Genomic DNA, 72,089 nt, shown 5'->3' with positions numbered 1-72,089 from the left:
CCAAAGGGATGATAAATCACACTCACTTTTAGAGATGAAAACCATTGTGGTCGATGGTACCTACCATATATGATGGTAATGTTTTCAGCGTTCCTGGCTCAGGGCGGTGTGTAAAAGGGCCTTCAAGTACTCCTCTCCTGAGCATATGCAGTAACAGCTTTGCATACAGGTTTCGATTCTTCCTACCCATGAGTCCTGCACCTGTTCCTGAGGGCTCACACAGCTTTCTGATCCAAAGAGCACACCTCTGCCGTTCTGTAAGAACATAAGAACTATGTGAAAACTAATGTTTCAAATGATAATACATTAGATTATAAAGGCACATATAAGTACCTACTAAAGCAGGGATCAGCCAACTTCTGTAAAGGGCCCAACTATACATAAAGGCTTCAAGCTTTCTAGGCCACGTAATTTCTGGCTTAGCTTACTCTATCCACCTTACCAAGAAAGCATTAGTTAACCATACACAAGCAAATGGCTACATTTCAATAAAACTGTACTACAACAAATAGGTGTGGGCTGGAAAATAGACTGTAGACTGCCAGTCTGGAGCTTAACTTTATTATGCAGTTGGGCAACACAAGTGTGAACACATATTTTCATAAAAATAGACTCCTGTAATCTATTTTTGAAAGTTAATAAAAATCTCTGAATACTATCAAACACGCTTTTAGGTAAAATTTTGTTGTAATTTTGCATTAATAGAATTACTTTCGACATACTGAAAAAGCCATTTCTAACTCCTAACTATACAAACATAGAAAAATAAAGCACAACCTCTGACTACCAAGCAGTATGTATTATCTCCAAAATTAAATCCAAACATTTTATCTTTTAAAGCCAATAATTTCAAGGGATTTGTAGCTGATTTAAGGTTTTCTTTTACTATCTCTAAAATAATTGAGTACTATTTATGTGTAATTTCATGAAATAATTATCCTTTTTAAAAATCTACCTAAAAATGTAGCAGTTTAATCCACATATAATGACCCACTGAGTGTATTATCTTGCTGTAACACAGGATTTATTAACTCTCACAAACACTACTCTGATATTTTTATCAGTCTAACTCAATTTGTGGATTATATATATTATACAAATCACTAATCTTTTGGCTTATAAAGGTCATGTTCATTTATTGTTTTGTCTAAAAAAAGAAGGAAAAAACCACTAAGGCTGGATTTACCACTTTTTATAAGAGGTAGGCCTTTTTTTAAAAGTGTGTATTTTTGCTTTGAAAATTATATGATCATCAAACAAACTTTATGAATATCCAGTGTACTTTATACAAAAAGAAAATACAGAAGTAGAACTGATAATCTTGAGCAAATAGTTGAAAAATATGTGTTTTCTTCATGTCTTACTAAACTGACATCTTCATTATCGTCAATGCACACATACGGTGCAACTTGATTAATGGAGAACTTGGTTCTCTATTTAAAATGGGAGACAAGCCCACTGTCAGACTCAGCTGTCAGACTAGATGAGCTGGTGCACAGTTCTAGTTCTTAAATAGGATATGAGGTCCACATGCTCATTATAAAGTAGTAAAAGAGGGTCATGAATGTTACATATAGACAATGTGTTTGAACCTAATGTTATATTTAAGCAATTCTACATATCTAAAATCTATTTTTAAATGAAGACAAAATATGAGAATGGTTTGATTTGAGATACATTTATAATGGGGAATTCTAATATAAAATTCCTTAATTGGCAGATCCAAGACCAAAAAAAGTCAAATGCAGTAATTATAAAGTTATGGAATCAAAGTAGGTACTCATCAGTGGGAAAAGGAATAAAAATATATTGTGTATATACAGTATGATTTTACTCAGATATAAAAACAAAATTGTGTCATCTATAGGAAAATGAAATGAACTACAGATTATTACATTAAGCAAAACAAGCCAGATTCAGAAAGACAAATATCACATACCTTTTCTCATACACAAAATCTAGACTTATTTTTTTTGTCTTAAATTATTTTTATTAGACATTTTATTTATTTACAATACAGATGTCATCCCCTTTCCCAATTTCCCTTCCCTAGAACCCCCTATCCTATACCCCTACTTCCTTTATGCTTTTATATCATTTTAATTACATGCTTGTATTAAGGTCAGTTCTAGGTTGATGGTCTACCAATACAATAGATGCAAATAGTCAAGGAACAAGCAATACAATAAACACAAATAGTCAAACAAAAAGGAAAGCATTAAACCCAATTACGTGAACACTCCCATGATCACTGTTTCTAAAGGCTTATCAGGATGACCAAAGTATCTGAGCCTACTTCCCTGTCCTAGCCCAAGGTCATTTTTATGTCTGAAGCCTACTTCCTTGTTCTAGCCGAAAATTTAGGCTAGAATCTGACATTAGATTAGAACAAAGAAGCAATTTCAGGTAAGAATCTAAATCTTAGGCTACAACAAAGAAGTAATCTCAGGCAGGAATCTAAATATTAGGCTAGAACAAGGAAGTAAATTCAGACAAAATTTAGACTTAAAAAGAAGAGGCCATGGAACTAAGAAGGGAACAGGAAAAGCAGAAGCAGGGAGGGGAGGGAGGCAAGGGAGGATGATAAAGAGAACAGTCATGGTCAAAATAAATACAATGTTCATAACAGGCATGAGAATGTCATGAAATCCATTATTGTGTTCAACTAAGATGTGGTAATTTTTAAAAGGTAGTGACTATCAGAAGAGGATGTAACTTAGATGTATCATTATTTACTGTTTGAAGTCGTCTTGGTTAGCTCATGTGAAGGAACTTGAAGCCATGAGATGGGAAGAGCGACAGAAGAAAGGAAAGGCTGAGGACCAACAAGTTAGGAAAAGAAGCAGAAGGCACTTCAAGGGAAGGCCAGAGAAGGCTGCAGGCTCCAGAACATGACTGAGCAGACTGCATCATTTCTATGTCACACTGTCTCTCAAGGCAGCTCCTTGTAATGAGTCTACAGTATTAAGTCAGTGCCTCGCTTTGAATATAAGTCCACTCAGATATCTCGTGGGAATGAGAACGTGGAAGAAATAAAAGCCATAGCTTCTTGGTCCCACTCCACACTTCCTATTCAACGCCTACCAAGCCTGAATTTCCCTCACAGTCAATATGACCCTCACAACTTAGAGATCACCTTAAGCCCCTAAATTCTATGAAACTGTCCTTTGATGCCTTAAATGTCTGTAAATCACTATTCTGATACAAAGATTCTCGGTCCAAAAATAGGGAAAATAGGATAGAAATAAGGAATATGACCACAACAAAAGTCATTCATAGTTGATAGTATCAGTTAATCAGTTAGTCAGAGGTTCACAGTGGGTTCATGAAATAGAAGTCATTTCCAAAGGAGGAGGAAGAAGACAGTGAAGAAGCTGAAGTTCCTAATTTTACGATCTCATGCTTTACCTCAGGACATATGATGCATCATCACAATAAGTAAAGCCAAAGACTAGAGGACACCAGCACTCAAGTTTTCTGTATGCTGGATCAGCTCAAAGTAAGCAATCCTACATCAGTGGTAAAAACTACAATTAAGAAACTTTTAAAAAAGGGAATTTCAACTTTAGTTCCATTTTGACAGTTCACTTATACAACAGTAAATCTTAATTGAAGATACTGAGAATCACCATGGAAACACATTCCTGGGTGAGTTTATAAGGATATTTCCAGAACAACTCAACTGAGGAAGACCCATGCTATGGGTGGGCAGGACTACTCCCAGGGCGGGAGGGCCCAGACAGGATAAATAGGGAAAGCAAGCTGAAAGGGCAGTCACTGCTCTCTTCTGCCTGACTGCGGAGTCAGTGTGACCAGTTGGCTCAAGCCCCTGCCAACATGCCCTCCTACCCTGAAGGGCTCTACCCTCAGACTGTGAGCCACAAGTTCTTAAATTGCATCTGACAGGTATTTTGTCATAACAAAGATAAAATAATTAATAGCTAATATAATGGATCAGATTAATAATATTATTTTTAATTTTAAGGATCTAATTTCAGCTAGATATGCTGGCACATGCCTATAATCCAAGTACTCGGAAGGCTGAAGCAGTTAGATTGCCGTATGTTAGAGGATATCCTGGACTACATAGTGAACACCAGTCCAGGCAGGGCTACATAGCTAGAATATCTCAAAAACAAGTAAGAGTCTAGTTTCAAACAAATTTCAAACGAAACAATCTTACCTGACCTGTGGGGTAATTTTAGAACAAAGGGCTTCATATCTACCACGAAGTGATCAAATTCTGCATCTAGCTTCTCCCACTTTTCTTCTTCACTTCCCGTTTCCATAATCCTGTCTGTCAAAGAGTTACAATTAAGCATCAAGTATTTGTATGAGGAAAGCCATGAAACTGTGATTAAAATACATTAAAGAAAATTTGTCAACTAAATACCAGTCCTCCTTAAATTGACTGTTATGCTCAGTGAATTCCAATCAAAACTCAGGCACATTTGTTGTAAAGGCAGACATGCTAATTCTAAAAGGTATGAAAATGTAATAGAATCAGCATAGCAGTAACAATTCTGAAGAGCCAAACAGCTGGAGGGCTCATACCATCTTATTTTTAAATGTTCTATAGTAGTCAAGACACTATGGTACTGCCTAGAGACCAAACAGACCAGGAAAACAGAACAAAGGTCCAAAATGGACCAATACAAATATGGATTTCTGACTTTCAACAAAGGCATAATAAAAGAGAAATGACAATTTTTATAACAAACAATGCTATAACAATGCTATACTATATATGTAAATTAACTCCAAATTAATAGTGGACTTAAGTGTAAACTGTAAAAACTGAAAATAAAGAAAATCCTCTTGACTTTATTAAGGCAAAAATAGAATGATCCACAAAATAAAAAATTGTAACTCATATTGGACTTCATACCATACACATTACACATACCACACGCAGCACACAGCTCACACACCACACACCAAAAAGAAAAAAAGTCCTGCAGGCTTTGATCTGTGAAGACCTATTAAGACACTGAGAAAATAAACTAGAGACTGGTTGGGAATGCATGCAAATCCTGATTCATAAACAACTTCAATCAATAGCACATGAGTGGCTGGAGAGGTAGGTAGGGCTGTGGTTCAGTGCTGTGTGCTGTGAGATCCTGGGTTCAACATCCACCACAGAACAAAATTAGTATTAATAAAGAAAATATTAGTAACTCTCACCACTTAGCCATAAGAATAAGAACATGCAATCAAAATACTGACAAAGGTCATCGATCTGACAACAATCAGTTGTATATTTTAAAAGAGAGTAAATAAAATGAAAATAAATAAATCTGAAGTATCAGAAGTGATGGTTGCACCAACTACCCTGTGGTCACTGCAGATTATATACATGGTTTTAAATACAGTACTGAACACTCCAAACATGTCCAACTTCTATGTGTCAGTTCACATTATATGTTACAACACTGATCCCTCAATTGTGCACATAAAAATATATCCAACCAAAACCATACTACAATACCCCAACACCACACGAGGACAACCAAAATTCAAGTAACCAATGCAAAGTGCAGGTGAGTACAGAGAGCACAGAACTCTTGTGTGTTGCTGGCCAGAGTGAGAAATGACAGGGACACTCTGGAAATAACTTGCTAGTGTCTTTCAAAGCTAGTCATACACTTACCATATAGCCAAGGAAATCTCAAATGAAATGCAAAATCTATAGTCAGTGCAGATGTGGTGCTTATAGGAACTTTTAAGAAAAGTTAACCGTGGAAATAGCCCACAAATTGTAGTATAATTTTGGGTACTAACACAGCAGCAAAGAATGAACACTGATACACAAAACAACATAAATAAACTCCAGGGAAGGAAATGGTTATGTGCTAAGTCCAACTCCATTGCTATGAGATCCTAGGAAAGGGAAAGAAAAAAAAAAAACTTCAGCAGCGAAAAGAGTCAATGGTTCATAGAGGTCATTAGTGAAGGACAGTCTAAATAGAGAGAAATGAGTACCAGAAAAAAAAAAAAAAAACAACTAGGAGTGTTTAACTAACTGTTCTGTACATGAATTGCAGAAGACACTGAGAAATCTGTGCTATAAAAATTCACTGACTGTATACCAAAATCTTAAAATTCTTTAATTCCCTTTAAACTTCTAGCAATATTCTTTGCATATACTAAATATATAATTGAGGTAAAACTGACAACAGCAGAAACAAAATAACTTCTGTTAAAATCTGTCCAGAAGATGCGAGATGACTCAGTTACTAAAAAGCTTACTGCTTAAGCATGGGGACCTGAGTTTGGATAAATAAAATATTAACATAAAATACCCAGGCATGGGCACATGTGCCTGCAATCCTTCTGCAACGGAGGCAGAGATAGGTGGGTTCCTGGAACTCATAGGCCAACCAATCTACCCAATCAACGAACACCACCAGGTTCAGTGAAAGTCCCTATCTCAAAAGATAAGGTAAAAAGAAAATGAAAAATGGCCTCCACACACATGCTCACTCAGACACGCATTTGCGCACGTGCGCGCACACACACATCTAATCCTTACCTGTCACACAAGCATCCAATGCCATTACTCAGAATATTCAGTGCCTGCCTGGGTTACAGTGTGCCCTCAAGGCAAGCCTGGAAATTTTACACAGACTTTTCTCTCCAGACAACAATTAAAAGGTATAGAGAATGCAGTACTTGTCTAACATACTAACATATCTGAAACCAAGGTTCAATCTACAAAACCTCAAAAAAAATTAAACTTACATGTGTGTATGTGTGTGTGTGACAGAGAGAGAGAGAGAGAGAGAGAGAGAACGCATCAGTTCATACCACAAAACTGAAGAAAAAGGGAAAAAAGAAAAAATACATCCATAATATGTCCATTTAAAATGTGAACTACCATGTTAAAGCTATATTTACATAATACATAACACCCAATTTGTTACATATTTAATTTATAAACTATAGACTGGGGGAAAATTCTATTCTACCTTAAAAGCTGTCTTGCTCCACAGCTTAGCCATTCCCTACAATACCATTTTCTAGCATTTATCAATGAACGCACAGTTTATCACCAGTAGCTTCTGAGCGCATCCATCCTGTCTCTTAGATTGACCTTACTTCCCTCACAGCCATGATAGGAACTATAGTCTCACTCTTGCACATCCCTGTGTGCTCTTTCAACCTTTAATGCTGCCTATGAGGGAAAATACTGGCTGAGAGTCTTGCTCCCACATCCCAACTAGTATTCCTCCAACTCCAACCCCCCAAATCACCCTCTTTGGGGTCTCCAATCACCTGGCTACACCACTTGCTTTCCAGTCCCATTACAAACACTTCCATCTGATGTCAGCACCTTATCCCCAAGTGCTCACTTGCACCTCCCTTCTTCCCCTTCCCCAGTCTCCCACCCCCACCTCATTCCCTCAGAGCTGTTCTTTCACTTAGCCATACTGCAAGCCCTTGATTCCCTAATCACTTGTAACTCTCTAACCAAAGAGCAACCAGAGAAAAATGGTAGTGTCTTGGAGTTAGGTAGCTTTCATCCACACTTATGGGAACTTTGAAGAGTTTTTCTCTCAGTCCACAAAGCAACTTTTAAAACTTAACATCCATCTTAAGGCTCCCTAATGAACTGCAACTCTTGTCTCAGTTTAAGGGGAAAAAACTTAATTAATTAAAAATAAATAAATAAATGATAAGAGCCCTAGTAAGATAGATTCCTCTCAGGCCTCTCTAAGAGGACGCATCCTTACAGAAGTGCCTCGCCTCTTTTCCTACAGCCCACACAGCGGTAACTCTTCTTGCTAAGATGGCAGCTCCTCCTCTCATGTATCACCGATTACTGCCTCCTCCTCATTTCACAATCTTTAACTCCACTGGCTCCTTCCCCTCCAAGCCACCTCTCAGTCTAGCCTTCCGCTTTCCAGTCTGCTGGTACTATGCTACTCCAGCTTTGTCCTCCCTGGGAATTACTCTTTCAGCTCTACCTTGTTCTGAAGGCTTTCAGAGTTCCCCTATGGTCCACTGTGGGACTGCGTAAGGGTATTTTGGTTCATGGCTGGGCCTGGGCCTGGAACCCTGAGACTCCAAGGGAGAAACGGCACGTGTTCAGCCATGTCCCCAGAAGCCAGGGTCCTGACATGCAGTCTAGTCTCCATGGACCTACATTGTTTAGTCACGTAGGGCATTACAGCCCCTCCCAAAGTGCACAGGTAGAAGGTGTGACTACAGGCCTCAGGCCCTAGAGATTTACATACTAATGAAGGCCAGAGGGCGGGGCCAATTAAACATTCTTCCCCAGATCCTCCCCTTTCTCCCTCCCTATTTAACTCAAGTCTGCCCTGAGTTTCAGGGGCTACATCCAGATCCATCTATCATCCACCATGAAAACAAACCCTTTTGGAACAAAGGACTTTCTCGAGTCATTGGGGCCTCCACCCGCCAAAGCCTCCAGCCTCTGGAACCTTAGACTTTCTCCTGATTGTGGGGCCCGCCTCGTGGAAAGCCTCTGGGACTCCTCCACTGATGCAGTCTTTTTACCCACAGTCCACTACCTGTTAAATCCAAACAGCTGTCTTCTGTTGGTGTGGTATCAGACATGTCCACAGCACCTTGCCCTCCTTACAACTTACCGCTCCTACAAATGCATCTTTGACTTCAGTGGCTCACTCCCTCCTGCACTGGAGTCATTTCTTCTCCATCTCTCAATGGCTCCTTTCTCCAGCCAACACCAAGTCCAGATTCTGCCTTGGCCTTTCCTCAGTCTCCTTTTAATCTGACTTTCCCCCTTCTCTCTGGGCAATCACAATCAGTCCTAGAACAGCAGGTCCCTCCTTATGTCATTCACCCTTAAATTGTATTGCTAACTCAACTCTCTCTCCTTGCAATTCCAACTCACATTTACAACAGCTTCCTGCAACTATTCCACAATGTCCTGTTTGTTATGAAGTCATATATATCCCAAAGAAAACTCCACAATTGTCCCCATATGCTTGGTGGTATCATTATCTATCTCATCTTCCTTGCTAGACATGTCAAGGTTTCCACTATCTAAACTCTCCATAAAACAACTCAGGGACAATCACCAGGAGGTCCAGCTTCTCTCTTCTCACTATACTCTATCAGATAAAACCCTGAACACCACTGACTTGTACTACTACAATGGCTCCATGGCCTGCCTTCCAACGAACCTTGTCTCTACCTGAGAAAAAAGTGAAGCTTAGCATAAGTATTTCAAACTCTCTCTACTGCCTACTATAGGATACTTTCCAAACTCTGTGTTAGCCATGCAGGTGTCTTCCCATTTAAGCCTACTTCTTACCACAGCTACTCTGCCTGACTAAACAAACCCAACAATGGACACTTTAACTCTCCATTGTCACTACAGTCTTCAAACACTCCAAGCCCTTACCTGACTCTGCTCCTGATGTAAGAGTCTTTACAGACCTGGGACAGGTAAATGCAGCTCAAGTGTCACTGCTAAGTGTAGCTAGTCTACTTACCCTCAGTTAATGCTGCTCTCTTCTTACTGAACATGCTCACATTTACCACACATTTGTCTGTCCTTTACACATGTTCTACATCTGGGGGAGACTCTTGGAAAACAGAGGTCATAACTTACACTTTAGTAAGCACCTCGCATGTTATCAAGTATGTTAGGGCCAATGAGTTGATTGCTGGATGAGCAGATCAATGTTCAATTTTTGTATGACTAATTGCTTTTTTGACAAATTGTTGGGGGTCATACAAGTTTATGTGGGTGCACACATTCATGTGAAATTTTGCGTGTGTTCCTTGATCTCAATCCACATTAATTTTTGAGACAAGGACTCTCACTAAACCCTAGGAGTTAGGGTTAGGGGTTAGGGTTAGGGGTTAAGGTTAGGGCTTGGGTTAGGGTTAGGGTTAAACCTGGAGCTCATCAATTCAGCTAGGCTGTCTGGCCAATGGGAACCAGAAATCTACCTGTCACTAGTGTTACAGGTCCATACTACCACATCTGGTTGTTACTTAAGTGCTGGGGATCCAATCTCAAGTCCACATGCTTGAACAGCAGGCACTCTGCAGATGGAGCCGTCTCCCTGGCCCTAATGATTGGTTTTTCATGCTTCCATTCCAAACACCAAATAGGTCTTACAGAACAGGAATATTACACGTTTCTAATGTCATTTGCCAAAAAATGGCCACCCTACTTTCTGCATATCAGAGAAAGGAACATTTTTCAATTTTAAGACATGGTTAAACTAAACTGTATTCAGGGTTAGGGAGGCAACTTTGTAGCAGAGTACTTACCTAGCATATATGAGGTTCTGGTCTCAATTCTCAGTACTGCATAAATAACTAAATTAATTAATAAACTATTTTTTTCTAAACTAAATAAATCAAGTAACTTGCTTTAAATTAACTTTATGACTAGTTGATCGGTTTGGAGGCGTTGTGTTTGGTTTGTCTCATTTTAAATTTTAAATATAACATATTTGATCATATACTTGGTAAAAGTACAGTATGATGTTATATAAAACACAGTATGCTATCGTACTGGGTATTAGATAACAAAGTTGGAAACAACTATTCAGATGGATAAATAAACCACTGGAAACTGCTAGATGCAAAGCTTTCAGCACAGCTCTGCCCCAGATGCAACTCCAGGCTTGCACACCACACCCCAGCACTCAAATGTCTGCCTAAGCCTGTTGTTTGCTGTGGCCAAAGCAAAAAGATTCCTCATAATCACTAATTCTCAGTAAATCCTTTGACCTTTGTGGAAATGTTAGTGTTTGATATTAGAGGATACTAAAATTCAGCAGTTAAGTGACTCACCAAAATCATAATTTTGCAAATCCCAGATTAAAATTCTGAAATCCCTAGTTCTTACGGCCATTATATCTTGACCACTTAGCCATTTACATGTAAATCAGCAATATCTCCAACAAAAACAAAGTAGTTTGAATAGCAGAAAGGCTATCTGAGTTGCCATCAGGCCATGTAATAACCAAATCAAGGACTCATTCTAAGAACAAAAGTCAGGGAGACAGCTCAGTCAGGAAAGTACTTACTAAAGAACACTTCTTTGGTAACCACCTCAAAAGCTTGGCCAGTGGTGGCGCTGGTAATTCCAGCACCTGAAAAGGCAGACATAGGTGGCTCCCTAAAGTTCCCTGGCCAGTCAGTTAAGCTTAATCAGGGAGCCCAGGTCAAAGTGAGAGACTCTCTTTAAAACAACTTGGACAGTTCCTGAAAATATCTGAGGTCAAGTTGACCTCTGGCCTCCAAATCTGTGTGCATTCCCATACTCACACAAAAATAAAGCCAAAGTGATTCTTAGTGAAGCTAAAAATCTGCTTTTCCTTGTCCCTATTTATTCTCCAACAACAAAAAAATATAAATTAGCATTTCAATGTTTGAAGGAATTCCTGCTACACAAATTATATTGTGCACATAAATTATGTCTAGCTGTTGAAAAGGTTTGTATACTATCCATCAGACTTGGAATTTAAGGAATTAAAATAGAAAAATAAGAGCCAGGCATCGTGGCATACGCCTTTGATTCCAATACTTCAGAGGCAGAAGCAGGTGTATCTGTGAGTTCAAGACCAGTCTGGTCTACATTATGTGAATTCTAGCAGCGCCAGCGCTATGGAAAAAGACCATGTCTCAAAATGTTTTTTAAAAACAAAACTGAAAAATAAGTAAAGCTCTATTTTTGGTTTAGGATTAAATTATTCGTAGTATGCCTTTCACTGATACCAACTACAATGTGAATATTATGTATACAAAAGGAATAAAAAGGAATTCCTCAGAAGAAATAAAAGAAGTTGGGTGGATCTTCTCTTATTTATATTCTGTGTTTATACTGTATTTTATTTAAATCATTCGTCTCTCCCTTTTAAAAAAAAAAATCTGTTTCTTTGCGAACAGCTATGAAATGGGCTAAGACTTTCCTAGGGTGCTTGGCTGCCACAGAAGTCAGAGAAACACAAGCAAGCCACCAATATTAACAAGGTTAAGGAAGAGACACAACTAAGCCAAGAACACACTTCCTATGCATGCACCTTGCCAAGCACAATATATTCCTGGAAGTTGCCTAAAACTCTTTTTGTCCCATCAAATTATATTTTAAATATATTGTGAAGAGTAATACAGAAGCCTTGAAATGCCAACAAATCAACAAGGATTACCCAGATGTGATTTTTGTGGGTTGCAACATTTGGGGGTTTTGGTGGTTTTTTTTTTTTTTTTTCTTTTGGACAGGAGCCTTCCCAAGAAGACACCGGGCGCGGCTATGGGTGTCCTAACTGTATCCCGGCGTGTCTTCCAATGCACATAACTTGATAGGAACGATTTCCATTGTCCTTTACAGGCTTGAAGCAGGGGCTTAACGGCGTGAAGAACCTGTCCCAAATCCAGTAGGCAATGACCGGGACCTGAACACTGCACAAATTATCCTCCTCTCTGCTTTGTTGGACATTGGGGAGGTGGTCATTGTGTAATGCGGTTCACTGGCATTTTGCTTGCCTTTTCTATCTTACTTTCATTTATCTTTAAATAGTAAAGTCAAGTCATAAAAATAACAGCATACTGATGGAGGTGAGGGGGGGATGGGTACTCATGAGGCAGAGGCAGGTGGATCTCTGTAAATTCTAGGCCAGCCAGGTCTACACAGTGAGACCCTGTCTCAAACACAAAACAAAGGTCAGCTGTCCTATTTGCTTGTTCTCTGGATCACTACATACACTGTCCCCCCAAAGGGCCGGGACTCCGGGCTGGGTCCCTGCAAGCTTATGTTCGACAGGACTTTGTCGGAGCCGGCCAACAGTCTGATTCTCCTCCTCTGACTGATCTGACTGGACCTAAGAACTGCAGCGGTCGGTTCCCGGCGGTCACTTCCTCCGCCCGTGTGGGCACCGGGAGCGGCGCCTGCGTGGCCCACCCAGGCCCGGGCCGCTCTCCTACCTGCTCCAGGACACAGACCTCTTCTCACAACCGCAAGCCCCTACCTCAGGGCTCTGGGCCCCGCCATGCCGCCTGCCCAAACTTTCCTGAGCACTTTCCCTGGCCATTGCTCAGCTGCGGACCCCACCGGGGCGCGCGCCACACAGGCCGCAAGCGCGGGTCCCGGGCCTGCGGGCGACACCCCTCCCCGGGCCAACCCGCACGCGCGAGGGTTCCATCCCGCGCAAAATTCCACGCAGAACCTGGGAGTAGGGGGCGGGAGGGGATTACTGATGGGAGAAACAAGAGAGAGAGAGAGAACCTGGCGCCCCAACAAGCAAGCCGTCCACTCGGCCGCCGCCGCCCCGCCGCCACAGCCAAACGGTTTCAAATCCTTGCGGGCCGTCCAGCAAACCGGGGGCGGGACTAGCAAGCTCGCCTGTCCCGCCCCCTCGAGCTGAGGCTGGCATTCAACTCTGTTGCCATGGCGACGCCCCGGGGTTACGTCCGTCACTGCCCCTCATGTCCGAGGGGGCGGGAATTTCCGCCCTTCGGGCAGTTCGCATGCTAGGGGAGGAGACTTCCCACCACACTATTCCCCACCCTCCGGGAAATGGCCGGGGCAAGCAGCTCTGTTGCTATGGTAACTGTCCAGTCCGCTGCGCAGGCGCCGAGGTCATGCTTTCCGCCTAGCCTTCCCTTAGCGGTTGGTTTCCAGGCTTAATCTTCTGTGATCCTTGGACTATACAGCTTCCCGACTTCTTACTGAATAGCTTGTGAGCACTTTAAAGACTGAGGAGAAAGAACAAAAAAAAAAAAACTCAAAAGTGATAGAACTACTGGACAATAATTGGCAGAAAAGCCTGTCTTTTGAACAGACATCACCATTGAGTAAGTCCGAATCAGGCAGAAGTTACCCTTGTTAGCTCACACTCCAGAGGTGAATTATTCAGGACAAGGAGCAGTATGTTTTCATTTGTTCTTTAGAACCATCATAAGTCTGAAAACACTAACCCTGCAAGATCCTGAACTGAAATTAAAAAGCTTTCTGTTTACCTCTCTGTACAGAATAGTACCATCAAGTAGGGGAATAAATGTATTTTTGAGCTTCCCAGAAAGTCTCGTGGACCTCGGGGCTGTCTACCTTGCTGTGTAGTGGTGTTCTTTGATCTTTTACGTTTCTGGAAGCTCTGAACCGGGTGATTTAAAATACCAATAGAAACAAAATTTAAATTGTAAAAACACTCCCTTCAATGAAATTCAGTGTGCCGCTGCTTTTCACCTAAGTTCACAACAGAATTCCTTCTGCAGAATCTTTGCAATGCACTCAGTGTGGTGCCAAACCTCACAGAAGCACAGCTTGAAACATCTTTTCAAGTTTACATAAAGAAAGTAGAGGAGTCGCTTGTTTGCAATTAGTTGTTTTCTGCTTCCAGAAGGCGACCAAGTTCTTTCAAGGTGCACTTTGGAATCCACCTCCCTGGAAGATACAGCAATTGTTCATTGTTTCAGAGGCAATTTGTGCTAAAGAATGCAGAATGTTTTCAAGAAGATTTGGTTTCCAAAAGCATATTTGAACTCACTTGCAGCTGAGCAATGTCCCACAATCCAATCATTTGTACTAACAATCATATTATAAAACCCACATATGCAGAAATGAGACTAGTCAGAGACCACTTGGAAGAGGTGGAGCTTACTGATCAAAGACTACAGATTTCCAAGTAGAAGAAAGAAATTCAAGAGGACTATAACCACCATTCAACGTGACGACTATGGGCAATAACTCTGTATTGTACCTTTTGAAGGGCAATTTTAAATTTATATTTATGTACAGAAAACTTAGCAGTGTACAATTAACCTAGTTCGGTGGCAAGTTCTTTTGTCCTTTGCCTTTTGTGAATCATAGGTTTTGGACCTAGAACATTGTCACCCCAGGAGTAGCAGATCTCCTTGTATCTGTCATTGTAATTGGTCCTGATAGCTTTCACTGAAGACCTCCGCAGAGGGGAGACCCTCACTCAAGTCTCAGAAAGTCGCGACCACCCAGTAATCTGCTCGAGAGACCGTGTACCAGAGCAATAGCGAGGTTTATTAGGGCGTGACAGCTAGCTGCCAGTCAATTCGTATGCCCACGCAGGAGCTGAATTGACCCCGACAGCCAGTTTGAGAGGAGTTTTTAAGGGGAAAAACCACAAACCAAGGAATGGGGAGGGGGGGAGGGGTTGTTGAGGTGGCATAACATAAAAATAGTGGAACATTCCAAAGGAACTCAACCTATGTGAGTCAGGGTCATGTGAAAACTTTCTGTATGCTTATCTTTCTCAAGAATGTGGTCCTGCCCTGTTACTTCGGCCTTGCCCTCTCACTGTGGTTCTCAGCTTGGTTCCACCTGGCTATCTTGCATTCTAGCCAGTTCCCGTAACTAGTCTGTCCACATTCTTAACTTGCTTCATGGCTCGATTTCTCCATGTCTTTATAAAGAAAGCCTAAAGAATATTTTGTATGTCTAAAAAGGATTCTATATACCCAGTATCTATAATTTTTCACTCTACATCACCAGCTTAGCCAGAGTGCTTTTGTCTTATGAGTTAATCTGTGTGCAAACAGCAGTAGTACTCATCTTCCTGTGGACCAGCCACCCTAGCCTCGCCTTCTCTTTTGATGATACCCTAAGGGATCCCCACCTTGTGACACAGGGCAGGCAGAAAGACCATCAGCTGGATGGTATCTACATTGTGTGCAGTCACCAAGAGCAGAGCTTTCTTATTCTCTACCAAGGTAGTGACCTTATTGACTCCTGTTAGAAGGGCAGGTGGTCTCTTAATGGGGACGTTCTTTTGCCAACAGCTTTTTTTTCTCAGTACTGGCTGGCAGCCTTCACTTCTTCTCCTGCTTCGTCTCTGTCCTACACTTGTGGGTAACCTTAAGCAGCTGGGTAGCTGTTTGACAGTCCAGGGCCTCAGAGAACTGGTTAATAGCATGAGCTATTTTGAGTTGCTTATAGAGGATTGGTTTTTGCTGTTGCAGCTGGATATATCGGGGCCATTTGACAAACGGGATCAGGTCTCTTTGGGGCAGGATGTCTTGTCCAATGCTGAGCTTCTTAGGTCTTTTCTCAGAGGATTCGCCACTTTTTTTTTTTTTTTTGATGCCTCCTACTTCACAGTGGTGGGACCAAGGGCCATCTTCTTCCCCTTGACCTTTTTACTTTGACTATCTTGCTTGGCTGGAGGAGAGAGTTGTATATTGTATTCTTGAAAATTCCACTCAGGGTGTATTGCTGTAGAGTTCACTTTGTAAAGTGGATATGTACATAAAGCAATGCGTATGTCAATTTTCTTAGACCACGTTGCATGTATATCTCAAAACATCTCGCGGTACCAATAAATGCACGTGATTTTTAGACATTATAAAATTAAACCACAGAGATATCTCAGTGTGTAACTGAGTGCTTGCTTGGGTGTGAGCACCATAGTTCAGTTCCCCTGCCAGGTGGTTATAGTTCCCACCCATAATTCCAGCACTCAGAAGGTGTAGATAGTATCCCCATAGCAAAATGGCTAATTATACAAGCCATATAGATGAACTCTGGGTTCAAATGAGACAGCCTGCCTCTATGAATAAGGAAGAGAGTGATCAAGAAAACTCCCTATATCAGCCCTCAAGCACACACACGGACACACACACACACACACAAGCATGCATACACACATGCAGTCGCATCACATATTTTCCACAGAGGGGGAGGAACAAAGGAAAAATGTAATTAAGTTCACTCCAGAGAAAATTAGGGAAGGAATTTTACTCCCTCAATATCTACCGTCAAATCTCTCCAAAAATAACTCTTGGAAAATATTAATGTAGACCAGAATTATGATAGCTCATTTTTCTTTTCTTCAGTATTTTGAGGCCAAGGTTTCAAAAACTTCAACGTGAGTTTGTCCAGTCATTCGAAGGAGTGTGAGGGATAAACTCCCTGAAAAATACAAGACTCAAAAGTAAATGTTACAGACTTTGAATCACTGTAGTGGACCATCAATTATTTACACTCTTTATCAAGAATAATCAAGAATTAGCTACAGACAGAAATGGAGTTTTAACTTACTAAGCTAGGAATTTTCAATTGCATCTTTTTTCAGACTCTGTATCCATGCTATTGTAGGTAATCGGGAAAATATTGAGATGCTTAAAGAAGAAAATTAACATAATTTGACCATTAAAAAGTAGCCAGGACTAGCATGTCTACATTTATACATATGTTCAAATCCCCTATGTACTACACAATCATTTTAAAACATGACCTTATTATCCCATCATATGGATATTGCATAATTTGATTAATTTTCTGCCCTAGTTACTAATTCTGATTCTTACAATATTTCAGTAATAAAAAATCCTTGTTGTCGTGTCAGTTGCCAACATGTAAGAGATTTATTTCTCTGGGTGTGGTAGTGTACACCTTTAGTCCCAGCACTTGGGAGGCAGAGGCACTTGGGAAGCACTGTGAGATCTAGGCCAGCCTGGTCTACGAAGAGCCTGTAAAGCCAGGGCTGTTACACAGATAAATCCTGTCTTGAAAGAAAAAAAAAAAACAGAAACAAAAAAGATTTATTTCATATGTGTGGGTACATGTATGTATATGTTTGTGCACATATGTGTGTTAAGTGTGCCGGTCAGGAGTCAATAGCAGGTGCTTTCCTCAATCACTTTCCCCCCTTAGTTTTTGGAAGAGTCTCTCACCAAATCTAGAACTTACAGATTTGAAGAGGTTGTCTGCCCAGCCAGCTTCAAGATGCTGTGTCTGCCCTCCCCCACCCGCCCCATCCTAGGGTTATAAGTCACTGCACCTGGCTTTTATAGAGGAGATTCTGGGGATCAAACATAGGTCCTCCTGCTTTCAGGGCCTGTGCTTTATTGACTAAGTCATCTTTCCAGCCTATGTAAAAGATTTGCAACAGACGTAAGTAAGAAAGCAATGCAGCTTTCCTCCAAAATTACTCATTAAACTTATTTTGCAAATCTGTAAGACATGCAGCAGTCTGAGAGAGTGTTGGAGTCACATTAACAGCTTTTTGGATCTATGCAAATTGTATCTTAAAAAAAAATAGTATTACTTTTTAATTGGCATTTGCTACTCTTTGAAAATGTTAATGTTTCCTATTAGCCCTTTTTAGTTTTCTAGAGTCTGATAGAATGTCTTCTGCTCCCTGTTCACTTTGAGGAATTGGACATGATGTAATGTGGTGGTTGGTATGAGAATGGTCCCATAGGCTCATATGTATGAGTGTGTGGTTCCCAGTTGGAGGACTATTGGGAAGAATTGGGAAGTGTGGCCTTGTTGGAGGAGGTGTGGCCTTGTTGGAGAAGGTGTATCCTTTGGGGTGGGGGTGGGGGAGCTTTGAGGTTTCAAAAGCCCATACTGCCAAGCCCAACCTGCTGCCAGAGGTTCAGGACATAAGGCTCTCAGCTACTGATCCAGCACCATGAGTACCTCTATATCCCTCACCATGATGATGGGGTGCAAACAAGCCCCAAATTAAATGCTTTCTTTCATAGGAGTTGCCTTGGTCACGGTGCCTCTTCACAGCAATAGAACAGTAAGGCAGATTAACAAAGATCTTCACCAGTTTTAAAATTTAGCTATCAGAGGCTCTGTACAGCTTACTTTTATGTAAAGCTGGTCTTTGTACAATGAAATTTTAGTCACAATTCACTATTTACTTTTATATTTTTAGCTTTTCTTAGCAGCATGTACCCCCTACCCTGTCATGTGGGAGGGAGGGGCAGTCAGAGAACAACTTGTGGGAGTCACTTGTTCTGAAGGATCAAACTCAGGTCACAAAGCTTGGCAGCAAACATCTTTATCCACTGAGCTATCTTGCTTGTTCCACCGTTAGCTGTTATTAAAATAGTAGAAGTGAAATCGATCTCAAAGGACCTGGCTATCTGGATGGGAAGCAATTTCTAAATACTAAAAATCATTCCTGTGTTGTTATTCTATGAATGTATCAGAGACAAGTATCAGAACGCCCCCATAACCAGAAAATTCCTTAAACTGGATGGGGAAATGACTCAGAACTTTCTATTTAGAGACCACAAAAGCATAAATTCCACCACAAAGCGGTGAAATTTAAAGAGAGCAGAGAGGAAAAGGTATATTTTCTTTTCCTCATTAATAACAATTGAAAAGATCACTACCTTTAGTACAGTGACTCTAGGCTCCTTAATTTAAACCAGAACTAAGCAATATTCATGATTCCATTCCTGTTCAACCCAATCTCTTGGAGAAACTCATGCTAAGAGTTATTAACAGAAAACTCCTGGCTCCACTTCCGGCCTCCAGAAGTCTTCATTTCACCCAGGGCCAGTGCCAGAACAAAGAGCAACAAGTTAGCAAGGCACTCCAGTCTGCTCCTCACAATGATCTTACCTGCCAACCTGGGGACACCAGGCTGCAAAATCCCTGCTTTCAAGCACAGTTACTTCCAGTAAGTTACAGGGGAGTGGGGGCAAGGGACCAGAACTCAACTAGAAGTACAGCCTCTAGTCAAAGCCCAAAGCTCTGAAGTCTGGGTATCCGGGTTCTGAGGCTCCATCGCGATGTGAGGCAGAAATCCAAGTTACACAACTTCTCTAGCTTCCTTACGGAGCAATTGGTAAGATAAGGATGGTGCGTGCAGAAAATTTTGCTCAGCATCTGACATAAGGTCATTTCAATTTCCCATCTTCCCCAAGCCTTTTGTGAACATTTGGAGAACCCATGTAATGGCTAATCTTGTCTGCTAACTTAACTGTATCTGCAGGCACAAAACCCATGCTCCTGGGCATGCCTGTGGGAGAGATTCTCAAACGGAGTATTTGAAGCAGGAATACCCACCCTACACCTGGAAGAAAGAAACCGCTTTTTATCTGTTTGTCCTCATTCTCAATGGAAAGTTCATCTATTCTGTTACTGAGGCATTCCTTTGCCTGTATTAGAACCAACTTCTTCAGGAGTCCAATGCAGGCTGACCAGCAGCTCTCCAGGGATCCTCTAGGACTCCAGGGGCCATACTGGGACTGCTTAAACCTCCAGCCTCCTGGAGTGAACAACTATCAAATTCTCAGCCTTTCCATCATGAGGCAGCCATTGTTGGACTACCTAGAGGACAGCCTGTAAGTCAGTCTAATGAATCTCATTATGACCAACACCATCACCACCTTCTCATCGTCATCATGGGGAGAGATTTGTAGAGATGCGTGTGTGTGTGTGTATGTATGTGTGTGTGTATATATATATGTATACTATATATATATGTATAATTATATATATATATATATATATATATATATATATATATATATATATTGTTTATAAATTCTGTTTCTTTAGACAACTCTAATACACCCAATAAATTCCACTAGGAGGCAGCAATAACACAGAGAAAAACTTGTTCATAATCTTTCACTTGTGCATGAGCATGTGTGTGTGTGTGTGTGTGTGACTATTTACATGTAGAGGTCAAAGGGCAACTTTATCAGGTGGGTCCCAGGGATCAAGCTCCAGTTATCAGGCTTGCTAGCAAGTACTATTGCCTGCTGTGCCATCTTGCCATCCCAAATAATTTAGTTTTTTAAAGATATTATAACTGGATGGACTTAGCAAGGTCACATGATGAAAGGCATATATGTATATACATATAATTTACTTAGTTAAAATCAAATTTTAAAACTTTTTGAATAGCTTGAAAAAAAAAAAAAGCCCTGCACTTCATACCAGGACAACAAAACTGGTGCCTTAAGGACAAAACTCTACCTGCTGACTGCCTGCAGGGTGTAACTGCAAACTTACCTGAAATACAGAGCCACAGAGGTGCCCTGCTCCAAACTGGCCTATCACTGGGCAGTTAGCTTTTACTGTTAACATGGTACTTCCCAAAAGTATACAGGAAGAGACTCCAAGACAGACTGTCTACACTGGGGTAGCCTGTGTCTGTGTCTGTGGGCACTGTTTCATTTAATTGATGTGGGAGACAGTCCATCATGGCTGACACCCTTTGCCAGGCAGGGGGTCCCTGAACTGGGAAAGAGTAGAGGTATTAAATTGAGTACAAACAAAAAAGGAAAGACGCAGGCGTTCATTTCTCTCCGCTCTTGACTATGGATGTTCTGTTAGGTGACCAGCCAGCCACGTCAAGGTCCCAACACTGTGACTTCCTGGCATGAGTGTGACCTAATACAAATCCTTCTCTCCTAGGCTGCTTTTTTTGTCAGAGTATTTTTTTTTATCACAACAGAAACAAAACCAGAGCACACAACAAAATTAAACAACAAAAAGAATATCACTATAATAGTTTTGTGCTTGAGAAAGGGAAGATGTACTCAGCACTTAGAATGTCTGAATAATTCTAAATGCATTCTTTTGAAGCTATGTATCTAATTGCATGCCATAGGAAAATGTACAAATCAAGTGTTGCCCCTGGTGAAGGGTAGGTTAATGAATATCTTGGGTGTTGCTTTTCTTGAAAAATGCAGGACAATTCTATAAATTAATGTTTTCTCTAGATTGAATCTGAATATTTTACAATTTTATGGATTCTTTGTGAGTTTTACACCATGTACCCCAATCCCACTCATCTCCCCTTCTCTTCCTGTTCTCTGCCCCTGCAACCTCCCTTGCAAAAGAAAACAGAAAACAAAACTAAAATAAACAAGACATTAAAAAAACATTTCCTCTTGGAAGCTATAGTGTGTCACAGTGTGTCACACCATTTGTCGTTTTGTCCATACGTCTTTCCTTGCAAATACTCATTGCAGTGAGTCCTTTGGTCTGGGCTGAGGTCTTGGGCTTCTGCTACACCATCAACGTCAGATCCTCACCAGGACTCCTCTTGGGTAGCTTGTTGTTGTCCCGCATCAGGGAGATCCTGGAGCTTTGGATCTGTAGGACTTTCTTTTTTTTTTTTTTTTTGGTTTTTTGAGACAGGGTTTCTCTGTATAGCCCGGGCTGTCCTGGAACTCACTCTGTAGACCAGGCTGGCCTCGAACTCAGAAATCCGCCTGCCTCTGCCTCCCAAGTGCTGGGATTAAAGGTGTGCACCACCACCGCCCGGCCTATGTAGGACTTTCTTGAAATCCAGCAGTTGATAGGTGGAGAGGTTGGGGTGGGCCAAGTCCACATTCTGGATTTGGACCTGCGAGGCAGCTGAACTGGTCACCCCACCAGCCCACCCACACATCCAGGGCAATCTGCAGCACTGCCCCAGCTAGTTTATCCAATGCTTCAGCCAGCAAGAGGGAGGATTCTCCCACTCTAATACTTTTGGGGACAACTTGCCCTCACCCACCCCTCCAGACCGGATCTATTATACTGCCAGTCAAGGTGCCAGGCCCAGTCTCCTGAGTGCTGCACACAAGGGACGAGGCCAGCTCTCCTGTGTTCACACCCATCCTCACCAGGGCCCATTCTGCTGTGCTGCCCAGGCAAGGTGTGGGACCTACTCTCCTGACGGCAGCCAGTGACAGGCAGGGCCAGCTCGCCATAAATGAATGTGTTTTTTTTAAAAAAAAAAAAAAATCTCAGCATTGAATTAGAACTTAGTGGATATCTTTCAGCAGGTTTTTCTCCTTTGAACGTTAAGCTTTAGATGATCAAATACTAATAGCAGATTGGATTGAATGAACTTGGAAGACAATACAAAGGTAGGTTTTTTTTTTTTTTTAGTGTAAAATGGTAAAAGCAAGGGAAATAATTTATCCGATGATCAACAGACGTTTGTGTCTCTCTGACATTCCTTGCAGAAAACACATTGGTGAGAAAGTGCCGTGTGTATATTGTTGGCTCTGACTAATTACCCTTGAATACTGTATTAGCTACTTTTCTTCTTATTGCAGCAAAATACCCAGAAAAATCAACCTAAGGGAGGAAAGGCTTGTTTGCACTCATGGTTTTAAAGGAATCTCAGTCCATCAAGGAGGAAAAGGCAAAGGGCTCTGTGCACAGCAGCAGGCATATGAGGCTTCTGCTTGTTCACATGACAACAGGTGAAGCCAAAGGAACATAACTTCCAAATATTTGCCCTCTATGACCTCCTTCTGTCAACTAGGCCTCATCTCCCAGAGTTTGCAAACCTCCTAAGCAATGCCAGGAAGTGGAACTGGGCATTCAAACGCACAGACTCAGGGGACATCTCACATTCAGTAGTAACATTCCCAAGTTCCTGACCCCCCAAATCTCAAGCCTACTCTCTCCTAATACTAAGTGCATCCAATGAAACTTCAAAAGTCCCCAGTACAGTTCAAAATCTCAAGGTGCAAGTCCTTCCTAGACTTAAATCAGTGTCTTCACTGTGACTCTAAAAGCAAGAAGAAAGTCAAACACATACAATATGTAACACAAACTAAACATCCTCCTTCTAGTATGAAGGAACAAAAGAATAACAAGAAAAGACTGGCCCAAAGGAAGACCATCATCCAGCAGGGTAAAGGGTAAAGTCTGAAACTATTGTACCGCAATCACAGCCTGTGGTGATATTATTTGAGCTCCAAAAGGCTTGGGTATCTCTCAGCTGTAGTCGTAGCATTTGCAGTGCCTGTAACTTTTCTCTTAGGCAGGCTCAACTTGGTGTTTGCCACTTTCCTCTGCAGACATCCTGTGTTCTTGGCATCTCCAGCATCCCGGAAGACTAAAGCCTAGCGGTCACCTTCACAGCTTCACATGGTAACTCCTCGGGATCAATATTCAGAGAGTATGACACTGCTACACATCGCCTGGCACAACTGACTTTTCTCTGAAACCCTGCTGCAAGCTCCAGTTCCCTGTAGCTCTTGCATTCTATGCACAGGAAAAACTAGTACCTGTGTGTGATATTAAGTTCTGCTACCGGCTTGAGAAGTACCTGAGCCTCCTTAGACCACGGATGTAAGTGCACAGCTGGAGCGGGAGGAAGCCTCTGCGTGGTCACATCACAGCAGGAGGACCCAGAAAGAAATAGCCACTGTAGAGAGCAGGGGTGTGAGCAGACCAGAGACAGACTGTGGAAGTGACGGACAGAATCTGAGAGGTGACATCTGCTGCATCGTTGAATTTAAACTGGGAACTATCCATGAGATGGGGACCTCTGCTTTGCTCCCAACAACGCTCAGCTTCTGAGGGGTGGGCTTAAGGAAGGGAAAGAGAGCCTTGAGTGAGTTTAGCCAACAGATAAAAGAGAACAAGGGAAGGGCAAAAGGATGCCAAAGCCAGATGTTAGAATGATAATGAGTAAGAGAAGTCCGTTGTTTTGTTTATTTGATTGATTTTTTGGTTTTTTGTTTGTTTGTTTGTTTGTTTTTTGTTGGTTGGTTGTGTTTTGATTTTGATTTTTTTTTTAGTTGGTTGGGGTTTTTTTTTGTTTGTTTATTTGTTTTGCATCATGTAAAAACAGTATCAAGTATTCCAGGTCAGCTCCATAGACCTGGAAGTGTGTGCTATTCCTTTGTGGCCATGATTTCCAAACTCAAGGAAGCACAAGAATTATCTAGGAACTACATCTTCGACATAGATTTCAAGGCCATGCTCAGGAACTGTGGAACATACCATTTTTGTTGTCGTAATGAGTAGATAGCTAATACTGGCTTGGAAGTCTATGAATCAGTCTGTAAAAAATACTACAGTGAAACAGGGCTACCCTGCTAATGGGCACCTGGCTACTTCACTGCCAGACACCAAGGATGCTTTGGGTATATGGATCTCTTGACATGACTAAAAAATCACGATACCATATGGAGTCACTCTGTAATAACTGAGGCAACTCAGTAACTTTATTCTGCTATTTCAGTTGGATTCCTCAGACAAGCAGAGATACAAATACAACATTCAATTTTGATTCTGATAATGACTTCAGCACGGTGTCAGGTCTGATGCATCCGTTTTCCAGAAAGCCAGAGAACTGTGCTCTGTGGGAGGAGGGAAAACGATGAACAAGAGAGGCAATCATTTCTTAAACTATCGAAATAGCTCATCCAAATCAAATACATCTTACACATGTGTTGAGTAAATTTAATTCTAGGAATAAAATCATTTAGTATGAGGTCTCAGTGATGGGAGAGGGAAAAAAATGGGCAAGGATAAGCTATTTATTTCCAAGAAGAGAAAATGAAAGGTTTTATATAACTCTGACAGGCAAGATTAAAAGGGGGAGAAATCATATCCGCCTTTTATTTACTCCCTATGGAATCAAAAGTACTGCATCTGTCTGAAGACCACAAGCAAAATCAGCCTGAAGAAAATACAGCAATGAAATTCTGATTTTTAAATTAACCCCTTCCAGTAGTTTCTCTACTGATTTGTACTAAGCCTATTGAACTTTGCCAATTTTATATTTAACATCTCACTAGCATTCTTCTATCTTTTATTGTATTTTGTGTGTGTCTGTGTGTGTGTGTGTGTGTGTGTGTGTAGACTAGACATCAACGTTGGGTGTCTACCTCTATCACTATCTATCCACTTTATTTTCTGAGACAGGGTTTCTCACTGAACCAGGAGCCCACTGATTGGCTGGCTAGGCAGTAAGCTCCAGAAATTTGCTCTCTACCTCTCAGCAATCCTACCCAACCCTGAGGATATAAGTTTAGTACCCAGACAGATTTTTGACAGGTTCTGGGAGCTAAATCTCAGGCCCTTGTGCTTGTGCATGAGGCAATTTATCGACTAATCCATCCCCACAGCCCAAGCTCTTCTATCTTTTGGGCAATGAGAACTTATCCAGTACGGTTCTAACTATTTATAATTGTGCTAATGTCACTGGTTGAGCACATATCCTATGCCATGCACAAAGTTTCTATTAATTAGGGTTGGGAAGATGGCTCAGTAGGTAAGAGTACTTGCTGAATAAGAGTTCAGATCCTAGCACCCATGTAAAAGGGTAGGCACGGCCACACACAAATGCCTGTAACACCAATTTTAAGAGGGCTGGAAACAAGAGGATCGCTGGGCCTTGCTGACCACCAGCCTAGCTCCAGATTGAGAGATCCTGTCTAAAAGAAATAATACAGAAAAGATAGAGTAGGACACATGGCATCTTTCTCTAACCTCCGCATGTAAGCACAGGTATGTGTACCTGCACAACACACATACACCACTCATACATACACATACAAAATAAAATACTTCTATCAATTGAGCCAGCCCTATGAGACATAGCATATTAAATCATTTATACTTCCTTCTCTCTCTAGGTGATAAGTTCTCAGACTCTGTCCCCCAGTAATATCTGCTCTCAATTGTTGCCTTCCCAACCATCAGTATTTGGTCATCAGTGGATCTGGAGAACTTATAAACCCAGAGCCAAAAGTAACTTCAGTCTCTCTTGGCTTTTCATTCCTGTCAATAAAAACTACAAAAGCCCTAAATCTGAAACCTTAGGTTAGCATGGAGTTCTATATGCCAACCAGTGTCCACTTCTGAATCCCACACATCTCTCTCAACATATTTTGCTCTAAACAAACTTTGCCCTAAAGAATTCTTTTCAAGTGTGGAGTTTCTAAAGACAAGGAAAATAAGGCTGGATCTACAGACTAATTACCATCATTATTATTGCTTCTCTAAAGTGTGGAATAATGAAGTGATAGGTTATTGTATTATTCAATATTTGACTCTCTTAGTTTTCGCACTAAACTCAGAATTACATATGATGGTATAATTCACCTCAACAGTCATCAAAGAAACCTACAACTTCAAGGATTAAAGAAAAGAACTGGAAAACAAAATGTGTATGTAAGCCAAAAAAAGCTATAAGTAGCTCTCGGCTTTATCTGATTTTCCCCAGCACACATGATGCCAGCTAGTCTTAGCTTCTCAAAGTCACTCATAACCAAAATGCTGGTGATAGCCAGGGGCAAAAGGAGTTCCAACTGAACAGCCCATCGCAGCCTTACCCTTGAAGCATTTGGGGATCTCAATGGTGCCGTCATTGCAATGAGCCTCCTCCGTGTAGCTGCACTTCTTCTCCTTGTTCTTGCAGAAGAAGTATATCTTGTCACCGTGCACCATCCCATTCTTAAACTGTTCCTGGATCCTCACCCTCTGCCCTTGGTACAGCACAGTGGCTTTCTTAACAGAGAGTTTGCAAGATGCTGAAAGAGAGAATGTCTGTAGTCAGGACAACCATCTGCTGATTCTTTGCTAAAGAGAATCTAGCTTACTTATGGCCAGTGAGCTGGCTCGGTGGTAGAGGCAAATGCCACCAAGCCTCGTGACCTGAGATCAATCCACAGGACCCATGTGGTGGATGAAGAAAACTTTATCAAGTTGTCCACTGGTTTTCACACAAAGCCACCATGATGCTTGTGAGCCCACATAAGTATGCGCACGTGCACGCACACAAAATAATAAGTACATAGTATAATTTTTTTTAACAAAGCACATAAACCTTGGGGTCAATAGGGGAGCACAACTGAGATAAACAGGCCAAGACAAGAGGCTTCTAAGAAACAAGTGATATGTGATATCAATGTGATTGGTGGTGAATGTTCTCTGTAACATTTCTATCCTTCAGTGACGGCGTAAGGTCAGAGCAGCAGCAGACGCTTGGGTTCTATGAAAGAGACCTGGATACAAGCCTGAACTGATCTGCACTCAGGCCCCGTTGATGGAGCAGATATACCCACCAGTCAGCCACTGAGAGTGAAACCTGCTGACAGCTCACAAATGTCTCCTGACCAAAAGTTTGTTTTGGGAGCAGCAAGAGGCTCAGTGGATAAAAGTACTTGCCACCAACCTTGATGATCTGAGTTCAACATCCTTCCCCAGGCCCACATGGCAGAAGGAAAGAATCAACTTTAGAGTGTTGTAGTGTGACCTCCACATGTAGATCATGATGCATGTGCATGCACACAGATACACACACACACACACTAAAAATGAAAGACATTTTTAATTTCTTTACATATATCTGTGTGTGTATGTAAGTATTCCTCAATATATAAATACAGCTTATTTAGTCCATATATTGTTACTTGTATGTATATGATTTCAGTGCTGATCACGTGATATTGAATGACCAGTTGGTAGGGGCAGAAGGCTCTTCCCTGGGGAAGGCTTACTGCCACTTTCAACGCTACCTAGTTCCCAGGGTTCTTTGTCTAGTGTTGAGGCCTTGGATTTTCCTAATTTTGTGACTATTGCTGTTATCTTTTGTTCAGGTCTGGTTTAAACTGTTGATACCATGTCTCATATATATATTATATATATAATTTTTTTAACAAGGAACTTTGTCAGATTGAAAGTTCCCAGGTCCCATTCCAGGTCCATTAAATCAGAAACTGAGGCTGGAACACAGAAATAGGTATAAAAAACCTCGAGGGCAGAACAGATGGCTCAGAGAGTAAAATACCTGCTATATAGCACAAGAACCTGAGTTCAGACCCCAACAAGCACCTACGTAAGAACTAGGGTGGAAAGGGAGACTTGGAGAAGCAGACAGACAAACAGCTAGAGCTCTCTGGCCAGCCAGCCAGCCTCTGGGTTTAGTGAACAATCCTGTCTCAAAAAAAAAAAAAAAAAAGACGGTAAGGAGTGTTTGAAGAAGGCACGTGACGCCAACCTTGGACATACACACAGTATGCACACACACACCTGCATATACTCATTCACACATGTACACACACACACATGCACACACACCAGGACTCTAACCCACAGCAAATCCTGAGAGCCAATACCTACCCTACCTTCCCTGAGCTGCTATCTTCTGAGACACTGGCTTCATAAATCAAGTGTACCTGAACACCTCTCCCAGGCTCTGCTTCTAAGATATTCCAGCCTGTAACACCAGCCATTCATCATTTAGATTTTATGCTTGCTTTCCTTTTCTGTTTTAAACAATCCGAACAAAGCGTGGGCAGAGATAGAGTGCTCTACGGTTGCTCTTCACATAACCGTTGCATTATGCAAATCATGGCACTGACTGGATTAAGAAGAGATGCCCAACTCAAAAAAACAAAAACAAAACCAAAAACAAAACAAAAAACAAAACAAAACAAAGACCCCTGACAGCCCAAGGAAGGGAAACCAGCTGGTGATTGGTGCTTTATCTACTGTAGAATCAAGGAGTTCAGACAAAGAAGGGGACACAGAGATGGGAGAAGACGCTGACTGTTGTATCTCAGGCCCTCATTTGCATATTTCCATTAATTATAACAAGCTCCCATTTCCTTGAACTAGCTTAGAAGTGTGATCGATCTTTGCAACAAAGAGAGCCTTGACAAAAAAAGAGCCAAAAAGTGGGGTGAGTGAGTGGAATACTTGGCCTGCAGAGATAGCTCAGTGGTTCAGCATGAGCCACTCTTCTAGAGGACCCGAGTTCTGTTCCCAGCACCCACATCCGGTGGCTCACAACTGCCACTCACTCCAGTTCAAGGAAGCCAACACCTCTGATCCCTGTGGGCACCTGGACTCATACCTTGCCCACACACAAATTTAAAAATAGTAAAAATAAACATTTTTAAAAGGGTACCTATGGGCGACTTCAAAATAAATACAAGCAAAAACCATGGTCTTCCACCATTTTTGCTAAGGCTTACAGAGAACCTGCCTGCTTCCTATAGCTGAGTGCTAGGCAACCTTTCCTAAGCACACCAGTTCTCCACGTACTTTGAGCCCTTAGGACGTTTACATGTCAATTCTATAAGTGGAGGTTAAATAGAGCAAGAAAACGGCAAAAAAGCATGACGCACCCACTGGGCGAATTCAGTGCTTTGTGAGGGCCTCGGCCACAGTTCCATACCTTTACAGCTCGGCAGGGAGGACCAATTTCCGGTCTTGGTACACTCCACTTCTTCCGGGCCATCCAGTGTATATGTCTCATGGCAACCAAATGTGGCTTTATCCTTATAAAAAAGCATCGGCTTTGCAGGATAATTCACAAACCCATTGTCTGGCCTCGAAGGGAAGGGACATTTTACTTCTGAAAAATGTAATCAGTTAAAAAAATGTTAGTAACTCATAGCTTGTTTGTTTCTCATAGTTACAAAATGGCTACATTGGTCTTTCCCTGACTGCACAGAGCCACTGAGCACTCCGGTGAGTGAAGCGCAGTTTCTAGGTACCCAATGCTTGATTCTACCCCTGTTCTCTTACTCTCATAGAACTCTGAATATTTAGAAAACAAACAGACGATGAAAATAAATAACGATACCCTGCTAGCTCTTTGGGTTTTGAGTTTTCATCGTGAAGTGTCATTTGTCACAAACTTTTATAATCTAAAAAGTGGATATGAAAGGAGAGGGAGAAAAGTCTTTTTTTTTCTAGTCAATAAACCGGATTAAAAAGATGCTTTGATGATTCTTAAATGTAGGGAGATTATAAAGTCATAGCCATCAATCAGCCTATAACCCAGTTTTTAAAACCCTCATCCCTTAATCCAGGGACACCTCCCAGCTGTCACTAGATAGATACGAGTCCATTCATGCCTCTCTGCCTTTGCAAGTGATGTGTCCCTGCACAGCATGCCTTTCCTTTAACTTCCACTTAGGATCCAAAGCCACATATCAAGGGTCTTGACCTCTGGAAATACCACTCAGTCAGTCTAAACTATCAATTGCAAGATAATTAATTCCCTGTAGGTCAGAAGCTGAACTCATTCTCCTGATATTCCTGGTATAAAGCACACTGCTTGGCACATGGTAGACACTTGACAGATGTACACAGCCCCTTTTCAAAGTTGTGTAAATAGTGGCAGTTGCTGGAGAAGATTCTCCTGCTGGTGGAGGAGCCTGCATATCAGGTGGAAAGCAGCAGGGATGCAGCCTTCTTACTTTATCACCCATACATGCTGAAGTGGGTTTTTCAGTGATGTAGTTGCCTTTGAGTCAGTCACAGAGTATGCATGTAACCCCTCGCCTCTGTGCCTACGACATCTCCAATAAACTCCCTAATTCCCTAGGCTAGACTCGGGTGTTATCATTTCTTTGGTCTTTCGTCAGGGCCTGATTATTCATGTCTCCTAAGGAAAAGTCACACGACCAATAAGATACATGAGACCCTTTCTCAAAACAAAACAAAGAAGAAACCAGGCAGCAGTCAGGCACGCCTTGAATTCTAGCACTTAGGAAGCAGAGGCAAGCAGATGTTTGTGAGTTCAAGGCCATCCTGATCTACAGAGAAACTTCTAGGACAACTAAGGCTACACAGAGAAACCCTCTCTCAAAATACCTGCCCCTCGTGACCCCCCACAAAAGAAAGAAAGCAAAAATCAACATAATTTTTTAGTTTGTTGAGGATTTATAATGTTCCTGGCAGTTGGCATTTTCAACACATTCAGAGATGTGTTTCTAAGCTACTCTAGTTATTTTGTCTTATAGTGTGTCTGAGCCACTTACCTCGGCATTCTGGCAATTGAGTCCAGTTTCCAAGGTCTGTGCACATAACTGTGTCATTTCCAAACATGGCAAAGTGTGGCAAGCAGTTAAAGACCACTGTGTCCTGATAAAAAGAGTTGTTTCCAACTGAAGTCTTATAATCCTTAAGGACTGCAAACTTAGGAACTGGTGGTGGTGGGCAGGTGGTGCCTGAAAAGAGACATCACTGTCATCTCTATGAAAATAACTGGGGTTTTGAAATGCAGTCTCTGGAGGCAGGCCGATATGTGTGAGTTCAATGCCAGCCTGACACTGTCTCCAATAATAGATAGATAGATAGATAGATAGATAGATAGATAGATAGATAGATGGATGATAGATAGATGATAGATAGATAGATAGATAGATAGATAGATAGATAGATAGATAGATAGGCTCTGCAGGTTGGCAGGATATCTCTGTATATAAAAATAATTTGCTGTCACACTCAATGACCAGAGTTCAATCCACAGGACACACATAGCAGAGAGAGAGGATCTCCTCTCATAGATGATCTTTGGACCTCTACACATATGCCAAGTAAATATTTTTTTAAAAGAATTATTTCCTTTATAATTAGAAAAAAGTTTAAAGACACCTGTAGTATATTTGGCATAATCCTAACATCTCTCTGGGTGTTTTAACTTTGCATAGTGAGATTATGAATTTAAAGTATGCTGCTCTGCTGAGCTTTGATGCTGTAGATAATGCTGATGAAATGGCCTGAGGTCAGTATTTCCATTTTGGTCAGACCTCAGGAATGGCATATATAGCTTGATCAGGCTAGCCCTTCTTGTCCTGGGAATACTTTCATTCCTGCCCATCATGTTAAAGCTTGTCTCTAACTATGTCAACAGGCTGGTAGCCAAAGTACATGACTTGAAACTGACAATGGACCCCCAGACAGAGTTATTAATTTAACAGGCTGGCAAGTCAAGGACAGATAAGACTCTGCATAGAGCCTTACTAACCTAAAACAGAAGTGCATTGCTTATGATAATGCATATTCCACGACGTAAGGAAGGCTTTCTTGTCAGAATGACCTAAGACAGACTCAGTCTGGTTTATGCAATAAAAAGGAGGAGATGTGGAGGGCTTTGGGGGCTGCCTGGCAGGACAAGGACAAGGAAATGGACTGCAGGCAGGAATCTGACATTGGGCTGGAACAAAGAAGAAATTTCAGGCAAGAATCTAAATCTTAGGCTAGAACAAAGAAGTAATTATAGGCAGAAATCTAAATCTTAAGCTAGAACAAAGAAATAGGTTTCAGGCATGAAAATGACTTTGAGCTAGGACAGGGAAGTAGGCTCAGATACTTTGATCATCCTGATAAGCCCTAAGAAATAGTGATCACAGGATTCTGTTTATTGTCATGCATGTTCTTTGATTATCTGGGTTTATTGTCTTCCTTGTTCCTGGACTATTTGCATCTATTGTATTGCTAGTTCCTCAACCTAGAGCTGACCTTAATACCTGCATGTAATTTAAACAGTATAAAGGCAAAAAAGGAGGAGGGAGAATGGGATAGGGGATTAATCAGTGGGGGGAATGGGGAAGGGGAGTGGTATCTGAAATGTAAATAAATAAAGTATCGAATAAAAAAATAAAAAAAAATGTTTCTTTATTTTATGTATGTGAGTACACTCTATCTGTCTTCAGACATGCCAGAAGAGGGCATCTGATCCCATTACAGATGGTTGTGAGCCACCATGTGGTTGCTGGGAGTTGAACTCAGGATCTCTGGAAGAACAGTCAGTGCTCATAACCTCTGAGCCATCTCTATAGCCCCTAAGTAAATAATTTAAAAATTAAAATACACTCATTTCAGAATGAAAGAGAATATGAAAATGAACTTGAAGAAATGAAAACTTTGATCCCAAGTTTTGTAAAAAACAAGCCATTGTTGATGACAAGTAAGAAAAAGTCAAATTAAATTGCCAACCAGTCAGAAACCATGCCAACCGAGAAGAATAAGGAGGGAGAGAAGAGGAGGGGGGGAGGAAGAAGAGGAGAAAGAAGGAAGAAGAGGAGGTGGAAGAGGAAGAAGAGGAGGAAGATGAAAAAAAGGAGGAGGAGGAAGAAGAGAAGGAGGAAGAGGAAGAGAAAGAGAAGGAGGGGACTGCAGCAATATATTTGTCTTGTCATAGTTTATTTGTGTTCTACACATCTTTGACGTAAAGACTACCTTGAAAGATGTTTCTAGAAATCAGAATGTATAGACACTGTCGGGAGACTACCCTGAAATACTTCTACCATCTTGTTTGTGACTCTGAATTCTGTCCCTAGTCCAGTTTGTTCCTACAAACACCCCTGCTTTGGGAATGAAGACATGGAGGCTTAAACATGGAGACAAGCAGGGACCCAGAGATGAGGCAATGGCTTATCAGCACACCTTGGCAATAAATAGAATTTTCCACAAATTTGGGGAATGTTACACTAACACTGCTGATAAAGACACTGATGATGAAAACATAATTTAACATGATCTATCCTCAGTGGTTGTTTCTCAGGGAGTGGTCATTGACCAGTCTGGAAGCCTGAGAAAAGCTCAGACCACACCCAGGTGCCGAGTCAGCATCTCCACGTTAACATCTACGAGATGTCAACCCTGGTGACTGCTGTACACTTCCGAGCATGAGTCTCGCTCATTCAGGTTAGCTTGAATTTAAATTAAGTTTTCTGCTCTTAACTGGAAAAAAAAGTTAATTGACATAATTGGTATAAAGATGCTTAAAAGGGAGACTACATGAATCACAGTGAGGCTTACTGTGGACAAAGAACTCAATTTATCTTTAAATATTTTTGTGGTTTGACTTTAATTTGGTTAGGATTTATTTAGAATTACTTTAGTTTTCTACTTTCCTTTGCTAGGATGGGTGTCCTTGAAAGGTTAACACGGACCACATCCATGACTGGTCTGGGCTTCTTAGTCAAAAATTAGAGTTACATAAATCTCAAGCTTGAAAACCTGAAAAAAAAAATTGTCTCTATAGAAACGGGCCAGGGTTTCCACAGACTGCTTAACTGAGTATATCTTGAGTAAGTCATGAAGGCCTTGCACTTATGATACAAGGTGCTTGGTAGCTTACTATGAAGGACTGTCCTTATCTCTATCGGTGGATTCAATCATTTGGGACAGGGCTATCCTCTCCTTCAGCCTTTCAGCAGCACTTCTTAACGTCTGGGTTGTAAACCCTTTGAGGGTCGAATATCAGATATCCTGCATATCAGCTATTTACAGTAAGAGTCTTAACTGCAGCAAAATCACACTTCTGAAGTAGCAATGAAAAAAGTTTATGGTCAGGTGTCACAACGTGACACGAGGACGTGAGGAACTACACTAAAGGGTTGCAGCCCTAGGAAGGTTGAGAACCACTGCCTTGTAAGCTCAAAATTCAGCATACAGAACCTCAGTCCACATTTGTTAAAAGTGGGAACAAGTCATCTCATTAATGAATGAAGAAGAACCCACTAACAGGAAGAGATGTCTGAACCCCTGCTGGTGGAAGTCCTCCTTGGCAGGACTGGTGGTGTAGATGAGAGGGTAGACAGAACGTGCCTGGCATGCGCAAGACTCTGGCTTGGCTCCCCGGCATGACAAAAAGAAAAGAAAAGAAAAGAAAAGAAAAGAAAAGAAAAGAAAAGAAAAGAAAAATTCGTCTAACCAAACTATGGCAGGCCCTGATGGATCCATGCCAGACCTTGCCTTTGCCAAAACAGTGAGGGAGCTTTGTAGTTTACAAACCCAGTAGGTACTGGTCCACTAGGTAACAGACACATATGAGTTCATAAGTAAAATGCTTCTACCCTGCCGTTCGAGGGTGGGTTGCTGCCTTGTCTAGAATATAGTGATCAAGGTGAGCATCCTCGTGAGAGACCAACCATCTGTCTCACTGAATCAGGACTGCATGCTCGTGAGAGACTAATCATCTATCTCACTGAATCAGGACTGTGGGGTCTTTGGGAACAAAGAGTTTCTGGACTGTGGAGTTAGCATACCAGGAAATTTCTGGACAGACCAACTTGCCCCTTAACTCTCAGGTGGGACCCATAGACTCACGGGCACAAATAGGAATGTCTGGACTCCATTTTCCTTCCTCTGTGCACTTAGCTGAGTTGGTCCCATTCAGATAAAACCTGGAAAAGGAAAATGTAATCTATTAACCAACAAAGTGACCTCACTGGCATTATACATATGCTAGGGACTGAATTTATAGAAGACATGAATTCTATCACGGAGACCCCTACCCTTAACCCTTCATTTGTTTTGAATCAGAGACTCACTATGTTGACAAATAAGAAAATTCAAGGGATTCTCCAGCCAAATAGAAGGAAAGGAAAGGGAAGGGAAGGGAAGGGACTACTGGAGGTTTCTGTGGTTGGTGAATGTAGCGGCCCATACTCCTAAATTCCTCACTTCCAGCCAATTGGCCAAGTTCTCAGCTCCCTAGATAAGGCTGAGAACCAGCTGTTTTACAGGAAGTCAGAGTGCAGCAAGCTGCAATGTTCACTAGCTCTACTGGCACAAGTACGTGTGAACAGCATGTCATGATTGCCAATGAAGGTTCAGCACTCTCACTGAAGCCTTGCCCCAACCCCACCCTACCCCTGCCCAGGGGCCTATGGGATCAGCCCCACCAGCAGCTTGGCATTTCTGTGGTGAGACCCATACTTCTCCTTCACAAACAAGTTTCCAGGTCTCCACTCCCAAACAAGGATCTTCAAAGAAACTGTCACAGTGTATAGCAGCATGCTCTCCACGGCATCGCATTGGTGTCATTTCTTATAAAACAGATGAATTACATGACAAGTGACACGTGAGCCTGTGACACTGCATTAAATAAGCACTAACAGAACCAGGTTCAGGCTGGAGAGATGGCTCCCTGGTTAAGAGCACACTGCTCTCACAGAGGCCAAGTTTGAATTCTAGCAGCTATATTGGACAGCTCACCTGCAACTCCAGACCTCTTCAGATAACACTGGTATCTGAAAGCCAGTGACTTCTGTGGGGACCCATGCTCATGTGTACATAACCACACACAGACACCCACACAGACCATAATTAAATTGATCAAATAAATCTGTGGTGGTCTGAATAAGAATGGCCCCAGTGGGTTCATATATTTGAATGCTTGGTCACCACAGAGTGGCACTATTTGAAAGGATTGGGAGGTGTGGCCTTGCTGGAGGAAGTATGTTATCGTGGGTGGGCTTTGAGGTTTCAAAAACACAAGCCAGGCCCAGTGGTTCTCTCTTCTTGCTGCCTTCAGATCCAGATGTAGAACTCTTAGCTACCTCTCCAGCACCATGTCTGTCATGTGTCACCATGCTGATAATATATTAAACCTCTGAAACTGTAAGCAAGCCCCATTGTATACTTTCTTTGGTAAGAGTTGCCATGGTCGTGGTGACTCTTCACAGCAATGGAATGGTAACAAAGACAAAAACCTCTAAAGAAGAAGTAGGTTCTGTATCACCATATTCCGGTCTTCTCCACAGAATCCCCTTCAAAAGACGCCCTAGCACACTTGTCAGTCAGTCTTATAACTAACACCCAAGCCACACTCCTACTATAGTTTAGTTGTATGCTAAGAGCTGACCCAGAGATGAGAAAGAATTATGATCCAGGTTCACTCTCTTCGCTGTGTCTCCTCCTACATGTGACTAGCCAGGAGCACAGAAGCTGGAGAGCTGGTCTCCTGTAGCATGTAATGATATATTTTTCACGTCTTATACCACCCTCAATGTCATCATAGTGTTTGGTAAAAGCAGGACTTAAATGTATTTTGTATCTAGCGAACCCAACCCACAGACTAGAAAGGAAATACAGAGCAATCGTGATGTTTAACTAAAGGACACAGACATGCCCTGTCTGCCGGCTGCTTCGTCTCCATACAGTCCTTACCCAGGGTTACACGTGAAACTGATGCTGTTGGGATATTCAAAAGTTGTGTAGCGTACAACTCCATTTTCTAAGATTCCAGCGAAAGGACACACTCTGGCTGCAATTTGAAAAGAAATGCGGGTAAATCTAGATTGAAGTATAGACTTGAAAACTTTCTATCTCTTGATCCAGTAACGACTAATAACTGTTTTTAAGAAAGTGATAGAAATGGAGAAATGATACGTGTATTGAGATAGTCTTTATAACAGGATTTGGACAGTCTAAATGGTTTTTGTTATGGGACTATCTTAATTAGGCAACCTAAACCACCAACTGAACTATTATGTAGCCAATAAGACACAGATTATAAAGGTTATAGAGACATTCAATCTTTATGTCGATAAAATAGAAAAACACAAAATTATATATACTCTTTACAATGATTCTGAATGATATGGAAAATAAGTTGAAAATGACATTATTAGTGATAAGAGATATTGCTGATTTAAAGTGATTTTTTCCATTACAAATCATGCTTGAGGAGTAGGAGTGTATGTAGCTCAGTGGTGGAACACAGGTTTAGCCTACACAAGTCCCTAGATTTAATCGCTAGTGCCTCCAAAAATCTCACTTAGATTTTAAAAAATAAAGAACTCAAATCACTTGCAAGAATATATATAAATCTGATAAAAGTCATATCTCAATAATCAAAATAAGCAGAGCTCTGATTGCAACATCTTGCTATTTTTACTCCTATATATAATTGCCAAAATAATCTGGTTGATTGCTTAATACTTGACTCTAAAAATGAAGCTGAGAGCTGGGTGTGGTGCTTCACATCTGTGATCCCAGAACTCAGAGGCAGGAAGTTCAGGCCCATCCTCAGCTACCTAGTAAGTTTCCGGAGAGACTAAAACACATGATACCGTGTTTACAAAAAAAAAAAAAAAAAAAAAAAGGCTAGCATGAACATAAACTATGAAGACAACTACTTACTATAAAATAATGTTCTATAAAATTTATATTATCAAATTTTAACATGTCTGTATTTCATTGTAAACATATACATAATTTAGATAAGTTTATACTCAATTCAGTAAATATTAAGTCTGCTTTCATTCTGAGGCAAAGTCCAAAGATATGATCGTTCTCCATCTGTTTACCCATGAGTCTCTTTGGCAACACTTCTCCCCTTGTCTTTTAACTTCCTTCTCTATCAATCGATTCTGTTCTCTGTCTATCTCTGTCTCTGTATCTGTCTCTCTCTCTCTCTCAAACTTTCCTTAGCTGTCTGCTTCTCTAAATGTGATTTTTTTGTGTGATACCTCGCACCCAGCCCTGTGCACCCTGAGCAGAATGAAGTAGATTTCCCCTCCAAATATCCAGAACCCAAATGAGGGAAGAGAACCGGAGAGAAGTTTCAGACTTACGGATACATCTCAGGGTGTTGATGGGCCACATTCCTGTGAGAGGACAGGTAAACCGCCTCATCCCTCCCTTGGGCACGTAGCCCGGCTTGCAGGAGTAGACAATCTGTTCCCCTGGGACATAGGATGATTTTAAGGGAACAACCACAGCAAACGGCAGTTCTTCCGGCATCGGACAGTCTGAACACAACAGAACGCAAAACAGATGGTTAAGAAGAAAATCTCAGCTCACAGTTTTAAGGACCCCTAGCCTGTAAGGGATAGATGTTTACAAATTGTAGGTCTACCTAGTTCCATACCAAATGCTTTCTATGCAAGATCTCATCTGATCTTAATGATCATTTGAGGAAGCCTTACTGTCATCTATATATTACAGATCAGTGTGCTGGGGTTAAATTTGGCTTAATAGCCTACCAAAGTGTTTTAAGAATGGCAATATTGGAGAATAAAGTAAGTATCCGTGCCATCCCTCCAGCATCCACTCTGACTTAAAAGTTGTCATTATTGACCTCCAACACAAGCTCATTGGTCAGAAATACAATTTTTTCTCAAAGGCAAGAAGTACTCACTCCGTCCTGCCACAGCAACATGGCAGAGGAAGGCGGAGACCAGGATGAGCACCGGAGAAATCATTGTGGATGAGTCCCACCAGTTCCACCAAAGCGGTGTCCTTCTGCTGAAGAGAGGCACACAAATACGAGGTGCTTAAATATTAAACCACTCTTGGGGTGTACTTTCATTTCTGTAAACAGAAGCTAAAGTGCTATGCTTTGGAGGACAGAGAGAACTCTGTTCTTCAATCATTTACTCCACTTCTTTGGGTCCATTGTGAAATCTTTGGTGGGTGGCTTCTTCGGAATAGCACATTTTTTCTTGGTAGCACAAGTAGGTCATAATTGCCTTTGAAAGAATCCTGATGATTACTGGCACTGTCTGGACCTCTTGTTCTCTCTCTCTCTCTCTCTCTCCCTCCCTCCTCCTCCTCCCCCTCCTTCCCTTCCTTCCTCCCTCCCCCTTCTTCCCTCCCTCCCTCTCCCTCCCTCCCTTCTTCCTTCTCCCTCCCTTTCTCCCCCACTCTTCCCTTAGATTGCTCTGACTTTTGATATGTTATAGATGGACCACCCAAAGTTTGATGCTCCTGTTTCACTTGGTGTCCTTAACATGTGAAGTCATGACAATCTTCTGTTCTCAGTTTCCGCATCTCTAAAATGGGATTCCCTGGTCCATGAGGGGTGGCTCCACTGTTAGAAGCACTTACTGTGCTTGCAAATGACCCAGGTACTGTTCCCAGCACTCACACCGGGTGGCTCACTAGCATCAGGTGCCTCAAAAACACATGTAACTCCAGTTCTAGGGGATCATACGTCCTCTTGTGGTCCTCAAAGATACACACATATGGTACACATAAACCCATACAGGCACACACACATATGCACACATACACAAAAATTAAATATGTAAAACGGTGTTCCAGTCTGTACACAGAGGACTCTAAAGAATCTCGTCAACAGTTACCCTCCACTTTAATGGAACCGGAACCGAATTCAACGTCTGTCACAAAACAGTTACTTTTTCCAAATTGACCTTTCAGCTGCTCTTTATAAGTAGATCTTCTTAGTAGCTCAAATTGGGACCTTGGAGCTGTTCTTGACCCCTCAGTCTTCTCTCTCATCCAAGCAACATTCATGCATTCATTCATGCCAAAGCATTCATTCATTCATTCATTCATTCATTCATTCATACCACATCGTATATCTGTCTAGGGGGGTTTCTTTTCTAGGGGCTGGAAGTTGATATGAAATCACTTTAGAACTCCGCTAAGTAGGAGAAGAACAAACCACTGATGCTGATGATACTGGGGAGAGCTCTGAGCAATCCTGCATCTATAGCTCTCCAACACACTGTTCACATGGGTACACTTACACTGACAATGGTTGGGTCTCACACAACAGAACCATGACCCACAGTCTCTGCAGCAAACAGTCTTTCAAGAGGCCAGAGAATGCACATCTCTGCAGCAATTGGTTCTACAAGAGAAAACCCATGTTCTCCTAATCTGCATCCTATAGGGTGCAACTCCTTTGCGGGCGAACAACCCTCTGGCAGGGGTCACCTAAGACCATCAGAAAGCACAGATAGTTCATTGTAATTGATAACAGGAGCAAAATTATAGCTATGAAGTAACACTAGAGACGGTTGGGGTCACCACAACATGAGGAATTAAAGGGTCACAGCATCAAATTGAGAATCACTGCCCTCACCAGTCATGGAAATTTTCCCACATCAAGCCAGTCTGCCTCCATACATTTTGTCTCTCTGTCAAGCACATGCACGCACGGGTGAGCACACACACACACACACACACACACACACACACACACACACACACACTTGTGAACTTCCTGGAGATAGATTACTTGAGAAATGCTCCAATAAGGCAGTGACCCATCCTTAAACCAAGCTTCTAAGGGACACTATGTTCCACTGTAAATAGAAAAGTGGACTTCCTGTCCCATAAAATAGTGGTGGCCCTCTCTCCTCTTATTATTCTAAAGAGGATTCTTGCTGCTTGCATAGCCCCAGGGTTCTGCTTTATTATGGAAAATTCCTATGATGGGTGGAGGAGAGAGAGAAAACTAGTGAAGACAAGAAGGGCCAAAGTTGTTCTCCTACGAGATGGAGAATGAGAAAAGGATGATGGGAGGGGCTCAGAGAGGAGAAGGTTGAGGCTGAGATGCAATCTTGCTGCAGAAACTGTAAAGTGAGTAGCCTGGCCTTAAGAGGTGTAGCGATGGTAGACCGGGCTCACCAAGGTCAGGTAACAGATGAGTTCCCTTGCATGAGAGCATAGAAGACTAGAAATTCCCCCTGTTTTGTTTTAGGTAGCTACACTTGGGTTCATGCAATCCTCAAACTCATCTAACTAGACATTTGAGACCCATGCCTTTACTTGATTACAAAACAGTGCACACTTCCTTCCTAGAAAAATTCATAGAGAAGGTCTGGAGAGAGGGGTCAGAGGTTACGAGCACTGGCTGTTCTTCCAAAGACCTGGAGTTGGAGTCCCAGCTCCCACACTGTGACTTACAACTATCTAACTCCAGTTCCAGGAGATCTAATGTCCTCTTCTGGTATTCATGCAAACATACGGTACACAGACATTCATGCAGGGGAAACACCTGTACGCGTTAAACTCTTAAAAACAACTTTAAAAATGCATAGGGAGTTTTGTCTAACACAAGGATGCTTGACTAGCAATATAGTAGGAATATTGGAGTGTGAAAAATATGATTTTGAAATCATAAAAAAATTTAATTCTGCCGAGAAATATCCATAGGCGGTGAAAGTAAGGGATGGAGGTGGAGTAAGAAACAAAGCATCCACACGGTTCTAAAAGTGTTGCTCAAAAAAATCGTTATTGCAAAGGGGTGAAAGGGGAATTTGTCTGGGGACACTGCTTTAAACAAGTAATCAACATTAAAGTGGCCATTGTTGTCACTAATTGGCCTGATGTGCTCCCCATTTTGTTTTGGATGCAATGAGAAAACAGTATCTGCTCTGCAATATTCCTGCTAAGCCAGAAAACTCTGGGTTGCATCACAAGAAAGCCTTATGCACAGCCATGTTTGGGGAACACTGTGCACATAAGAAAGCCTTGTGCACAGCCGTGTTTGGGGAACACTGTGCACATAAGAAAGCCTTGTGCACAGCCGTGTTTGGGGAACACTGTGCACAATGACTGTCCTGTAAACCTTTCAAACAAGTGAGGATGAGAAAGGGCAGAGAAAAGATAGGAGACAGGGGCAGTATAAGGTAAGTATGCAGTGTGGCTCTTTTGCTAATAGAAGCCTTTAGGGGCTATGTGAGGTATTCGAATGGGAATCCCAGGGTTTGGGGTATACGGAGGCCTCTTGTCCTATCCTTGCAACTCTCCTATACGGTTGAAATGAAAGTTATTTTAAAGTACTTAAGAGATAATTTTAAAAGTTGTAACTTTATTATTTTATTTTAAGGACTTCAAAAAGAACAAAGACGTTATGGCCCTCTTGTGGTTTCCTTGAACATCTGATGAGTTCTGGAGAAGGTTCAGTCATTGTCTTTAGTCATGCACCCAACAGCAAGTCCCTCAGGCTCCAATGGATAGTTCCAAAGCCAGGGTCAAGTTTGTGGCCTTGGTGAAAATCAATGGGTCAGGAAGAAAACAAAGGATGTGAGCATGGGAAAAGGATTTCTAGGGAGGAGTGGGGGTGGGGGAATAAGAGGGAGTGTGCACTATGAGTAATCAGAATGCATTATATACGTTCATGAAATTGTCAACGAGTACATGTAATCAATTAAAAACACTCTTCAGTGAATTCTATTTGAGAGATTCTGGGTTGGTTGGCTGGTTGGCTGGTTGGTTGGTTGGCTGGCTGGCTGGCTGGCTGGTTGGTTGATTAGTTGGTTGGCTGGCTGTCTGGTTAGTTGGCTGGTTGGCTAGCTGGTTTGTTGGTTGGCTGGTTGGTTGGCTGGTTGGTTGGTTGGCTGGCTGGTTGGTTGGTTGGTTGGCTGGCTGGCTGGCTGGTTGGTTGGTTGGCTGGTTGGTTAGTTGGCTGGCTGGCTGGCTGGCTGGTTGGTTGGCTGGCTGGCTGGCTGGCTGGTTGGCTGGCTGGCTGGCTGGTTGGTTGGTTGGTTGGTTGGTTGGTTGGTTGGCTGGTTGGTTGGTTGGCTGGCTGGCTGGCTGGTTGGTTGGTTGGTTGGCTGGCTGGCTGGCTGGTTGGTTGGTTGGTTGGCTGGTTGGTTGGTTGGTTGGTTGGCTGGTTGGTTGGCTGGTTGGTTGGTTGGTTGGCTGGTTGGTTGGTTGGTTGGTTGGTTGGCTGGTTGGTTGGCTGGTTGGCTTGTTGGCTGGTTGCTTGGTTGTTGTTGAGTGCTATGATGGAACTCAGGACTTTGTGCATGCCAAGCACCCATCTACCACTGAGCTACATGCTAAGATTTTGTTCAATTTGTTTTCTTTTAGGTTTATTTTATGCCTATGAATGTCTTGCTTACTTGTGTGCATGTGCATCACATGCATGTCTACTTGTGTGCATGTGCATCACATATATGTCTACGTGTGTGCATCACATGCATGTCTAGTGCTTGAGGCATCAGATCTTCTTGAGCTGGAGGAATGGATGGTTGTGAACATCAGCTGGTGCTTGGAACTGAACCTGGTTCTTCTGCGAGAGCAACAAGTGCTCTTAACTACTGAGCCATCTCTCAAGATGCTATTTTTAGGCCATATGGTGATATGAGGCCTCACATTTTATTTGTATCATCCCTAAAATCAATGCAATGAGTAGAGTTTTCTCAATTGTGTTTGTCCTGCCTCTGTGTTTTCTCAACAGATTCCCGGTTCCTATTCCCAGCTACTGAACTTAGGGAAATGATGTTGCTGTGGGAATATTGGGGTGGAGTCCAGAGTGATAGAGCCTTTCTCAGGGAGCTAACATCCCAGAACTCAAGCCACCAAAACCTTCCCAAGATGGTGGCTTTCAGGTTCTTGCCTTATGACTTGGAAGAATGAAATTCATGGACGACAGAAGAAAGTTTTAGAGAGACATTCACTGCAGATCCACAGGTGGATGCTTAAGGAAAAAAAGGGTGGGAAGAGAGAAGAGAAACTTCTATAGCAGGAAGGGTCCCGGGAAATAGGGTACCACTGAGCCTTGCTGCCTTGGCATTAGTAAGGCTTTCCTGGCTGGAGGAAGGGAGACAGGGGATGAGCTGGTTGGTCCAGTCCCCACGCCAGGTGTCTTCCAGTCCCATAGTCTCCAGGAAAGGGGCCCTCTGTTAGGGGACAAAGAGATACATAAAAACTAGATCCAACTTCTGGTGTCTCTCCTACACCAGGCTCTAGGAGAACCAGAGACATTTGGACTTAAACACTTCAGGCATCTCTGGATCCTGAAAGTCCCAAGGACATTCCCAGCTTTTGGAAAAGAAAGAAAGAAAAAAAAAACTGGTCACTTTTCTTAAGGATCCTAAAGCACCTAGCCAGTTCCTGCCTCCCATTCTCATCAACGTGAAATAACAGCAGCAGGGAAGTGAAGAAACAGCTAGATCAATGTTAGACTGGCAGGGTGTCATGTGTGCTTGTGGTTATTTTTATTTCTTGGCTGGAAAAGAAAAACCTTCTCTTTCTACAATTAAATACCGAGATTGACTGGATAATGAATAAATGATGATGACTCTTAGTCCTGAGCGCTTTACAGCTTAAATATCACTGAGGACAACAAACTGTTCCCAGAGCTCTTCCAAAAATACTAGTGAGGCTGATGAAAAGCCTTTGAGAGGAGAGGCATGGGGTGATACCATTCGGTGGTTTCTATTATCCAGTTTGGGATGCGTTGTTCTGTGCAACTTTAGAAGAGAAATTGATTTGCTAAGTTCACCTCTGGTTTCCACATATACACCATGGCACAGGCTTGGTCCCCACCCCCACACACACAATTATTTATCTGTTGATCGTTTTCCTTTCCATATATTTCAGCTTACGCTCCAAACACTAGCTCAGGCTAGCTGAGGAGCTGACTGGTAGTGGATGTTAAATAATATTTTAAAGACATGTTGGGATTTAACATTCAAGTTTAATTTGGCAAGACAAATGGGAAAAAAAGTTCAGAAAAAAAACCTTTGAGTTATTTCAGCCAATAGGAAGTTTGCTTTGAAGTGTTGGGATTTATACTAAGTAATAGATATCAGCAACCCCTGGGTTTAATTTTTATGTTGTTGTTTTGTTTGAGACAGGGTCTCATTATGTAGCCTAGACTGTCCTAGAATTTACTACATAGATCAGGCTGGCCTCAAACATATAGAGATTCAACTGTCTCTTCCCCCTGGGTGCTGGGATTGAGCCACTAGACCTGGGAATTTTAAATTTTATTTATCATTCGTGTGTGTGTGTGTGTGTGTGTGTGTGTGTGTGTGTGTGTGATGGGGGAGGGGCATGCATGTGCCATGTTGTTTATGTAGGGGCCAGAGGTGAACTTGATGAGTCAGTTTCTCCTTTTTTATCTTTACAGAGGCTCTGGGAATCAAACTTGGGTCATCTGTCTTGTTCAGCAAATGCCTTTACGTGCTGAACCCTTGGATTTAATGTTATATCTTTCATGTTACATTTTACCAATCATAAGTGGGCAGACATAGATATACAGATGTACTTCTGTTAAAGAACACATAGCAGCATTTGGTTTTAGAAGAAACACAAGTAACCTTGTGTTTGGAATTCTGAATGACTTTATCTTTTTTTGCTGTCCTCATTTGTACATCAAGCTCTGAAGACCTGGACTCAGAGTCCAAAGTCTCGTTGAACCAATTGTTTAACATGTTCAAAAACTTTATTTACTTCACAAGCAGAGACTTTGACCATAGCATTACATAGTTAGCAATAGTTTAAGAATTTAAAACAAAACAATTCTCAGTATTGTCTTTTCGGCTCTGGGACCTCACTAATGCCCAGCAACAAGGTCTCGGTGGAAAAACGCAAGTACCTTTCCTCCTAGGATAATAAAGCTAGCAGTGGCTACACAGGCAATTTGCAGAAGAATAAGGAAGCAAGTTCTAGGGCCTAGTGGGCATAAATACAGATCTCTAGAAAGTCCAGTCAGAGGCTTGGAAGATAACTCACTCAGTAAAACATTTGCTTTGCAAGCAAAAGGAGCTGAGTTCAGTATGCAGAACCCATGTAAAAAGTCCCATGTGATACCGACACTTGTATTTATAACAATGGTGACTTGGAGACAAGAAAATCTCTGCACCCCCATCAGTAAAGTCTGGGTCAGTAACAGGCCTTCTATCAAAAACAAGGTTGGGGAGTCCAAGAAACAACACTAGTGGCCTCCAATACATGTGCACATAGGCACCTGCACACATATGAACACATACATGTGACAGAAAAAGCTTGGTGTATCTACTGGGATCCTCTATTCATAAATTTTCCTGGAAAAAATATAATATCTGTGTTAAACCATCTCTATGTATCTAGAACAACCATTCTTAACCTTTGTTGTACGTTAGCCTCTCAATTCTTTAAAAAAAAAAAACATCAAGACCTGGGGTCTTAGTCTAGGACAGTTAAGGTAGCTTCTGATAACAGAGTCTTTTTTTTTTTTTTAGAACCATTTTCTGTGAGGGTCAAGATCCATAGTCCCAGCATGCCAATGATTACCTATGTCATGTACAAGTCCTTGAGTTCATCACATACATCTCTCTATCGCCAAAGTGAGGCTCCTTTCTACCCCTTCTTTCTGTGGAATTCAGTTCCTGATCCCCTGTGAACTACTTCCTGAATTTCATTCACCTAAGCTGCTATTGAGCTGTACTTTGTGATTGATATTTTACTGGAGTTCTTGAAATAATAATAATAATAATAATAATAATAATAATAATAAAGACACCATGACTATAAGAAATTTGTAGTTTAGTAAGTCTAAGATACGAGGCTATAAATAAAGTAACAAGGGAAAGGCAAGGTATTTGTGTTTCCTCAAATATAAGAATATAATGATAAAAATGGAAATACCTCCGCCATACCAAAACAAATGAGAAAAAAACAGCATGGGGCACCCCGACAGCTGCAAACAGTCAGAATGTCACCAGTGCAGAACAGCTCAGGTGATGAATAGGAGAGAATGTGGCTGGAGGGGAGTGGGACTTAGACCAAAGGCTCCTGGTAATGAGTTTAAACTCATCTTGAAGTCAGAAAGTGGTGGGTACAAGGTCAAGTTTGTGTTTTGGAAAGAAAATCAACAACAGCATACTGGACTCATCAGAGGAACAGGATAATGTAGGGAGAGAAGGAAATCAAAAGACAGACTGCAGTGTGTCACTAAGTAAATTCATCATTATGTAAAGTCACCTTCTACTCCACTCTCTAGCAGGGACATCCAACCTTCCGAAACTGGCATGACACAGTCAGCTGCAAAGTTCACAATGGGCACACACACACACACACACACACACACACACGAAAATCTCATAAAGTTCTAAATAAGCTTATGATTTTTCTATTAGTCTGCTTTACTCAGCACTGGAGAATTTTCTTGGTCTTAAAATGTGGCAGCTAGGGAATTTCCACCACAAGATCATCTGCAAAAAGGGATATTTTTGCTTCTTCCTTTCTTGTATATTTTATCTTAGTACCCATAGACCTGAGGTACACTCAACCTTGATAAGAGAAGCTTCTTTTTGCACTGGACAAAAATCAATGAGACATTATAATTTGTCAAAGTGCTGAGAATGAGATCTTGAGTCCTCAGCTGGAAATGGGACATCTATATCAACTCCCTCCATACCAGACTCAGGGAATTTAGGAAGAAGAGGCAGAAGGAAACTTCCCCAGAGGATGGGAAGCAGTATTATCTTTGCTATCTTCTGGACATGGTGTTGTGTTGTGAAACAGTTTCCTCCAAGATGGAAACACTCCATCCTCTAAGCTCATTTAGATAGAAAGAAAACTACTTTCAGGAAGTCCCTGAAACTGACAAGATTCACTTAGCTCCTCCTTCCATAATAATATGTAAACAGAAAAGACTATTGAGAAAAGACCTTTTCAGACAAGACAAGCTGCAAAGACAACTCTCAGACAAGCCTGGCAGCCCAGAGGAAGCAAAGATCAATCAAACAAAGAGAAGCTGAGCTACCTAAAAAGGACTTGTCAACCCCTTGAGCTGCCTGCAGGCTGTGTAGTATGCACCAATTTTCCAGAGTTGTAAGCTTTCTTCGAGACATTTCTGTTTCTGTAAATAACCCTGCACTTACATTCCTGTGTGTGACCTCTCATTGGTTCACCAAGTTAGAGTTTAGCGGCATCCTTGCTTTGGTCTCTCATGGGACTCCTATCTGGGGTAAGTAAACACATGTGCTGCTTCTCCCCAGGAAAAATCTTGTTACACAACATGGCTAGTGCGATCACAAACTCACAGCAGCTTTGGTCACTGGCACAAGACTTGCAGCCAACCAATCCAGCAATTTGAACATAAAAGGGGAGGTGCTTCCCAGGCCCCACCCATTTCTGAGGAGTTATTTATTGGCAGATGGTAACTACTGGGAAAGAAAGAATCCTTCTTCTTGGAGGGTGTGGCCATTGGTGGGTTTCCCATGCTCCCGTGGATAACCCACACCCATACACATATGGGCAGTAGTAATTTCACTTAGTGAGATGGGACATGTCGTTGGGACAATATAGTGTCAACTCAAAACAAACAAATGAACAAACAAACAAAAATAGCTCTTACCTTGAGAGGAATAAGAGATGGTTTATTCTGGATCCATTTTACTTGGCACAGCCTGGGAACATAGATTTTATGTGGCACATCCTGGGAACATAGATTTTACGTGGCACATCCTGGGAACATAGATTTTACGTGGCATGGCCTGGGAACATAGATTTTACGTGGCACATCCTGGGAACATAGATTTTACGTGGCACGGCCTGGGAACATAGATTTAGGTTGCCCCAGACTTCATGTTCCAACATGGAAGCAGCTTCATAATTTTTAAAAATACTTTTACAGAATTAGAAGCCAGAAGCAAAGGGATTTTTTAAAACACATTGCTGGTTACATCAGAGAGGTGCTTACAAGATGGGGGAAGCTGTTTTCTGTCCTTTGGATATCTTTGATGATGTTCTTAGTCTGAGGTTTGGTGGAAGCTAATGGTTTGCTAGGTTAATAGATTTCAATTTTTTAAAAAAAAAATCTATTAGATACAGGATGTTAGGCACAGAGGAAGGCTGTTCAGGTGGTAAAGCCACCCCAGATAAGATAATTGGCAAAATTCTAACCTTTTCACATCACTTTAGTTCTGATCAGTCAGCCAAGGAACTGTCATTGACAGTGGAGGATGATATGGGGAGAGGAGGGTTAACTATGTTCGTATTTTGTTATATATAAGTATGAAATTCTCAAGAGTAAAGAAAAAAATTTTGAGACAGGGTCTCACTATGTAAGCCTAGCTAGCCTGGAGCTCACAGTGCAGACTCTGATGGCCTTGAACTCAGAGACCCACCTGCCTCTGCCTCCTGAGTGCTGGGTTAAGGCGTGTGTTGCCACATAAGGCAACATTAATTTCCTAAGTCCCTGTCACCAGTGGTTTCGAGAAAGCATATAGAGTCCTCAGGAACACCTGGCTCATAGTCGGTGCCTGCTCAAATGTAACCCCCACTAACAGTCTTATTAATATAAACACCTCAGATGTCTTACAAAAATATCTCAAATGCCTACCCAGATCACACACTCAAACTGCTCTAACAAGGCCCAGGGAACTGGTACTTGTCACTAGACAGCACAAAAGAACAAAAGATGAAAGAACTATTCTCTGTTACTGAAAGACGGTGAGAACTAGCTTCAGCAGTTGAATACGGAAGCTTGTTAAAATAAAATATATATATTATAATTAGTGCGTGTGTAAGCGTGGCTACATTACTTACATGTCGAGGTCAGAAGATGAATCTCAGGAGATTGGGGGATGAAACTCAGGTCACTAGGTTTGCAGAGCCTGTATCTTTGGAGCCATCCTGCCAGCCTTGAGTATGGATATCTTAACTCTCTTCTATTTTTTAATCATATGTTGGAACAGAAGACAGCTGGTCACATTATATCTGCAGTCATGAAGCCATGAACAGGAAGTGGGAGCAGACTAAACATCCTCAAGCCCCGCCCCTAGTAACGTTTCACTGTAAGACTCCACCTCCTAAAAGATTCTGGAACTTTCCCAAAGAGTACCATCAGTGGGCTACCAGTTGTTCAAAAACATGAGCCTAGAGAAGACATTCAACATACAGTGGACCTCAAATAGTACTATAAGAAAGAATCCAAACCAGAATGGATTATGTAAACGAGTTACTTTGGGAAACTATGACACAGCATCACCTTTAGTAAGGGGATTTGTATATAGAATGTAAAGGTCTGTATGTTTTCTAGAGTCTTCTTTTCTGTACCAGGAAGGGGTGCCTACATCAGGAGAGACACTGGACACTGAACCAGACATGGTCTAAGTCTGCCTGGCAACCCTGATATTTGATTCACAGGGACCTTCTAACATACATGTTTCTCCCACGCCTCTCTCCCACACACTCAGTTCTTTGTCTCAGAAGAGGGATGGTACTTAAGCCTGGAGTTTTAACTTTTCCTTTTGAGATTCATTTACTGGAGATAGATTAACCTCTCTGAGTTTCCTTCATGTATTCATGAGATGTACATGTTAATCAGCTTCTGGTTTTCCTTGTTGATCCACCCAGAAAGTTCCAATTAAGAATGATAAATGGTAGAGAGAAAATTCTTTTTTCCTCCCCTACATGACCAATGTTAATTCCATGGTCATGTCCCTCAAGGCCCCAGCTATCTCTGTGTTCTAAGCCTGAGTTAAAAGATCAGGATTACCACACAGTAAAGTTCTTTTATCTCTTCAAACTCATATTTTTTAAGCAAGTCAAAATAGCTCAATATTTAGTATTTGTCTTCAGCTGGGCTGGCAGAGAGAAGAGTCCACACACTTGGTGAGTGAGGGGAGGGGAAATTCTTCTACCCCACACTCTCTTCCACACATAGATGATAACACTTGAGATGCTTTTTATAAAGTTTCTCTTTTTGTGACAAGCATAAAGATCTCACACCCTTGTTTTATAGTATTTGAACCATAACAATACGTTTAAACTGACCAGAGTGTCACTAGAGGGCACAGAGTCCCTTTTGCAGGTTCTTGGTCTCCTGGATAAGTGATTTTTTTTTTTTAAGTCACTGTGATGGTTTGAATATACTTGGCCCAGGGAGTGGCACTATAAGGAGGTGTGGCCTTGTTGGAGAAGGTTTGGTCTTGTTGGAGGAAGTGTGTCATTGTGGGTGTGGGCTTTTAAGACCCTCATCCTAGCTCCCTGGAAGCCAATCTTCTCCTGTTTGCCTTTGGAATGAGATGTAGAACTCTCAGCTCCTCCTGCACCATGCCTGCCTGGATGCTGCCATGCTCCCACTTTGATGATAATGGACTGAACCTCTGATCCAGCCCCAATTAAATGTTGTCCTTATAAGAGTTGCCTTGGTCATGTTGTCTGTTCACAGCAGTAAAACCCTAAGACAGACACAGAAGTGAAGGGAAGGCAAGAACAGGCAGTCATGCCTGGAGTCTCACCAGCTCCCGTGGTGGGAGATAGCAGGAGGAGAGAATTGGCCTTTTTGAGTTTTAAGTCAGCGTGGAAGAGTGCACACAGTATGGTCTCATTAAGGGGATGGTTATTCCGCCCATCTCTTCATCTTGCCCTCAGACGTGTCAAGTTTCTTTCCATCTTTTGATTCTGGGCAGCTCTTTACGGTTGTAAAATAGGAGTCCTTTTTAAGACTGAAGGAGTCTCAGCATGAGGGAGGGCCCTGCCCAGATATGGACAGCACCTGCTGTCATGCGTGTAAAGGTATTGCTGACCTCAGACTTTTCCATTCGTAAAGGATATCATTAACCATTGGTCATGTAACCATTTATATCAGGTCATATAACCATTCATGTAAGAGTGCTGACGGGCTGGTACTCATATGTCTCTAATGATGCCAGGCAAGGCAATGGCTGTACTGGCCCCTTTCATTCTCTGTATCCCTTCCTAACAGCCCCTTTCAGGAGCAATAATCAAAAGGAGAAAAGAAAAATTGTGAAATATCTGTATTTTAAATGTTGGCCACATGATACTGGAAACTAATAATAATATCATCCATATCAAGGACAATGAAAATCAAATCTATAGGGGGCTGATTAGTTTTGAGGTTTGGGCAAACACAGATTCGAGCAGTCTTTATGATGTGTTCTGAGGTTTCAAAATGGCAGCTGTGTTGATAGCTTTAAGTCACAATGGGCTTGGAATTTACAAAACTCACTCTGCAGGAATTACAAGCGAAACTCATAGAAGTTAAGTGTTCTTGTAAGACAGGGGCTGTGCTTGTTTCAATCTCTGGATACCTTGAGGAAGAGTTCCAGTGAATAGGAAGTCAGCCAAGGTCTGCAATGCAACATTTGGGCTGGAGTGTTTTCCCTGTCAGTAAAATTCTTGCTGTATGGGTATGAGGACCTGAGATTCATCTTCATAACCCACATTCATCTAAAAAAAGAAAAAGCTAGGTTTGGTGGTTCATGGTTGTGATCCCAGCACTGGGAGGCAGAGACTGGACTCCTGGGGCTTCCTGGCTAGTTACTGTAGCCTAGTAGAGAAGTTCTAAGCCAGTGAGAGACCTATCTTTTTAAAAACTGAGGTAGATGGTGCCTGAGGAATGACACCTGAGATTGTCCTCCGAGCCCCACCCAACCTCACATGCCTGTATAAAAATATACACGAGACCAGTTCATGAAAATGGGATCACAACCAAGCATGAGCACATTTTTCATTTTCATTTATAGCCTCACATTGCCTTCTCTTGGAATTTGGCAGGGACCCTGGGATTGCCTTTAGCTGAGCCTCTGACAACTTCAAGCTTATCACTAACTTATAAGACAAATACAGGCTAGTTAACTCGGGATGTCTCGGGTGCATTTCCCTCAGTGAACACCAGATGGCAGAACAACCCCTGACATGTATGCTGTTATATCTTACTAATGAACAGAAGCGGCACAACCTCACTGGGTTATGCAGAGTCAGTCTGTGAAGCTCACTAAGGACTTGAACACTAATGCCTGGCAGTGCCGTTTCTCTCATTTACTTGAAGGAGCACTGTAAAGATCCTCCTGTCTTGCTCCAGATGTCTTCCTGGTTATCAGGCACTACCTTTTCTTCAGCTGAGTGGAGAAAGTGTGAAGAGTATAGAGAACACAAGTTAGCAGGAAGAACCCCTTGGAGTTGGCCTAGGTGTGAAAGTGGCTTATTTAATTCATGTTGCTGCAACAAGGAAATGCATGAACATATGCATGTCATGTAAGAATATTTCTTCAAGCAAACAGAAATGAATAATTAAAGTCTATGTATTTACAGTGGCAAGGCTTCCATTTGGCAGAAAACCAGCAAACCAATTTCACAGCAGAAAGATGGCGCCCCCCCCCCCCCCCCGAGAGTGTGCCACTTGAACAGAAGAGACACAAATTAGAGTTATACCTGCTTTGTAACTCATGAATAGACTTTAAGATGTGAGTACAGATAGATACTCATATCCTATCACTAATGGAGATAGGACCCAGGGATGGACAGACAAGACAGACAGACACAGACGGGCAGACAGACAGACAGACACACACACACACACACATTCACTATAGATACTCAATGTATATTTTCATTTATAAATATGTTTTAGTTGGCAGTTGAGGAGGGTAGTTTTTAATCAATGCATCATTTTCTTAAACAGTATACAGGTATGAAGTTAATGAAGTACCTGGATCAATTGTCACTAGCTACAGAGTAAGTTTCCTACTATACCTGAGCAAGTGGCAGATGTCTCATAAAGCCCCCAAGAGGAGATGCACTTAACGCTAGGGACAAAACCACCTACCTGCTTTAGTTCTCTGGGACACGAACACTCTAGAAACTGAACAGTGAAGGGCCCTGCAGCAAAGCAGTAAATTAAGTCTTATGAAAACCAACTAAGTGTGGGGCAGTGGGCTATGAGAAAAGGCCAGAAAGCTTGGTAGAAAGATCTGAAGTCCCGAGAACCTTGGTCTGTAGAAGACCAGTAGGACGGGAGGCCGCTTCGAACTTTCCCAAAGCCATATGGCTCTCTTAGCTTCCGCTCCCCACAGCCCCTCCCACGGAGAGGTCCATGGCCTTGATCACGTAGGAATAACACCTCCATGCAAATAAGGCATTCCCAAGCTCTCAAACCAAACCAATAGAAGCTACCTGCTCTCCCCCCAAAACTGTATATATCTCCCGGAACTCAAAAGTAAAGGTATTGTGTGGTGTGAGACCTTTCCTGCTGTAGGAGTGCTTTTCGAGATTTCTCGCCAGTCGCCAGCTATCCTGCACATTTCAAAGGACTACAACACTTCTCTCCTCCCTGTGGGCAGAGCTGTAACACTTTTCCTTCTGCAGGCACTCCCGGGCTTCCCTTGGAAAGAGGGAACCGAAAGAGCTGTAACACTTGCCCGCCTTTGGAGGCTGGGACAGAGGCAGACCCTCCAGTCTGCTCCCCCTCCCCTCAGGCTCAGCTGTCCAAGGCTGCTGTAGCAGCGATTTGAGAGGCTACACTGGCCCTGCCCCACGCGACTGAAAAGCGTGCTGTGCTCCAGCTCACAGCCATGTTCACTCTTGCTCCTGCCAGAGCCTTGTGCCACTGCAGCCGCGTTTTCCTGGACAGTCTCTCGGAGCCAGTGCTCCAGGCCCCGCCGGCTCTCGCTGAGCCCCGGTGTCCGGGATGCCCGCCGCCCGTGCCCTATGAAACCGCCCTACGAAACTGCCCGCGACCCTGCGCGACAACTAAGTGGTAGGTTGTCCTCACTTGCCATCTCATATAATGTTTATTACAACAAAGGTAGCAGGATATGGTGGCACACACCTTCAGTCCCAGCGCTGGGGAGACAGAGGCAGGCAAATCTCTTAAATTCAAGGCTCTAGCCTGGTCTACATAGAGAGTTCCAGACCAGGTAGGACTGTAACATCGAGACTCTGTCACAAGAAAGAAAGGAAAATTAAAAGTTTTATGCATCTTTCAGAGCCGGAAGCTATGGTTGCCCACAAAGTAGCACAATTACTGAGTGGACAAGTAGAGATTTGTATCTTAATCTATCCTGTGTCTTGGATCAGTGGTCCTCAAAAGTCTTGAAACCCCAAAGTGAATATCAGGGACATGATTAGGGTAGCCTAGAAACGCAAGTTCACAGGCACCAATCTATTCCTACTGCACCACAAACTTTTCAAGTAAGTTCAAGCAATCTGATTTTTAAAGACGTGTGATTGTGTGTGTGTGTGTTCTTGCACATATAGTTATGAATACATTTTTATGTGCCTTTGGACACCAGAAAACAACTTCAGATGTCATTCTGCATGCATTGTACTCTAGTTTTTAAAGACAGGATCTCTCATTAATTTGAGATGTGCCCATTAGGTTAGACTGGTGTTCTAACGGGCTAGGCCATCCCCATCGATCACTAATTGAGAAACTGCTCTATAGCTGGATCTCATGAAGACATTTCCTCAACTGAGGCTCCTTTCTCTCTGATGACTTCAGCTTGTATAAAGTTGTCACACGAAACCAGCCAGTACAACTGGGTAGCCATAAGATGTTGTCATCCACCTGTCCCCATTGTCCAGCACTGAAATTAGAAGCACACACTATGCCCATCATTTTAAAAAACAAGTTCTGGGGACTAAACTCAGATCCTTATGCTTGCAAGGCAAAGTGCCTTACTGACTGAGGCATCTCCCCAAACTTGCAGGATAGAATTTGTTATTGTTATTTTCACACCAAACAGAGGATAACTCTGCCATTTGTTGATATTTCCAATACCAGTAAAAATCAGTTTATACTTTAGTCTATCTGACTCCACACTGCCAACTTCCATGAACTCCTAGAAAGCTCTGTACTATCAGAGCTGTGGATTGGCTAGCATGTGTCTATCCTGACGGTCCTCTCTAGCCATAATAAGGTAGACTGCACAGCTTTGAAGCCTAAGTCTAGATGAATGAGGACAATGAGCGACAGAGAGACAGAGAGAGATGCATCTAGAAGCTCAGTGAAAAGAGGCAGAAGGAACAAAAGCAACTTGACTGGAAGGAGATAGCAAATGCTAGTAAAAAGGTAATAATGTTGTTAAACATTTTAAGATTGCATCGCTTTGTGATTAAAATAAACAATAGAGGTTAACTAAAAAAGGACCAAAGGTCTCCTGCTACCTCCTGTAAAGGATAAACATCAATAACTCTTGGATCTGGCATTGCTTTAATGGATATGATTGTGGTGACTGTGAAATTCACTGAAAATAGAGCACTCCACAGTGTGCACAATACTTCCAGGAAAGTCTATAGAAGGAATGGCTAGAACAGAGATAGAGTTACAGCTTTTTCTTTCTTCTTTCTTGAAACAGGATCTCAGTCAAGCCCAGGCAGGCCTCAGACTCACAGCAAACCACCTGCTTCACCCTCCGCAATGCTGGGACTATAGGTGTGAGCTACCAGACCTGAATCAACACTGTTAAATAAACTGGCAGTCGTCACTCTTCTCGCACACTGTTATGTGAATAGATGACTTGAACATAACAGTGACAGTGGGACACTTAGTGTGACCTCCAAGACAGGTCCTCAGTGACTAAAGAACAGCTGATATGGACACATTGGGCAAAGGGAAGTTCATATTCTGGGTGGAAAGAAGCAAGACATATGATGCTATTCAACGTCACCACGCAACTTTAGGACAGCAGCAATTTACAACTGTAAATTGTTTGCTTTGGGCAGCTTGCATCTAATATTTTTAGTTATTATAGGTATCTAAATCCAGGGGAAATAGACCACAAATAAGGAAGGACTACTGTGTTCTGTCTTATAAAGATGCTACTTACAGTCAATAAGGAAGAATAATTATTATTCAATGTTATAAAGTCAAGGTCAGTTTTAAAAATTTATTTAGAGATTTACTGTATGTGGAACCTTTATAAAGAGAGCCTGTTGATTTATAAAGTCAGAAAAAAATAAAAAATAGTTTCAATGTAGAAAGAAAGAAGGGAGGGGTTGGAGATATGGCTCATTGGTTAAGAGCACTGGCTGCTCTTTCAGAGGTCCTGAGTTCAGTCCCCAGCAACCACATAGTGGGTTACAACCATCTGTAATGGGATCCAGTGCCCACTTCTGGTGTGTCTGAAAACAGCTATAGTGTACCGGAATACATTAAATAAATAAGTTAATTAATTAATTAATTAATTAAATAGGGAGGGGGGAGGGAGGGAGAAAGCAAAGGTAACAAGAAGAAGATGGGAAATGGCTCAAAGGGCACTTGCCATGGAAGTGTCAGGACCTGAGTCTAGACCTTTGTAAAGCTGGTTGCAGGAATGCATCTGTAATCACAGACCTGCTACAGAGAGATGGGAGGCAGAGGCAAGAGAAATCCAGGATGCTCCTGGTATGGTTCCAATGTTTGCTGAAAATGCTTGTTGGAATTTCATATCCAGTGCAGTAGCATTGAGAGCTGAGATCCTTATGAGGTGATTAAACCATGGGGGCCTTACTTTCCTGTGTAGAATTAGTGCTCTTATAGAAGAGATTAAGAGGAAGTTTGGTCCTTTTTGTCTTTCTGCAGCACCTACCCTGGCCACCAAGGGAAGATGCAGCCATCTTGAAAGAGAGAGTAAGTCCCCCCGACACAGACTCAGCTGAGCATTGGGCTTCTCAGCCTTCATGACTGTGAGAAATACATTTCTGTTGTTTGTAATTATCAGGTTACAGCACCAGGAACAATCTAGGACATATTGTTTCTTCTGGTTCAGTTTTACTGTTAAGAAGGACCTCCTGCTACCCACAGGCCTGGTCAGAAATGAAGTTCTGAGATACTGACTCAGTTCTGGCTTCATGAAAAGGGCCTGGAGTTTAGATTTAATTAGCCTTCTAATTAAATCTCCTTCTTTTGCAGGATGCACCTTTTATCTGATGCAGTCTGCGGTGGAGGAGCACTATCTGTGCTGTTGTTGTTACTCTTGATTCAGCTACTTAGCAGAGGCTCTTGATGTTTGTTTTTTTTTTTATAATAATCCAGAACCAGGGACCGAACCCAGGGTCTTGTGCTAGCTAGCTGTCTTAGTAAGGGTTTTATTGCTGTGACGAGACACCATGACCAAGACAACTCTTATAAAAGCAAACATTTAATTGAGACTGGCTTACAGTTTCAGAGGTTCAGTCCATTATCATCATGGCAGGGAACGTGGCATCATCCAGGTAGACATGATGCTGGAGGAGTCCAGAGTTCTACTTCTTGATTGAAGGCAGCCAAGAGGAGGCTCTTTCTTCTGCACTGGGCAGAGCTTGAGCACTAGGAGCTCTCAAAGCCCACCAAGACAGTGACACATTTCTTCTAACAAGGCTACACCTCCTAATAGTGACACTACCTATGGTCTAAGCACATTCAAACCACCACACTAGGCAAGCACTATGCCACTGAGTTAAATCCCCAACCCCTCTAACTAGGATTTAAACTTCTTAAAAATTAATTTAAGTGAAAGTTTATATGTTGAGCATATACCCATAGCCCCTTAACCCTTCTCTCCCTTTAGAACTCTCTGCCCTCCTCACAGAGTTTTCCTTCCACTTTTGTGCCATATATGCAAACATGATTTTATGTGTGTGTTTAAAATCTAAGACTCACAAGTGAGAGAAAACATATGGTATTTGTATTTATCTTTCTGGGACTGACTTAATTCACGTAATTGGGTCATCTTCAGCATCATTCATTGTTTTTTCAAAACATGACATGATTTTATTCTCTTTTCGTGGCTAACAAATATTCCATTGTGAGATGTGCCTGTACCATATTTCCTTAATTCTCTCCTCTGTTGGCCAGTTTTATTGCCATAATGTGCTGACTTGGAGCCTTTTGGGTAAATATCCTGGAGTGGTACCTCTGGGGCATATGGAAAATCTACTGTTTGTTGTTTGAGGAACCTCCATATTGCTTCCATAGTGGTTTCTGACTAGTTTACATTCCCACCAGCAGCGTGTACAAGTTCTTTCTTCATATCCTCAACAGCATTTGATGTTATTTGTTTTCTTAATGACTGCCATTTTGATCAGAGGAGGATTTGTGCCATTTGGATTTGTGTTTCTCTGAGGGCCAGTGATTGACTGTGATTTTATTTTTTTCCTGGATTATACCAGGCTTCCATAATTACAAAGAAAACATGAACTAGACAACGATCAGAGTCTTGGACATTTAAGAGATACACAGATACTTCAAGAAGCTAGCAACAGAGACGGGCCAACGGACAAGCATCCCTAAGCCGCAGGACCTCATTTATTCAGACTCCTGTTGGGTCTTGCCTGAGTGGTCAGTGAAAGTTCACTTGGAAAGCAAAGAACATTCCTTGTGCAATCAGGCTGGGCTCACTGCTGGTCTCTCTGCTTGGAGTGATGCATCGGATAGCACTTTGGAGGCAATTGATCTAAAGCACCATTGAGGTTGGCTGCTGAGCAGGTACAGTGGCAGCAAATTCAAGGGAGCCCCTTAAGTGGCTCTTACTAGCAATGAGATATTCTAGCACCACCTAAACAAGTCCCACCCACAAGATGCAGACCACAAAACAGCAGAAGTTTCCATGTGGACTGGCTTGAAGGGAGATGGGGAGAGAAAAGAAATAGAAGAGTTAGCCTATTGTGAGAAAAGATGTTTGTTTTTTTCTATCAATGGTGGTTAGGTATTTTTTTCCTCAAAGGTAGTTATTTGGTTTTTATTTTTAAATTTTATTTAATGTTTCCATTTTTCTATCAAGTGTTGTTAACCCAATGAGGAGTCAAATTTTCTGGACCTTCTTCAACCACTTTGTGTTGATTGGCCAGCTGTGTCAGGGCTGTAAAGTTGAGCTCCCACCAAAATAATGAGCCACAATTAACTACCTATATCAGGGACAAAAGATGAAAACCATCTTGGACAAGTGTGCTTGCCAGTCCAACTGAGGTCTTTGTGCATCTGTTTTACAAAATAGTAGTAGTGGAAGAAGAGGAAGAGGAAGAGGAAGAGGAGGAGGAAGAGGAGGAGGAGGAAGAAGGGGAAGAAGAAGAAGAAGAAGAAGAAGAAGAAGAAGAAGAAGAAGAAGAAGAAGAAGAGTCTTGCCAAGCTACGTTTGCTTTGTTGTTGTGTTCCTTTGTTATGACGCCAAGACTGTGACTATTCTGCTTGCTTCTCACACCTCCCTAGAGCACTGCTCAGCTCCAGGCTTAGCACTTGTCCTTCTGGCTCTGGATTATTCTCAAGCCCTATCTTCAATCCCCTTATCAATGTCAGCCAGGTTGGTCCTGTGCTCCGGGCACAGTGCTCAGTGCCCTGTGCTTTATCTTAGGCAGGTATCAATGCTGTGCAGTTGAACACTCTCGTTTCCCTTCTCCCAGACAGACACTGAGATCACAGATGTCAAGTGTCTTGCCCAAGGTGATGTGGCCGATCTGAACATGGAGCTGGGATCAGTCTCTGGCACCTGGACCCCACAATCTACTCTCCGGATCCCCCCACTCTTGCTATTCAAAGTGTGGTCTCCTGGACAGGCAAAGGGTATGGGTATCCGCCATCATCTGTCAGTTTGAAGAAAATGCAGAATGACTAGGTTTACTCATAGAATCACAGGGTTAGCAGGGGCTAGGGTGGGGTGTAAGGAGAAAGTTTCTAGGAAGAGATTGGTCAGTGGGTATGGTTACAGTTGGAAAGGAGAAATGGGCTCTGGTATTCTAGTGAACAGTAGGTGAGTACAGTTAACAAGACCATGTTGAATATTTTAGTATAGTAAAAGAGAATAAATTTAATGATCTCAATAGATGAAGTGGTCTGTATGCGAAATACCTGTACTTTGTTCTCTCCTCCCTGTGTGCCTGCCTGCCTATCTGTCTATCTGTCTGTGTCTCTATGTAGGTCACAGAACAATCTGAGGTGTTTGTTCTTGCTTTCCACTTTATTTGAGACACTTGGTTGTTAGTTGCTGAATACACTAGGCTAGCTGGCCTGCAAGCTTCTGGGGATTCTGCTGTTTCTACCTATCATCTCTCCTTAGGAGCTAAGAGATGACAGACAGATGCTGTCTTAGTTAGGGTTTTACTGCTGTGAATAGACACCATGCCAAAGACAACTCTTCTAAGGACATTTAATTGGACTGGATTATAGGTTCAGAGGTTCAGTCCATTGTCATCAAGGCAGGAACATGGCAGCATCCAGGCAGGCATGGTGCAGGAGAAGCTAAGAGGGCCTATATCTTCACCTGAAGGCTGCTAGCAGAATACTCAATCCAGGCAGCTAAAATGAGAGTCTTAAAGCCCACACCCATAGTGACACACCTACTCCAACAGGACCACACCCTCTAATAGTGCCACTGTCTGGGCCAAGCATATACAAACCATCGCAGATGCTACTATGTCTGGCTTTATATGGGTTCTGGGGATCCAAACTCAGATTCTCACACTTGCTTAGCAAATATTTTACCCACTGAACCTTGTGGGCACACATCAAGGTATCAATCAAACTGCACCCATAGACATGAATAATTGGCCTGTATCCAAAGCAAAAGTAAGCTTAAGAGAAGGGATACCACATCTCCAGTCCCTCTGCCCTGCTCAACATAGAGCAGCTTATGATTCCTGTGCTTATTAAGCAGAGAACAAGGTCAGTGTGCCTTGTGCATGCTTCCCACCACTTTCTCCTTGTTCTCCATTGACTCACAACCATGACCACACCCTGACAGCAAAGTGTTGGAGTGGATAGGAACCAGGGAGTCCCAGAGGGAGGAGTGGGATGGGTGTATGCCCAGCCCCAGGATGAGGCCAATACTCAGCTGGGGGCCCATTACTTCTGCAAACTTGGAAATGATTTGTACCGCTATTTCCCCAGGCTGACAAAGTTTCCTGATGTTAATGGGTCTGAGTGCTCACCATTGCAATGTTTTCTTCAAAGCTCCAACCATAATCAAGACTGCTGACTACTGGCCTCTGCTTCTCAGGCTCATTGGACAAAAACGATATGGCACTTAACTCTCTGGCTGAGAATAAATCTTCAGAGGCAGAATCAAGCCTCTGTTGTTTAGCCTGTACCTTGATACCTCCAGTAACACAGGAAAAGCTCACTCCTTAGCCAGGGACCAGGTTGGAATGTTGGGAAGATTTTTCTAGTCCTGTGAGCCTCAATGAGGGTGACTCCTGCCTCTTAGAAACACACAGTGATTATCTGATTCACAGGCTTTATGGATGGTTATGATTTGGGCCTTAAATACTTCCAAAGGCTTACTATTCTACTCTTGGGAGGTGGTAGAACCCATAATAGGCTGGGTTTAATAAGAGGAAACTAGATCACTAGGCTCATGCTCTTGAAGGAGATATGGAAATACAAGTCCAGTCCTCTGTCATTCTAATTCTGAGACACCATGTTAGAACAACGTTTGCTCTACTATGAGCTCCAAGCCATGATGTTCTGCCTCAGACCCAAAACCAACAAAATGAGCCAATCATGGACCGAAATCTCTGAAACCATGAACCAAAATATTGAAGTTCTCCAGAAATACAGCAAAGTAGGAACAACGAGAGGAGCTGTCTTTGTTCAGGACCTGTCAGGGGCAGCCTTGCTTATACACTGAAGGCCTAAAATGAGCAATAGGTCTAAATCAGCCTGCTAACACAAAGTCTTGGGTCTCTGTGGAAAAACACTGAAACAGATAGCTATAAGATATTGTAAACAGGCAACTTTGGTGGAAATTTACCAACCTGGATAAAAACAAGTAGTCATAGGTCTTGTGGATAGTCATAGACCTTAGGTAGCCTTGGTGGATAGTACCAACTTAGATAAGGACAAGTGAATCATAGGTGGAGTCATAGTGACTATGACCAATCTTATATGGTTCCCCAAGAAGATGAAAGCCCGGCAGCCAGCTGTGAGCAACTCAGAGACTCAGCCTTGATGTCGGCTCCTTGTTGCCTGTCTTAGTTTCCTTACTTTTAAATTTCGAGGAATCGGTTTCAAACAGAACTCTCAGCTTGCATCCCTCTGGTTCTTTGTTCAGGCCATCCAAAGTAAGATAACGATTAGGATATGAAAACTGTGTTCTATCTTCATTCTGTTGCTGTGATAAAACTCTGGCCAAAAGCAACAAGAGGAGGAGAAGGTTTGTGTCAGTTCATGGATTATAGTTGGTGTCTGAAGGAAGTGACAGCAGGAACTCAAGCAGGAACTTGGAGCTGAGATCAGGAGGGATGACTGTGAGGAGAGAGTGTGATCTGGACACAGCAGGGCGGCTGCACGTAAGAATGCATGGTGGTTAGGATAGGATGCATGAAACCTGTGTAAGCCACAGCCAGACCAAAAGCCAGCATGGAGAGCAGAGCCAGGCACCCTTAGCTGTGGAGTGACTGACTGCTGTGAACTACTGGGGAAGGAAGGGTCCATTTTCTCTAAGAGTTCAGCCCCCTGTAAGTCAGCTGTACTCTAGTGGAGGACCACACATCCAAGACTATTTTGGTCAGCACGAATTAGTCTTGAGGGATTTTGTTTGTTTTTTGTTTTGTTTGACACAAAGTTAGCTTGGTAGTAAAGTGGGGTGAATCTGGAAAGTATTAGTGGGTAGTGAATATGATCAAAGCATGTATGAAACTCTCAAAGAACTAATAAAAAAGAAAGAAGCCTTGGAGAAATACTCCTTACTGGCTCACATCCAGACCCATCCTTGGCTAGCTTTCTTATACAGCCTAGAACCATCTGCGCAGGGGATGGTACCACCCACAGTGGTCTGGACCCTCCTATGATCAACAAATTAATCTCCCACGGACAGTTCCCCCTGGCCAGTCTGATCTGACCAATCCCTGGATCGAGAATCACATCTCAGGTAATTCAGGGTTGTGTCAACTTGACAGTTAAAACTAACTAGAAAATCATGGTTTTCCAAATCTGTTCACGTACCTGTTCTCAGGCGTCAGAGAAAAAGAAGCGATCTCTTCAGTTTCGGTAAAGGCAGATGTTGTCTTTGGGATGAATGGAGAAGAGGAGCGCTTGTGGATGGCATGCAGTGCTATCAGGAACCTTTCTAGCCTATTTATTCCCACAGAAAAGTGGCTATTGTCAGAGAGGTTGGTGCCTTGCTTGGGGTTGTCTAGTGAGGGAAGGACAGACAGGCCGATCTGAAGCCAAATTTGTTGGGTTCCAGCAGCTCTGCTCTTTAACCCCTTCCTGCCAGCCTGCCCTACAGTGTCCCTCCCCAGCAAGACAGCAATTCTCTAATGGCACAGAGTAAGAGTGTCTTCTTGGCTCTCCATCCTACTGCAGAGAAAGCCAAGGCTTTTTTTTCCTCCCCACGCCTGTAAATTTTCCATTCCTGGCGAGCGGCTGGCTTTTCTTGCTTTCCCTAGATAGAATGCAATTTCCAAATGCTTTTCAGTAATCATCAATTGATCATGTACCTCTGTTTCTTGTTTTTCTTCCCGACATGGACACACTGCCTCTAACACAATCCTCCAGGACAAGGATCATTCCTGTTGAAGAGCAAGGTACCGTTTCCTGGTTGAAATTCAGCATACATGCCTCAGTGGCAAATGCTCTAAAACGCCAGAAGCTTCCCCCTGTTCCTGTGCACTGCTCCTGGGGTGCTGGCCATAAAACCGCAAAACTTTCAAACTGCTGTGAATCAGTTGCTGCGCTCAAGACCCGTGAGATGTATGTTAACAGAAAAAAAGGTAATCCATACTAGCAATGGAGAAAATGAGGGCACCACGGTTTGCTGGGAAGAACAACCAAGCGGAGTGGAAAACCCAAGTTTGAGTCCAGGCTCTGTCTTTTTCTCTAGCCGTGTGAATCTGAATAAAGTCATTGATTTCTCTGAACTGCAGAATGAGGTTTTGGTGAAGATCGAACCAGATTATATTTACAAACATTTTCAGTAAATGTTACTGGGCTAACAAGGTGGCTCAGTGGGTAAAGGTGCTTGCTGTAAAAGTCTGGGGACCTAAGGTAAATTCTGGAACTCATATAAAGGAGGAAGGAGGGAACTGACTCTACACAGTTGTGCTTTGACCTCCGAATAAGTGTCTTGGCAATTCTCCCTGCCCTCCCTCCCCCACTAAATTTTAAGAAAGATTAGGTCTGTCATTACTGTTTCTACAAAAAGGCTATAATATGTGTTTCTATTTTCTAGCAGAGTGGGCTGATAGCTGAAAGACAGAATAACTGTTAGTAGTATCTTCTCAAAAAGAAAAAAAAAAGAAATCAAAGCATTGGCTTACAGACTCTGTCTCATGAATAGAAAGACTCTAGGAGGTCACTGAAACCACATGTAAATCCCAAGCCTGGATGCTTCGAAGGGCTACATCTCAAGTGCTGGCTCCACAGTGAACAATGGCAAGTCTACCTAGGGACTTAGTCAAAATGCAAAGTCTCAAGTTCTACCTGGACCTGTCGAATCTGGAACTCTGAAGGTTGCACACTATAATCTGTATTTAACAGGTGCTGAGGTGAGATTTTGGTGGCTGAGGTGTGATGGCTGCTTTAATACACAGCCTCGGGGCTGGAGGTGTCGTTTAGCTGGTAATGTGTTTGTTTAGCACACATGAAGTTCTGAGTTTGATCTCTAGTACCTTGCAGCTGGGTCATGAAAGCACATGCCTGTAATCCCAGCACTCAGTGGGTAGAGGCAGGAGGGCTGGAAGTTCAAGGCCACCCTTGGCTACAAAGAGAATGCAAGACCACCATCAAATAGAAGGGACCTTGTTTTTTATTTTTTAAAGAAATTAAATAAGTAAATAAATAAATAAATGTAACCTCAGTTGGTCCTCAGTTCAAAGGTGGTAGGTTTTACTGCACCTAAATTTTTGTCCAGAAAACAGAGGAGACTCAGAAGAGAAGTAGACATTATTCAAAGTCTCAGGAATTTGATTGCTACAGGCCTCCTTACCCCTCTGCCCACCGCCTTCTAGAAGGATTACGTGTCTAAAACAGTCCTTCCAGCAGCTGACTCAGTAAGCTGGCACACACTTCCAGCCTAGCCAGTTGAATGACCACAAGGTATCAGGAAGATGTGTCACTAAGCAAACAACCCCGCAAAGGGATACACTGTGTCACAATGAGTCGCTGAAGCCCAAAGTTCCAGCTCTGGGGTGGGGCGAGGCAGGAGCGTCGAGGGGGCCCGAGGGAGGGGGGAAGGTGTGTGCCACAGGCGTTCCCCAGCAACCTTCAAGGACAGACCTTTTTCTACTTGGCTCTTCACTATGTTAAACAAACAACTCCGTGGCCCTGACCTTGCTGAAGCCCCACCCGCACCCCCCAGAGTCTGGTCTCAACCCTGCCTGAGAATTCAAGCTTACTGCTTTTCCAGGGACCTCCACTGAGCATGCGGGGGCTCTCAGCTCTCCCCTGAATCTTGCCCACGTGGGAACCTGTGCATTCCCACCCTGCTTCAGTTAAGAGGAGTCTCAGTCAGTAATCTGGTTCCTCCTAAGATGGGTCAGACTCTCCTGCACCCACTCTCCGCAGTTTCGGAGTCTCTGGATACGTCATCCCCTGTACCAGAAAAGGCAATGAAGAACCGTTCTCAATGTTTTATTCAGAAACCCTTGTCTCCCCAAATGCATTTTCCATTTCACTTCCTAGGGAATCCCCAAATCTAAAGTAACAATAATCTATTTTATACTTACACTATACTCGTGTGGGCGAAATGGGAGAATTCCAAGTCATACAATACAGGAGAATGTCCTCACTGATTTCTAAAGACCTGTCTGGGTCGGGAAATGGAACCTTTAGAAATGGGACTCTAGTCAAGCCACCAAAGAGCCTGACTGGTAGGTTTCTAGGCTGCTCTCCTTTCTTCCGCTTAGAGCTCACCGGTCACTTCTAGGCTGCCAAAGCCGTTGGAAGTGCAGTGTTTCAGCCCGGATGAGATACCTCTGCAAAGAAAACAAGAAGGGGCAGATGACACTGGGTAGCAGCTAGTGGCACTAGTATTTTCGAAAGCTACTGGAATACTGAATTGTGAGATGAGAGATGGGAACATCACGCAGCCGATTAGGAAGTCATGTGACCTGTGGCTCACGGTAGAGCAGTGACCTTCAGTAGGATGGCGTCCCTAGAGTGCTGGTCTGGAGCAGAGGACGGCTTCTGGGCTCAGGGGGAGGCTCTATCTCAAAAATAAGGTGGAAAGTGGGCTGGAGACAGTTCGGTGGTTCAAAGCACTGGCTTCTCTTCTAGAGGACCCCAGTTAGATTTCTAGTCCCACATGGTAGCTCACAAGCATCTGTAGCTACAGTTCTAGGGAATCTGACATCCTCTTCTGTCCTTAGTATCCGGCATGAATGTGGAGCATAAACAGGAAGATAGGCAAAAACTCATACACATGAAATAAAAAAATAAAATAGGAAGCAATAGAGCAAAGGACTTTGCATTGACCTCTGACCTCTACAACAAGATGCTTGCCTCACATACGTTACATATGCACCATGGGCGTGCGCGTGCACACACACACACACACACACACACACTCAAGCAGGTGGATGGGTGGGGGGGGGGGAGAAATACCAATTGCTTCTGGAGTATGAATTCAAACAGGGAGCATTTGTTTCCATCTAAGTCCGAAAGTCCAGGCCTTTCTTTTGCGTGTCACTCACAGGCTGCAGAAACCCTCAGAAGGAAGGGCTTGAGGGCTCGTGAGGCTGGCCGGCTGTCAGGGTTCTTTAGCCTGTGCTGGTTGGCAGACCTCCAGCTGCTCAGACAGAGTCTCCAGGGACGTCCAAGCAACTTTTCAAAAGTGATGGTGACCAGGAGCCATGCCACATGCTTCTGTTTATGGACTCTCTCAGACAATAGACTACAGAGTAGCGACTTTCACAGCAAGGTGACAGTTCACCCTGGGAGAGTTTTTAATAGTCTTGGATATTTTCTGTTGTTACTGTTTCAGTCTGTTTTGTTTGTTTGTTTTTTTGTTTTGTTTTGTTTTAGAGCTCTGTCTTTATATGTAGTCCAAGCTGACCTGGCACTTGCAATATATCCTAGGCTGGCCCCAAATTCATAGCAATCCTCTTGCTTTTGCTTGCCTGGTCTAGAGATTGCAAGCATGAATCACTATATCCAGTCTATTGCACTAATGTATTATCCTTGCAAAAAGTGATGGTGGGTTTTGTTCTCGATTGTATTAGTTGGAATAAAAAGAGGGAAAACACATGGAATGAATACTTGGAGACATTCTGGGGATATCTTGGAGATAGATGCTCACTGTGTGTCCAGGCAGGTGAACTGTATGACATTCGGGGAGGCTTTCCCATTGATCAGGGAGCTCTCTCATCATGTACTTAATGCCTTTCATGGTGGCCCGTGCCTTCAGTTCCAGCTCTTAGTATTAAAGTGTTGGGAAGCAGAGGTAAGTAGATCTCTGTGAATTCCAGGCCAGCCAGGGCTACATAATGTGATTCTGTCTCTACAACAAAGCATCCAACAAACTATATTTTATGTAGCAAAAGAGGTCAAACGTTATTATGACATACTAATTAGCTTCTCATGAAATATCCCTTACTGAGTCACATGAAATTTTTTCATTTTTTTTGAGACAGGGTCTTATGTATTCTAGATTGGCCTTAAACTTACTATGTAACAGAGGATGGCCTTAAATTTCTGATGTTCTTGTTACTTCCATTTACTGCAACCTACTTTATTAATAAATATTTATTAATCATTTATTAGACAAAGGAAAATATAAAAAGTGAATTATTATATATGATTAGTGTTCCTAAGCTTGAACTGACCCTTTAGTTTCAAATTTCTGGTGGAATAAACTTATAAAGGGATGTCAGGGCCATTGGTCAGTAGACATTTCAATGCACGTGTATAACGTGTAATGATTAAGCCAAGGTAGCAGATCTGTCATCCATCTTTGCCTCAGATATGTGTCATGTCTGGGTTGAGGGCATTCAGATCTTCTCTACCAGCTATTTTGAAATATTCAGCTAATTATCATCCAATAGAGGCAGGGGAGACAGCTCTGCTGGTAAAGTACTTTTCTGGCAATCATGAAGACATTGTAGTGCCCATTTGTAATTCCAGCACTGGGAGGGAATTGATATGTGAATACCCAGATTCACCATCCCCAAGTTTCAGGTTCAATGAGAGACGCTGTCTCAAAACAAAATCAAGGTGGATGACATCTAAGTAAAGACACCCAAGGTTGACCTCTGTCCTTCACATGCACATGTAAACATGTGCACCTTTAAGTACATGTGTATTCGTTATGTACACACACAGTATTTTTCAACCAAAGTTATCCCACAATGCTGTAGAACATTAGAATTCATGCTTCCTACCACACCTTGTACCCGTTCACCGTCTTTTCTCCATCCACCCACCAGGATCTTGGAGCTATGAGGACAACCTCAGCATCCACACATGTGGAAGCTCATGGAGCGTTGGTTTTACTGTGCATGACTTCTTGGTTAACATGATATCTTCCAAGTCCATCCGTATTGCTGCAAATAGCAGAACTGCAATTTTTACAGCTGAACAATACTCTAGTTCAGCCATCAATAGACACTTGATTGATGGTGTACCTCATTCATCGTGGACAGTGTTGCAAACAGCCTGTGAGATCAGCTATTCCCAAAACACGTTTATTTCCATTAGTTTGGATGTCGATTATGGAGTGTGATTTCCGGGTTACACGGCAGTTCTGGTGTCTTTAAAGGGGCCCCTACGCTATTTTACATAATGGCTGAAGTATTTTATCTTCCTACCAACAGTGTATGAGGGTTCCCCTTAAAGGTCTTTTGTCTTTCACTTCTAAAAGAAACTTGAATCAAAACCTCTTCTTGTAGGACAAATACTTTTCTTTAAAAGGCAGACTTATGTAAAAGTTGTCTCTGGGGTTGGGAGGGACAGATCGATGAGGCCATCTATTTAGTGTACTTGGTACATTAAACCTGCTTATCTGAGTCTGCCATTTGCGTATGGTTTGAGTATCTTCTAAAGCTTTGTGTGTTGGAAGTTTGACATTCAGTGTAGCAGTGCTGAGGAGGTGGCACTTTTAAGAAAGGGAACCTCAGGCTGGGGATGTGGCTTGGCTGGTAAAGTGTTTCCCATTCCAGCGTGAGGACCCAAGTTTGAACCCTCATCTTGAACCCATAAAAGACCAAGCACCAGGGTGGGCGTTTATAATCCAATGTTGGGGAAGGGGAGATGGGCAGATCCTGCCCAACTAGCCTCATCCTAGTGAGAGATCCCATCTCAAAAGCAAACAAACAAACAAAACGAAATAACAAGAAAAAAAAAACAACTAAACCCAGCACTCAGGATACAGAAGCAGGTGAATCTTTATGAGTTTCAGACCAGTCTGATCTACATAGTGAGTTTCAGGCCAGCCAAGCCAAGGCTACATAGTGAGATCTCCCTCTCTCCCTCCCTCTCTCCCATCCCTTCCCCCTCCTCCTTCCCACAGGTATGCATGAAAGATGAAGGGGAATGATAAGGTAATGGCCCTAAAATAACTTAGAGAAACTCTTTTCCCCCTCCGGAGTAGCTGGATGTTTAGGGAAAAAGCCACATAGACTTTATTCTTCACTCTTGTCTGAGAGGTTCCAGCCTCAGCATCCCTGTTTGTAAAGCAGAGATGCTTCCAATATAGGGTCTTAAAACCCAGGGCCCATGCCTGGCAGATGACTCCAGCCCCAAGTAGATACATCTGATGTCCTGGTACAATATCTTCTAATAAATAGGAATCTATTTTTGCATATTCTTGCCGACAATGAGGCTGCAGTATTCAGAGAGAGCGTGAGATGGTTTCCCCACATTCTACAAACCCTTCCTTAAAATTACACATTTATGCCTTCCTTATAGGAAGCAACATGAGGCACGCTGGTGGTTGTTAGGTAATTTTATATTATCAAAGGGTTGTTTTAAAACGGTGTTTGACACTTCAATCTAACCTAACATTTTCTAGATACTGGAGTAGACAGCAATGGATATAGGTACACTTATTTTAAGAGACTCTACACGTGGGTGGGAAAGGAACAGAGACTGATTAATAGCCCGGCTGACAACCTCCAATTTCACAGGAACCAAAAATGGGATTTGCCCCCAAGACCTTCATTAAATCCAGAAGGATGAGAGGGCAAGGAAGCAACTTTGCCTTCCCAGGGGTCCCCTACTTTTTCTGTGGGTGCTGGGGAGTTTTGCAAAAAGCCGGAAGAAGCCGGGCATATGCTGGCACATGCATGGAGTGCCAGCACCCAGAGGCAGAGGTATAGAATTTAGGGCAGTATGGGCTACATACCAAGTTTGAAGCCAGCTTAGGCTTCGTAGTAAGATCTTGTTTCAAAATAAATCCAAAATAAATAAGTTAATAAATATAGCCAGAAAGATAGATAGTTTAAGGACTGCCCAAAACAAATTTAAAATGCAAATGAAATCTAAGATGAGGTGAGGGAACTGACACAGTATGAGTTTGGTCAAAGAAGGGAGCAAGGGTTGGGATGAGAGTCCATTTGGGGTTTTGATGGCTTACTTTAGCTCAGCTCAAATAGAATGGAAGTTTTCTAAGAGGGGAAATTCATGTTAGTAAATATTATGTCCATGGTGCCTGGTATGTAGTAGACATCTAAGGCAAATTTGTTGGCCATGGATTGAGTGGGTCTGGAAAATGCCAGATGCCATTACCCACACGCACACGCACACATAAACATGTTTATACACATACACACCCATCAAAAACGTAAATATAAAAATATGTAAAATTTGGAGCGATAAAGGTTTTAATATAGTGTGTATCAGTGAGACTCAATATTAAAGATAGTTTCCAGATTATGTCAAAGACAACTTGGAGTGTTGTTGGGATGTAGAGAAAGATACACAGAGAGAAAACTACTGGTAATGTTGGTAATCAGAAAAGAGTATCCCAGA

At 42.4% G+C, this 72,089-nt stretch overlaps 2 protein-coding genes across 3 annotated transcripts in view; both read right to left on the bottom strand.

Moving 5' to 3' along the window:
• Cep112 (centrosomal protein 112) overlaps positions 1 to 13,395 on the bottom strand; it is a 406,791-nt gene extending 393,396 nt beyond the window's left edge. Inside the window, exons 1-4 of one of the 2 annotated variants that reach the window (XM_028761273.1) lie at positions 13,235 to 13,320; positions 5,332 to 5,439; positions 4,184 to 4,297; positions 65 to 255 (exon numbers count right to left, since the gene is read on the bottom strand). In XM_028761273.1, the coding sequence (XP_028617106.1) occupies positions 65 to 255; positions 4,184 to 4,289 (297 nt within the window). In that variant the 5' untranslated portion in view covers positions 4,290 to 4,297; positions 5,332 to 5,439; positions 13,235 to 13,320. Of the gene's footprint in view, positions 1 to 64; positions 256 to 4,183; positions 4,298 to 5,331; positions 5,440 to 13,234 lie in introns of both variants that reach the window. The other variant, XM_028761272.1, reaches the window with a different exon arrangement.
• An 11,260-nt stretch (positions 13,396 to 24,655) lies between these two features.
• Apoh (apolipoprotein H) lies at positions 24,656 to 39,284 on the bottom strand. The gene is made up of 8 exons (XM_028761295.1): positions 39,150 to 39,284; positions 38,584 to 38,760; positions 37,175 to 37,271; positions 35,330 to 35,406; positions 31,252 to 31,440; positions 29,658 to 29,837; positions 26,809 to 27,006; positions 24,656 to 24,828 (listed from the first exon to the last, which is right to left on the bottom strand). The coding sequence occupies exons 1-8, from the start codon at positions 39,211 to 39,213 to the stop codon at positions 24,773 to 24,775; spliced, it is 1,038 nt and encodes a 345-aa protein (XP_028617128.1). The 5' UTR covers positions 39,214 to 39,284; the 3' UTR covers positions 24,656 to 24,772.
• Positions 39,285 to 72,089: the final 32,805 nt, after the last annotated feature.

Source organism: Grammomys surdaster, unplaced genomic scaffold, assembly GCF_004785775.1.
Source record: "Grammomys surdaster isolate TR1022 unplaced genomic scaffold, NIH_TR_1.0 126906, whole genome shotgun sequence".
Taxonomy (NCBI): Eukaryota; Metazoa; Chordata; class Mammalia; order Rodentia; family Muridae; genus Grammomys; species Grammomys surdaster.
Note: the sequence above shows the minus strand (reverse complement) of the source record. Positions and strands in the feature narration are given on the sequence as shown.

What these genes read in the sequence shown, in the direction of transcription:
- Apoh (XM_028761295.1), bottom strand. Translation starts at nt 39,213, where the DNA reads ATGATTTCTCCGGTGCTCATCCTGGTCTCCGCCTTCCTCTGCCATGTT. An exon ending in TCAATTGCCAGAATGCCGAG is followed by an intron (nt 29,838 to 31,251) that starts GTAAGTGGCTCA and finishes TACATTTTTCAG; the next exon opens with AAGTAAAATGTCCCTTCCCT. An exon ending in GATCCCCAAATGCTTCAAGG is followed by an intron (nt 24,829 to 26,808) that starts GTAAGGCTGCGA and finishes CTCCTCCCACAG; the next exon opens with AGCACAGTTCTCTGGCTTTC.